The sequence below is a fragment of the Mercurialis annua genome, linkage group LG2 (assembly GCF_937616625.2).
Source record: "Mercurialis annua linkage group LG2, ddMerAnnu1.2, whole genome shotgun sequence".
Lineage (NCBI taxonomy): Eukaryota > Viridiplantae > Streptophyta > Magnoliopsida > Malpighiales > Euphorbiaceae > Mercurialis > Mercurialis annua.
Genome location: NC_065571.1, coordinates 30225783 through 30297871, shown reverse-complemented (window position 1 = coordinate 30297871; position 72089 = coordinate 30225783). Strand labels below are relative to the sequence as shown.

The following is a 72089-nucleotide window of genomic DNA, read 5'->3' as shown; positions in this document are numbered from 1 at the left end:
AGCCGAGACCGGCGCTAGGGAATGGGAGTGGTAGCTCCAAAACCCGTAGCAAGCCTAAAACCACTAATAATTTTTCGCAAATAAAAACATAATATCATATATAAAATGTTTATGGAAAACTCTTTTGGATAATATAATTATAGATATTAAAATATAATATGAGAGTTTACATTAAAATCAATAATTTGAAGTCAATTGACAAATCTGCTACTGACTCCTATTGACTACTGCAGCTTTAGGACCTCATACTTGTGCAAGTCCAACGACTTCTGGCACAATGAATATGGTTTGTCTGATCCGACTTCTACTACCTGCAAACATCAAAGTGAGGGGTCAGTATTTGGGAAAATACTGAGTGAGTATGCAAATTATTAACGGTATTATTAAATTTACAACATCGCATACTCAGAATATAATTCATGGCTTTTCATTTCATAAATATCGTACTTAACCTCATCCTCCTGACATCGATAGCAAAGCCAACTGATGTATCCTACATGCCTGACATCGATAGCGAAGCCAACCGATGTATCCTATATGCCTGACATCGATAGCGAAGCCAACCGATGTATCTCATACGTCTGACATCGATAGCGAAGCCAACCGATGTATCTGATATGTCTGACATCGATAGCAAAGCCAACCGATGTATCCGATTCAACTCACATAAACCAATCTAATATATCATGCAGACCATAAACATCACCACAAGGTTGATGTATCAAAGCAATCAAACATAACAAAAGCCCATATAAACAAATCATATAAATGCGGTGTATAGATAACAACATTCATAATATATGAAAATAACTTTTATAATAATAATAATATGCGAAAGTAAATTGCCACTCACAGTGACCGCTATTCCTTATATCCGAACGTAAGCTCCAGGAGACTGGTCCGTCAATCCTCGTCGAGCTTCTTGGTTCATCATATTCGTAGCTCAATAGTCCGTCACATCTATCATAGGATTCTATCATTAAAACATATACTTAGAGAATCCTATTCTAAAAAGCTGCACTAGATACCTAACACGACAAAAACACGAAACATAACCGTCGTGTTCTAAACTTATCTTTCTCTATAGATCTCTATCCATATCTTGATTACTTATCATGTTAATGTTCATTGCTATAATGTCTTATTAATATTCATTTTAGGACATTTGTAAGAGTTCTACACCAATATCATGCCATCGGAAGCCAATTTTCGCTCCCGGAAGTCCCCCGGAGGTCACGATCGAAGTAGGGCACGTCGTGCTAGCTTGGCACGTCCTGCCCCTCATTTTTCATGAAGGGCACGTCGTACACTTCTGGTGGTGCACGTCGTGCACCCTTGTGGTGCACGTCGTGCCCACTTCGGGTACGACGTTTTCGACATATACAGACCGTTTGCGAGGCTCCAAATCACTCAAAACTCATCCTAACACATACCCAAATCATCTTAACACAAAACCCACCAAGAATCCTTACAAAAACGATGAAAACCGACATGCTTTAGGCGTTACGATTCAAACGTAACAATTTCTCTCAAAACAGACCATAGATTCCTATTTTTAACACCCAAAACTGAAATATTACCTTGATTTGAAGCTCAAGATTGATAGAGCTTCCAATTCTGAAGAGTTCGCCGCGAAAATCGTCCGAAACGAACGCCGAACAGCGAAACGGCGGTGAAACGACGATATCGATCGATGAAACGTTAACTTCTCTGGATCCTTCTATCTCTTTCTATGATTTTTTATTTGAACTGATCCATACATATAACATGGTTAAAATATTCCTTTAATCCTTGTTTTGTTTATTTGTCACAACTAATCCTTTAAACTTCTCATTCGTTCAATTTAATCCCTCGCTTAACTAATTAACACTTTAATCATAACGTATACGTATTATTTATATCCAATAAACAATATGAATATCAATATTAATATTTTCCCGTCCATAATCTTTTAATTACTATTCTCGAGATTAATTGGCTAGTTTGCATTTTGGTCCTTGAACTTTTCAAAAGTTGCACTTTAGTCCAAAACGCATCCGCGTCCAAATTTTAAAAGGTCTCCGATTGACCCGAAATTTTTACCACATATACTATAAAACATTTCGCGGACCTTGGCGAAATAATTTCTCTTTTCGTGACTCAACTGGTTAAATTACCACTTTAGTCTCTATACTTTATTTTTGGGCTTTTCTCGATATTTTTCCTTTCAACTCCAGTTCTGACTTTAGAACTGAAATATAATATTTAATTCTTCGCTAATATCTTTTCTGAAACCGATCTACTAAAACTTATTTATCTTAAATCCTCGGAAAATTTTCCGATATCGCCACTCCGGCGACTCGAAACTGGACACGTGGCCCAATTAAATAATTAAATATTTTGGGGTATTACATTCTTCCCCCCTTATAAAAATTCGTCCTCGAATTTTCATATTCCTTTCTTACTTTAATCCCCTTAACATTTTGAACTTACTTTATAGTAGGAATAACGTGTTTATTTTACGACATCTGTCAGCGCATGGAATTGTCAATTCACTTTTGGTACTTCTTACACTTTGACGTCAGTTATCACTGACAACTTTACTTTTGATTTCTTCTCTTTATTCTATAACACAACTCTTGTGTTTGTCCTTTGTCTGACATTCAATATTATAAACTCTTAGTCTAATATTGATATTCAATGATAGTTCGTTCTAATGATGTCTTATAATAAAAGACGATAATCCTTGTAACTCAACTTCCTCAATCATTAATAGAGGATATTGTTTATCCACTGGTTCGCACCTCTTAATCTTCTTCAATCAGTCGTTATTACGACTTGATCTTGGCCTCAAACATCTTTTCTTACGATCACATTAGTTGTATACATATGTACTTGCGACTCTCTATTCTTGATTCTTTACTTTTGTTCAATACGTCTAATCCTATCATCATTCCTTATTGAGTAATGTGAATACTCAATTAACTCATGCTTCTTTACTTACGTAGTTTCTTTTGTATTACTGTTGCTGTCATCCGATTGTTATTTGTTGTACTGCTAGGAACTTATCTCATTATCCGCTATCCTCTTTTGTCTCATTATATCTCTTCTCGTATGAAGATTCCTTCGTTATTGTTGCTTAACATGGTTTTCCATGAGGTGGTTCTCCATGGTGTATCCTTTAATAAGGTTTCTGTTTACTCTCCTTGTAAGGCTTACTTGCCTTTCTTCTTGCGTCAATATATATCTCGTATGTTTATTGACTCACTTTCTTTTCTTTAGCATAACACGCTATTTTTGAAACTTCTTGTTCCTTCTTACTTTACATCAATCTATTTCATCAATCTAGTTTTCAACCAGCTAGGATTTTCATATTGGTCGCTGACTTCTTATTTTAATAAGACAGCGTGTGACCTATGCTCAAGTAAGCTTTCTTTGCTTATAATCCTTGAATGAGGATCTTAATCCTCTTCCAATTATATACTTACATCAGAATGTCCTCTGATGAGGTCTTTACTTACTTTATGCTTGATCTTTTTATTCATTATCCTCTCTCATTTCCTCTGTCACCTTCTTGGCATTGATCATCTTTTGACTTTCAAAAATGCTTTTAGCATTTATCCTCATAATCTAACTCTTTCTTATCTATTTCTTTCTTCCAATTCTCAATCTCAGTTTGGCTTTTAGCTTTCAAATCATTTCTCTCTACTATCACATAGTGTTAAGCTTACTTCTCATTATTATATACGATCTTGCTATTTCACTTGTTATTCCTACTTTTGTCCATATCGTAGATGTACTCCTTCATAATTTTTTTTCTTTGACTTCTTGTCCTTAATCATCCAATAGGATTCATAGTCTAAATGCTATGATCCTATGGTATTCTTCTTGCGTTCTTTATTCACGCTCTTATCATGTTTCTTGATCGTCTTCCATTGTATTCTTTGCTTTCCTCTTCATCGTATCTTATATATCACTTATTACTTGCTTTTATTATCCACATCATCGATCATTATAGAGAGTTGTGGTCTTCTTTGTTTGAATTTCCCGATGTAGTATGTTCTTAATCGTACACGTATCGTCTTATCGTATTTGTACTGTCATCATAGCCGTCTGTAAGGCCAATCCTATGTTGATATCATCTCTATCACGTCTCACATGTCCGATATTTCTTGCTTCAGCACTCTTAACGTTGATCACCGACTGAATAATAGGTTACAGTCTATTTCTCTGAATTTTTAGCGTAGTGCACTTTCGATTACTTACATATTGCACTATTGTACCCTTATTGACATCTTAACTGTCAATGATCCGATTCTATATCTCTATCATCTTTACTTCTCTTTGTTTCTCTGTATTCTTGAATACATAGAGTTCCATTTCTCTAATCTCCTTGTCAACTCTTATGACTTTTTTTTTTGATTACTTTTATCGAGTTCCTTGCGTCATACGCAAGTTATCTGTATTTTTCTTAACTCTGATTACTTTAACTGATTTCTTATTATCCATAATCTACTTTTGCATCCTTATACTTTATCATACACGTCATGTATCTCTGGCACTCCCTTAACTATATGCAGAAAGTCAGTGGAGTACAGTCCCACTGGTAGCATTCCTCGAGAGAAGGAGCACATTTGCCTCTTCACCTGATTCAAAGCCACTTGTGATTGACCGTTGGTTATCTCTGCATCCTCCCTCAGATTTCGATAATTCCATACACTGAACCAGACCGGTACTCCTCGACACCAGACTCGTCTGATAACTTTTCTTCCCCGAAGTCCCCTTCCTGAGGATCTTCTTCTGGGAATACACCAAACAAGTTTGATCGTGTTTAACACATCTTAATCCTTGAAGGATCATAATCAATCTTCTATATCGATCATATTATACACTTTAGTATTTATTTGATCTAACTTGAAGTCTAAAGTTTAACACTTCTTAAGCATTCTTTACATTTGTACCTTTCACAGCCTACTATTTCGCTTCATAATCGAAATCTTGAAGCGAAAGTTTTAACTCTCTAATCCACTTAATGCAATACTTGCCGTCTATCTCTTGATCTTTCTTATCATGTATCTCTAACTATTCATTCTCATACAGAGTTGGTGTTGGCTGTACTCAGCAAGCTAAATCTTATACTTTAAACTATTCAATCCCCTGTAACTCTGATGTTAACTGTACCTAGTTAATCAAATTCTATAATCTGTCTTTTGTATTCTCGTCACACGCCCTCTTGGCTCGTTATCTTTATCCATATATATTTTCCATTGATACTCTTATTAAACTAACTTAAGCTCATAATTCAACGATCGCGGCGATTAATACTTAGGTAATCGTCTTAAAACATCATATTCCGATATCATCTTGATCCAACGGCTCAATTTAAAGTCATCACAGTTTTACTAAACCTCTTAAGGTATCTCTTTTTTCACGCTAATATTGTCTTTATATCCATCGTCTTATTATTGGCACACCATTCCTTATATCAGTTGTTTTTAGGCTTAACCCATATAGACGTCCCTGTACTTTACACATTTTTTTCCGTAAGTCCTTATACTTCATTTTTGTATTACTTGGTCCCTCTACTTACCTATTTTTAATTTTTAGGTCCTTTATGAATTTTTTCCGGTCCTTTTGTGTGGCTGGAGGAAACAAAAATTGTAAGTAATAGGACTGGAGGAAACAAAAATTGTAAGTAGAGGGACTGGAAAAAACTCACAAAGGATCTGAAAATCAAAAATAGGTAAGTAGAGGGACCAGATAATACAAAAATGAAGTATAAGGACCTACAGAAAAAAAGTGTAAAGTATAGGGACCTTTTTATGAGTTTGGCCTTGTTTTTACGGCTAACTGACTTATAACGATGTTGGGCTATTGCAGCCCTTTCGATGCCTGTATGTTCCCACTTTACTTTGCTAAGTTCCCGTTGACCTTTATCTCGTCTCTGGCCTTTACTGGCCAATTGGAGTAAGTTGCATTTGCTTTGATTACCTCAATCTTCTTCTCGCGCCTCATATACTTGCTGTGCAACAACACACATTCACACAGTTCTTTGTTCATAGTAGAGCGATTATATAAAGGAATACTGATAAATTCCTTAAAATATACACTCACTAATCATCACAATTGATCACTGTCCATGTAAGTTGGACTTTAGAAACGTCTCCTCCCTTTTGACCTTCTAGGATTACGTCTCCTATTGCTAGTCTTCTGAGTATTCTAACCCATTGTAGACTTAGCAAATTATCAAAACATATATTCGCGTTGTATATGTTATCCGCATATACTATCGTAGCTATAAGCATCTATGTTGACCGGATTCAAGAAAATCAATGTCCCCTAGATTTCCTTGATTACGTATTGTATTTTAAGTCTTGCGAGCATTCCGCTCACCTGGACTTAATCAAACATCAAAAGTATCAAAACATAACATAAATGTTCTATACGCTGTTAATCGGATATGCTTTACTATCCAAACACATATATTATTCTAGTCGTATACTAGTTTATTCAATCAAGGCTAAGTTTATTAATTAGAGGCACACATCCTATGTTCTCACAATTATACGTATTCATTCACCTCGTAGCCTTGATCGCAGCTTGCTCGCGAGCACTTCACTTCCGTCACAGAGTTCTGGTCAGGTATACTTACATAAAAACAAAACTTCTTTGAGAACTCTTTCAAATAAAACGACTCATTTGAAAATTTCATTTAAATCTTAGCAAAATTGTGCACTAGGGTGATGACGTCTCTCATCCCCAAAGAGTTTCCACATCTCACCTCTTCGTCGGAGCATAATGCATATGATGCATGTCCTATTAATGCATGTATTGATGTATGTAGTGATGCATTTCTATCAATGTCGTGGCAATCATGTATTTTTGTATCGGGTCTAGGCACAATTATGCTTTTAGAATCGTTAAACAAATAACTTTAACAAGTTATAAACTTTAAGTTTTGTAAGTTCTCTAGACCTTAAAACTCTGTCTCCGGCAGGTTTCTCCCACTTCTGTAACTTTTCCTTCCTTCTTCACACTCTTTCTGAAATTTCGATCGATCGAATTCAATAGCATCTCTCACGTTATCTGATACTAAGCACACATATATATATATGACATCAAATCACAATCATATCAATTATATTTTATTCATAGGAGGCAATACCTCTCCTAGAAGTTTCATCTCATAAAGCATATCATGTATGCATGTTTCATCAAAACAACATATACGTATATATCTCGTATATACGTGTCACAAGAAACAAAAAAGTATTTCACAAATCAACTTATCATACTTATCTCAAAGCAAATCACACTAACAACTTGGATCAGACAAACCCCAACTCTATATAGCTGCAGTAGTTCCTAGGTTACTTACTGACAAACGCATCTTAGCAGAGGTAACTGGACCAACTGCTCTGATACCACAATTGTCACGACCCAAATTATTAAGCCGAGACCGGCGCTAGGGAATGGGAGTGGTAGCTCCAAAACCCGTAGCAAGCCTAAAACCACTAATAATTTTTCGCAAATAAAAACATAATATCATATATAAAATGTTTATGGAAAACTCTTTTGGATAATATAATTATAGATATTAAAATATAATATGAGAGTTTACATTAAAATAAATAATTTGAAGTCAATTGACAAATCTGCTACTGACTCCTATTGACTACTGCAGCTCTAGGACCTCATACTTGTGCAAGTCCAACGACTTCTGGCACAATGAATATGGTTTGTCTGATCCGACTTCTACTACCTGCAAACATCAAAGTGAGGGGTCAGTATTTGGGAAAATACTGAGTGAGTATGCAAATTATTAACGGTATTATTAAATTTACAACATCGCATACTCAGAATATAATTCATGGCTTTTCATTTCATAAATATCGTACTTAACCTCATCCTCCTGACATCGATAGCGAAGCCAACCGATGTATCCTACATGCCTGACATCGATAGCGAAGCCAACCGATGTATCCTATATGCCTGACATCGATAGCGAAGCCAACCGATGTATCTCATACGTCTGACATCGATAGCGAAGCCAACCGATGTATCTGATATGTCTGACATCGATAGCAAAGCCAACCGATGTATCCGATTCAACTCACATAAACCAATCTAATATATCATGCAGACCATAAACATCACCACATGGTTGATGTATCAAAGCAATCAAACATAACAAAAGCCCATATAAACAAATCATATAAATGCGGTGTATAGATAACAACATTCATAATATATGAAAATAACTTTTATAATAATGATAATACGCGAAAGTAAATTGCCACTCACAGTGACCGCTATTCCTTATATCCGAACGTAAGCTCCAGGAGACTGGTCCGTCAATCCTCGTCGAGCTTCTTGGTTCATCATATTCGTAGCTCAATAGTCCGTCACATCTATCATAGGATTCTATCATTAAAACATATACTTAGAGAATCCTATTCTAAAAAACTGCACTAGATACCTAACACGACAAAAACACGAAACATAACCGTCGTGTTCTAAACGTATCTTTCTCTATTGATCTCTATCCATATCTTGATTACTTATCATGTTAATGTTCATTGCTATAATGTCTTATTAATATTCATTTTAGGACATTTGTCAGAGTTCTACACCCATATCATGCCATCGGAAGCCAATTTTCGCTCCCGGAAGTCCCCCGGAGGTCACGATCGAAGTAGGGCACGTCGTGCTAGCTTGGCACGTCATGCCCCTCATTTTTCATGAAGGGCACGTCGTGCCCTTCCTTGTGCACGTCGTGCACTTCTGGTGGTGCACGTCGTGCACCCTTGTGGTGCACGTCGTGCCCACTTCGGGTACGACGTTTCCAACATATACGGACCGTTGGCGAGGCTCCCAATCAATCAAAACTCATCCTAACACATACCCACATCATCTTAACACAAAACCCACCAAGAATCCTTACAAAAACGATGAAAACCGACATGCTTTAGGCGTTACGATTCAAACGTAACAATTTCTCTCAAAACAGCCCATAGATTCCTATTTTTAACACCCAAAACTGAAATATTACCTTGATTTGAAGCTCAAGATTTATAGAGCTTCCAATTCTGAAGAGTTCGCCGCGCAAATCGTCCGAAACGGACGCCGAACAGCGAAACGGCGGCGAAACGACGATATCGATCGATGAAACGTTAACCTCTCTAGATCCTTCTATCTCTTTTTATGATTTTTTCTTTAAACTGATCCATACATATAACATGGTTAAAATACTCCTTTAATCCTTGTTTTGTTTATTTGTCACAACTAATCCTTTAAACTTCTCATTCGTTCAATTTAATCCCTCGCTTAACTAATTAACACTTTAACCATAACGTATACGTATTATTTATATCCAATAAACAATATGAATCTCAATATTAATATTTTCCCATCCATAATCTTTTAATTACTATTCTCGAGATTAATTGGCTAGTTTGCATTTTGGTCCTTGAACTTTTCAAAAGTTGCACTTTAGTCCAAAACGCATCCGCGTCCAAATTTTAAAAGGTCTCCGATTGACCCGAAATTTTTACCACATATACTATAAAATATTTCGCGGACCTTGGCGAAATAATTTCCCTTTTCGTGACTCAACTGGTTAAATTACCACTTTAGTCTCTATACTTTATTTTGGGGCTTTTCTCGATATTTTTCCTTTCAACTCCAGTTCTAACTTTAGAACTGAAATATAATATTTAATTCTTCGCTAATTTCTTTTCTGAAACCGATCTACTAAAACTTATTTATCTTAAATCCTCGGAAAATTTTCCGATATCGCCACTCCGGCGACTCGAAACTGGACACGTGGCCCAATTAAATAATTAAATATTTTAGGGTATTACAGTACGTTATCTTCTTCGTTTGAGCCATCGCCGTTGTATCGTTCTGTTTGAATTCAGTTTTAAGGCTTATGAACAACATTCAGTTAATTGATTCGTTTGTTTTTGTTTCTAGATCGAAATTGTTTTTGTTTGATCCCGGAGATTCTAGACTCTCATACCTTCGATTCCCCACCTCATTTTCGTTGAACGGTACGTGATCGACCTCGTTTTCAATCGCCGTACGGTTTCCGTTTTAAGTTTGATGAAACTGTTTCTTGGTTGAACTTGTTACTTCCGAATCTTTTCTTCCTCGTGGTTATATTTCTGTTATGTTTGATGTGTATAAACCTTTTGGATCGGTTAATTGATAATTAAAAATCATGTTTATGTTACCTAAGTTTTGTTGGGCGATGGGTTATTCGTTCGGGTTGTCATTTTCTCCGTTCGTTATGGGGTGTTTGTTATTATGTGTTGATTATGAGTTAGCTACTGTTGGGTCATTAATCTTGCTAAAGGTTATTATTTTTGATTGTTGATTAGAAGCAGTAACTTTAATCTTGTGTTTGATGAGGAGCTTGGGCGGGAATCCTTTAAGTTGAATGAAGAAGATGGTTTTTTTGCCACGTTGATTGTTAATATGTTTTGTTTGAATTAATTAGGTCCTTTAAGTTATTTTCTTTTGTTTCGATAATGAATTTGATTTTAAATGGATAAATTTTATACGTTAAATTTTTATAAAATTAAGTTAATATAATTACTCGGGTAATTATATTTAACTTTGAATTTCGATTTGGTATAAATTGGTTAAATTACAATTTGACCCCTAAATGTTTTTAAAAACTTATTTAACTAAGTTTTTGATTAGTAAAGTTACATTTTGTATTAATTATAAACAAAAGCAATTAAATTTATTTTGGATATCAAATTGGCTAAAGTACAATTTAGTCCCAAATTGGTAAAAGTACAGTTTAGTCCTTAATTGGCTAAAGTACAATTTAGTCCCTAAACTTTTATAAGATTTATTTAATTAAGTTTTTGGGTTGTAACTTGGGTTACTTAAAATTGAAGTTATTGAGTTCCGCTTTTAAAATGGATTATTATTATATTGAATTGTTTTCTAAATATAAACTCGGGTTCATATTGAAAAATGTTTTGAGTCGAGTTAGACTTGGGTCACCCGACAAATGAGGTTAGCTTGGTAGTTAATGATAACTCGGCTAACCCACTATTTAGAAATTAATTATTATTTAAAGATTATTAAATAATATTTATAAATTGGATTTTAAGCGAGAACTCAATATACTTGTGTTAATTGAACGTTTATTACCTATTGGGTATTTTTGTGTGTTCTGTCTTGTTTTATTCCGACGTGTTAATTTGTGCTAGTCCTATGTGGTGTCTAGTACTCTCTAGAGTTAGGGTCTGTTTTAATAATTATTTTATTTGTCTAGACTCGTCTACTGTTCGTGTTTTAGAGGCGAACCATGATTAGTTGCTTGCCGGTGTTCACGTGGATTAGCAAGCAGTGAGTTTGTACTTACTATTTACCGCTTTATTAAGTAAATTGTTATTTTACTATTAAATATATATGTTGTACGTATATTTCGAACTGTTTTATATTATGGCTCTTAGTTGGAACACGCTACCTAATGGGCATCGTTAGGACTGCATGCGCACCGGTAATGATCTGGGTAAGGTATATATGGAAATGTGGTAACTCGGTGTGAGCATAGCTCTCGGGACCAAATAGAGTAACTCGGTGTAGCTCAGCTCTCGGGACTCTGGATATGGTAAAAGTATGGTCAGTGGTAACTCGGTGTAGTTTAGCTCTCGGGACCAGACCTATTGGATTATGGATATATTTAGAATTGTGGATTAGGGTTCCAACTATTAATCGTAATATCGTTATTAAATGTTCTAACGGTTTTTAAAGGTTTTCCACTTAATAAATGTAGATAGTGGTATAAACTCATCTCAGTATATCTGACCCCGTTGTTTTCCCAATTTTTCCTAGGGTTATGATCTGAGAGAGTCTGGTGATCTCCGCATTTACTTTTCCTCGGAGGTTCCATTTATTTTTGATAAACTGTCAAACTATTTTATTCTTAGACCGCAGTAGTTGGCTAGACGTCTGTATTTTATTTTAGTTGTTGTCGGATTGGTCCGACTGGATTATTATTGCTTTGGCATGTTACATTATTATTCAGAATTATTTATGTTAAGCCGAATTAATATTATTATTGGAAAGCATGTTATTTTATTTGTTGAATATTATAACTGCTAGATTTAGGCTGAAGTCTCCGTTGCCCCCGAGCATTGGTTTTCTACAGGTTTAAGTGTTTATATGTTAAATGAAAGGCTAGCTACGGGTTTTGGTACTACATTACCCATACCCTAGCGCCGGTCGCGATTCATGAAAATGGGTAGTGACAAACTTGGTATCAGAGCTTTGGTTTCAAACCAAGGCCAATTGCTTGCTATGTGTTTACTCTGTTAAGTATGGTTGTGTCTTAGGAACTACTGCGGATATAGGTTTCTGTCATGTCTTTAAAAACGTCATCTTTTGATTTTTAAAATATTCCGCCTACACCAATAGGATTGCGTCGAGTCAATAATTATATGTTGATTTGATGCTGTTAAATGTTAATTTTATTTCACTTGGGTGAATGCTTTAATTGCTGTTGATTTCTCGGGAAATCCAAAGTTGTTACTTGTTTTGTTTCATACTTGGGTATGAATTATGTGTTATTTAAATTGTTTTTTGTTCAATCCTTAGGATATGGACAATGTTGTTCGTACTCGTGCTCGTGCTGCGGCAGAGCAAGAAGCTGTGGCTGATGATGCGATTTCCATGGAAGTCGATCAGAATGTACCACCAGTTCCGGCCAATGCTGGACGTGGTAGGGGTAGAGGTGTTGGCAGAGGTAGAGGAGCTGGTGCTGGTAGAGGTGGAGCTAGAGGACGTGGTGCAGCAGGTGTTCAGGCACCGAATGTACAGCAGGCACCGAATGTGCAGCAGGCACCAGGGGTGCAACAGGCACCGAATATGCAGGCGTTCGACTTCACTACTTTCTTGGCTGGGATTGTCGAGATGCAGAACAACCAGGCTCTTTTGCAGAATCAGTGTACTGTACTGGGTCAGTTAGCGCAGCAACAGCAACCTCAGGCTGGTGCTGTAGCTGGTATGGGTGGACTTGCTGGTGTCGGTCACATTCTGACAGAGAGAGATGGTGATTACCTACACAAAGTTTAATCCGACTTCGTTTGATGGTACTGGGGATGCTCTTGACTTTTTGGAAGAGTTTGAGTACAATAGTCAGAGAATTCAAGCTACTGATCGTCAGTCAGTGATGCTTGTGGAGATGTCGCTGAAGGGTCCAGCTAAGGACTGGTTTCGCGATAATATCAGGCCAGAGATGGCTACATTGTCTTGGACTGATTTTGTGACAAGGTTCAGAGGTTACTATCTACCCTTCTCTGTTACTGAGAATTTCAGAGAAAAGCTACTAAGTTTAAAGAAAGGGGATAGATCAGTGACAGACTACACTACAAAGTTTGTCCGTTTGGGGAAGTTTGCTACGGATCTACAGGGTGATCGTGGGCGAGTGAACGACCGCTATATCAGGGGTTTAGGCTCGGAATTTCTTCCTTTGCTGATAGGGGCAGACATGGAGTTTGCTCGGGTAGTGGACAGTGCTCGACGGATGGAGAATTCGTTGATTCAGTTTGGGACGATCTCTGACCCTTTCCAGAATCAGAAGGGAAAGAGTGATGTTCCTAGTGGGGGGCATCAGGCCCCAGTGCAGCATGGTAGTGGGAACTACTACAATGGCTCTTCTCAGGCCAATAAGGGGAGTCGCCGTACTCACAACAAAGGGAGGCATAGTGCTAGGAGTGCTCCGTACAGCTCTAGTAGCAGTGGAGTAACCGTGGTTCAGAACGCGGGTACAGTGGTAGATCGAACATTCCGTTCTGCCAGAATTGTAGACGCAGGCACTATGGTCAGTGTCAGTTAGCTCCTGGAGGTTGTTTCTCTTGTGGCCAGCCGGCTCATTTTTCCAGGGAGTGTCCGACATCTGGGCAGCAGATGTCTAACTCCAGTGTGGCGCAATCATCTTATCAGCAGCAGAGACCTGCGTTTACATAGTCTGTAGGATACTCCAAACCTGCAGCATCTTTTGGTGGCCAGCGGGGCCGTGGTTCTGGTGGTAGAGGTTTTTGTGGCCGTGGTAACGGTGGTAGAGGTTCCAACAGTTATGGTACTGGGCAGAGTTCGCAGCAGCAGCCGCAGGGTCAGGCCAGAGTGTTTGCTCTTACTCCTCAAGTTGCGCGTGCATCAAATGCTGTAGTGCAAGGTACCATTCCGATTTTCTTTACTGATGCTTTGGTATTATTTGATGCGGGTGCAACCCATTCGTTTGTATTTACATGTTTTGCTGGGAAATTGGGTATGGCACCATCTGTTTTAAGTGAACCTCTAGCTGTGTCTACACCTATGTCTGAAGGTGTAGTAGTAGATGTCGTTTATCCTTCTTGTCCAGTGGTTATTCAGGGTAGAGAATTATATGCTGATTTGATTGTGCTTGACGTTCTTTCTTTTGATGTCATCTTGGGGATGGATTGGCTGTCGCGCCATTATGCTTCTATTGACTGTAGAGGGAAGTCAGTCGAGTTTAGGATTCCAGGTGATCTACCTTTTTCCTTTCAGGGAGAAAAGGCGGAGACACCTAAGAATCTGATTTCCGCCATCAAGGCAAAGCGGATGTTAGGCAAGGGTTGCCAGGGTTTTCTTGATGTGGTTCGTGATTTGGAGTTTGAGAGTGGTGATATGCATAGTGTTCCGATAGTGAATGAGTTCACTGATGTGTTTCCAGAAGAATTTCCTGGATTACCACCTGATCATGATATTGAGTTTTGCATTGATGTGGTTTCTGGTACAGCTCCGATTTCGATACCGCCGTATCGGATGGCTCCTGCAGAGCTGAAGGAGTTGAAGGACCAGTTACAAGAATTGTTGGATAGCGGGTTCATCAGACCGAGTACTTCTCCATGGGATGCTCCAGTTCTGTTTGTGAAGAAGAAAGACGGTTCCTTTCGACCGTGTATCGACTACAGGCAGTTGAACAAGGCTACTGTCAAGAACAGATATCCTCTTCCTCGCATCGATGATTTGTTTGACCAGTTGCAGGGTGCAAAGTTTTTTTCCAAGATTGATTTGAGGTCTGGGTATCATCAGCTTTGGATCCGTGACGCAGATGTGCCTAAGACTGCTTTTCGGACTCGTTATGGACATTTTGAGTTTCTGGTTATGTCCTTTGGTCTGACGAACGCACCAGCAGCGTTTATGGATATGATGAACAGAGTGTTCAAGCCGTTTTTAGATCAATTCGTTATCGTTTTCATTGATGACATTTTGATCTATTCTCGGAGTGAGGAGGAGCATGCTTACCATTTGAGGACTATACTACAGACGTTGCGTGAGCATCAGTTGTATGCTAAGTTCTCAAAATGTGAGTTCTGGTTGGATCAGGTTACCTTTCTAGGACACGTGGTGTCAAAAGATGGGATCAAGGTTGATCCGAAGAAGATTGAGGCGGTTATGGATTGGCAGAGGCCAAGGTCAGTTACCAAGATCAGAAGTTTTCTGGGTTTAGCTGGCTACTATCGTCGGTTCGTGCAAGATTTCTCCAGAATATCTGCACCGTTGACTAAACTGACACAGAAGGGTGTTAAGTTTGAGTGAACTGACAAATGCGAGGCAAGCTTTGAAAAGCTCAAGGAGATTTTGACTACAGCTTCGGTTTTGGCATTGCCTTCTGGAATTGATGGTTTCACAGTGTATTGTGATGCGTCTCAGATCGGTTTGGGTTGCGTTCTAATGCAGCATGGACAGGTGATTGCCTATGCTTCCAGACAGTTGAAGAAGCATGAGGTGAATTACTCTACTCATGATTTAGAGTTGGCAGCTGTGGTTTTTGCGCTGAAAATCTGGAGGCATTATTTATATGGTGCTACTTGTGAGATTTTCACTGATCATAAGAGTCTGAAGTATATCTTTGATCAGAGAGAATTGAACTTGAGACAGAGGAAGTGGTTAGAATTGCTGAAAGACTACGACTGTACTATTCAGTACCATCCTGGTAAGGCTAATGTGGTAGCCGATGTGTTGAGTCGCAAGTCTTCGGGAAGTTTGGCACATATTTCTGAGATTGGGTGTAGACCCATGGTTAGAGAGTGGCACAGTTTGATAGCTTCGGGCTATGGTTTTCAGATTTCTCAGGCTGGTTGTTTGTTAGCACAGTTACAAGTGCAACCCGTTTTGATTGATCGGATCAAAACTTTACAAGCTGAGGATCCACAGTTGAAACGGATCATAGAGGAGGTTCAGCAGGATGGAAATTCTGAGTTCACTTTTGTGGATGGTGTTCTGAGACATGGTTCAAGATTGTGTGTTCCAGATTCAGATGGTTTTAGGGACCAGATTCTAGAGGAAGCGCACAAGTCTGCTTATAGTGTTCATCTGGGTTCTACTAAGATGTACCATGATCTTAAGGGTACCTACTGTTGAAGCTGGAGAATCAGAGACCTTTTGGCTATCTGCAGCCACTACCTATTCCAAAATGGAAGTGGGAGTGGATTTCCATGGATTTTGTTGTTGGCTTACCATGTACTCGACAGGGGTACGATTCCATCTGGGTGATAGTTGACCGTATGACCAAGTCAGCTCATTTCCTTCCGATTAAGGTTTCTTATCCTGCTTTGAGGTTGGCTCAGTTGTACATCGAAAGGATTATCAGTTTGCATGGTGTACCGGTTTTTATTGTTTCAGACAGAGGTTTTGTGTTCACTTCGAGGTTCTGGAAAGCGTTACAGGAATCCTTGGGTTCTCGGTTGGATTTCAGTACATCTTTTCATCTTCAGACTGACGGTCAGTCTGAGAGAACTATTCAGACGTTGGAGGATATGCTCAGGATGTGTGTTCTTGATTTTCAGGGTAGCTGGGATACTCATTTGCCGCTGATTGAGTTTTCTTACAACAACAGTTACCACGCGAGTATCGAGATGGCGCCGTATGAGGCTTTGTACGGGCGCAAGTGTAGATCTCCTATCTGTTGGGAGGAGGTCGGAGAGCGTAAACTCTCGGGAGCTGAGATTATTCAGATTACCTCAGAGAAGGTAACGTTGATCAAACGGAGGTTAGAGACTGCTGTTAGTCGGCATAAGAGTTATGCTGATCCGAAGAGGAAAGACATTGAGTTTCATGTTGGTGATCTTGTGTTTCTTCGCGTTTCGCCTATGAAAGGCGTGGTTCGTTTTGGTGTCAAGGGAATGTTGGCACCGAGGTATATTGGTCCTTATGAGATTTCAGAGAGGATTGGAGCTGTGGCTTATCATCTGGTTCTGCCGCCAGACATGTCGTTAGTGCATCCTGTGTTTTATGTTTCTATGTTGATAAAGTGCATTTCTGATCCTTCGCACGTGATTGTGCCTCAGAGTGTCGAGATTGACCAAGAGCTATCATTTTCTCCGTTTGTTATGGGGTGTTTGTTATTATGTGTTGATTATGAGTTAGCTACTGTTGGGTCATTAATCTTGCTAAAGGTTATTATTTTTGATTGTTGATTAGAAGCAGTAACTTTAATCTTGTGTTTGATGAGGAGCTTGGGCGGGAATCCTTTAAGTTGAATGAAGAAGATGGTTTTTTTGCCACTTTGATTGTTAATATGTTTTGTTTGAATTAATTAGGTCCTTTAAGTTATTTTCTTTTGTTTCGATAATGAATTTGATTTTAAATGGATAAATTTTATACGTTAAATTTTTATAAAATTAAGTTAATATAATTACTCGGGTAATTATATTTAACTTTGAATTTCGATTTGGTATAAATTGGCTAAATTACAATTTGACCCCTAAATGTTTTTAAAAACTTATTTAACTAAGTTTTTGATTAGTAAAGTTACATTTTGTATTAATTATAAACAAAAGCAATTAAATTTATTTTGGATATCAAATTGGTTAAAGTACAATTTATTCCCAAATTGGCAAAAGTACAGTTTAGTCCTTAATTGGCTAAAGTACAATTTAGTCCCTAAACTTTTATAAGATTTATTTAATTAAGTTTTTGGGTTGTAACTTGGGTTACTTGAAATTGAAGTTATTGAGTTCCGCTTTTAAAATGGATTATTATTATATTGAATTGTTTTCTAAATATAAACTCGGGTTCATATTGAAAAATGTTTTGAGTCGAGTTAGACTTGGGTCACCCGACAAATGAGGTTAGCTTGGTAGTTAATGATAACTCGGCTAACCCACTATTTAGAAATTAATTATTATTTAAAGATTATTAAATAATATTTATAAATTGGATTTTAAGCGAGAACTCAATATACTTGTGTTAATTGAACGTTTATTACCTATTGGGTATTTTTGTGTGTTCTGTCTTGTTTTATTCCGACGTGTTAATTTGTGCTAGTCCTATGTGGTGTCTAGTACTCTCTAGAGTTAGGGTCTGTTTTAATAATTATTTTATTTGTCTAGACTCGTCTACTATTCGTGTTTTAGAGGCGAACCATGATTAGTTGCTTGCCGGTGTTCACGTGGATTAGCAAGCAGTGAGTTTGTACTTACTATTTACCGCTTTATTAAGTAAATTGTTATTTTACTATTAAATATATATGTTGTACGTATATTTCGAACTGTTTTATATTATAGCTCTTAGTTGGAACACGCTACCTAATGGGCATCGTTAGGACTGCATGCGCACCGGTAATGATCTGGGTAAGGTATATATGGAAATGTGGTAACTCGGTGTGAGCATAGCTCTCGGGACCAAATAGAGTAACTCGGTGTAGCTCAGCTCTCGGGACTCTGGATATAGTAAAAGTATGGTCAGTGGTAACTCGGTGTAGTTTAGCTCTCGGGACCAGACCTATTGGATTATGGATATATTTAGAATTGTGGATTAGGGTTCCAACTATTAATCGTAATATCGTTATTAAATGTTCTAACGGTTTTTAAAGGTTTTCCACTTAATAAATGTCGATAGTGGTATAAACTCATCTCAGTATATCTGACCCCGTTGTTTTCCCAATTTTTCCTAGGGTTATGATCTGAGAGAGTCTGGTGATCTCCGCATTTACTTTTCCTCGGAGGTTCCATTTATTTTTGATAAACTGTCAAACTATTTTATTCTTAGACCGCAGTAGTTGGCTAGACGTCTGTATTTTATTTTAGTTGTTGTCGGATTGGTCCGACTGGATTATTATTGCTTTGGCATGTTACATTATTATTCAGAATTATTTATGTTAAGCCGAATTAATATTATTATTGGAAAGCATGTTATTTTATTTGTTGAATATTATAACTGCTAGATTTAGGCTGAAGTCTCCGTTGCCCCCGAGCATTGGTTTTCTACAGGTTTAAGTGTTTATATGTTAAATGAAAGGCTAGCTACGGGTTTTGGTACTACATTACCCATACCCTAGCGCCGGTCGCGATTCATGAAAATGGGTAGTGACAAACTTGGTATCAGAGCTTTGGTTTCAAACCAAGGCCAATTGCTTGCTATGTGTTTACTCTGTTAAGTATGGTTGTGTCTTAGGAACTACTGCGGATATAGGTTTCTGTCATGTCTTTAAAAACGTCATCTTTTGATTTTTAAAATATTCCGCCTACACCAATAGGATTGCGTCGAGTCAATAATTATATGTTGATTTGATGCTGTTAAATGTTAATTTTATTTCACTTGGGTGAATGCTTTAATTGCTGTTGATTTCTCGGGAAATCCAAAGTTGTTACTTGTTTTGTTTCATACTTGGGTATGAATTATGTGTTATTTAAATTGTTTTTTGTTCAATCCTTAGGATATGGACAATGTTGTTCGTACTCGTGCTCGTGCTGCGGCAGAGCAAGAAGCTGTGGCTGATGATGCGATTTCCATGGAAGTCGATCAGAATGTACCACCAGTTCCGGCCAATGCTGGACGTGGTAGGGGTAGAGGTGTTGGCAGAGGTAGAGGAGCTGGTGCTGGTAGAGGTGGAGCTAGAGGACGTGGTGCAGCAGGTGTTCAGGCACCGAATGTACAGCAGGCGCCGAATGTGCAGCAGGCACCAGGGGTGCAACAGGCACCGAATATGCAGGCGTTCGACTTCACTACTTTCTTGGCTGGGATTGTCGAGATGCAGAACAACCAGGCTCTTTTGCAGAATCAGTGTACTGTACTGGGTCAGTTAGCGCAGCAACAGCAACCTCAGGCTGGTGCTGTAGCTGGTATGGGTGGACTTGCTGGTGTCGGTCACATTCTGACAGAGAGAGATGGTGATTACCTACACAAAGTTTAATCCGACTTCGTTTGATGGTACTGGGGATGCTCTTGACTTTTTGGAAGAGTTTGAGTACAATAGTCAGAGAATTCAAGCTACTGATCGTCAGTCAGTGATGCTTGTGGAGATGTCGCTGAAGGGTCCAGCTAAGGACTGGTTTCGCGATAATATCAGGCCAGAGATGGCTACATTGTCTTGGACTGATTTTGTGACAAGGTTCAGAGGTTACTATCTACCCTTCTCTGTTACTGAGAATTTCAGAGAAAAGCTACTAAGTTTAAAGAAAGGGGATAGATCAGTGACAGACTACACTACAAAGTTTGTCCGTTTGGGGAAGTTTGCTACGGATCTACAGGGTGATCGTGGGCGAGTGAACGACCGCTATATCAGGGGTTTAGGCTCGGAATTTCTTCCTTTGCTGATAGGGGCAGACATGGAGTTTGCTCGGGTAGTGGACAGTGCTCGACGGATGGAGAATTCGTTGATTCAGTTTGGGACGATCTCTGACCCTTTCCAGAATCAGAAGGGAAAGAGTGATGTTCCTAGTGGGGGGCATCAGGCCCCAGTGCAGCATGGTAGTGGGAACTACTACAATGGCTCTTCTCAGGCCAATAAGGGGAGTCGCCGTACTCACAACAAAGGGAGGCATAGTGCTAGGAGTGCTCCGTACAGCTCTAGTAGCAGTGGAGTAACCGTGGTTCAGAACGCGGGTACAGTGGTAGATCGAACATTCCGTTCTGCCAGAATTGTAGACGCAGGCACTATGGTCAGTGTCAGTTAGCTCCTGGAGGTTGTTTCTCTTGTGGCCAGCCGGCTCATTTTTCCAGGGAGTGTCCGACATCTGGGCAGCAGATGTCTAACTCCAGTGTGGCGCAATCATCTTATCAGCAGCAGAGACCTGCGTTTACATAGTCTGTAGGATACTCCAAACCTGCAGCATCTTTTGGTGGCCAGCGGGGCCGTGGTTCTGGTGGTAGAGGTTTTTGTGGCCGTGGTAACGGTGGTAGAGGTTCCAACAGTTATGGTACTGGGCAGAGTTCGCAGCAGCAGCCGCAGGGTCAGGCCAGAGTGTTTGCTCTTACTCCTCAAGTTGCGCGTGCATCAAATGCTGTAGTGCAAGGTACCATTCCGATTTTCTTTACTGATGCTTTGGTATTATTTGATGCGGGTGCAACCCATTCGTTTGTATTTACATGTTTTGCTGGGAAATTGGGTATGGCACCATCTGTTTTAAGTGAACCTCTAGCTGTGTCTACACCTATGTCTGAAGGTGTAGTAGTAGATGTCGTTTATCCTTCTTGTCCAGTGGTTATTCAGGGTAGAGAATTATATGCTGATTTGATTGTGCTTGACGTTCTTTCTTTTGATGTCATCTTGGGGATGGATTGGCTGTCGCGCCATTATGCTTCTATTGACTGTAGAGGGAAGTCAGTCGAGTTTAGGATTCCAGGTGATCTACCTTTTTCCTTTCAGGGAGAAAAGGCGGAGACACCTAAGAATCTGATTTCCGCCATCAAGGCAAAGCGGATGTTAGGCAAGGGTTGCCAGGGTTTTCTTGATGTGGTTCGTGATTTGGAGTTTGAGAGTGGTGATATGCATAGTGTTCCGATAGTGAATGAGTTCACTGATGTGTTTCCAGAAGAATTTCCTGGATTACCACCTGATCATGATATTGAGTTTTGCATTGATGTGGTTTCTGGTACAGCTCCGATTTCGATACCGCCGTATCGGATGGCTCCTGCAGAGCTGAAGGAGTTGAAGGACCAGTTACAAGAATTGTTGGATAGCGGGTTCATCAGACCGAGTACTTCTCCATGGGATGCTCCAGTTCTGTTTGTGAAGAAGAAAGACGGTTCCTTTCGACCGTGTATCGACTACAGGCAGTTGAACAAGGCTACTGTCAAGAACAGATATCCTCTTCCTCGCATCGATGATTTGTTTGACCAGTTGCAGGGTGCAAAGTTTTTTTCCAAGATTGATTTGAGGTCTGGGTATCATCAGCTTTGGATCCGTGACGCAGATGTGCCTAAGACTGCTTTTCGGACTCGTTATGGACATTTTGAGTTTCTGGTTATGTCCTTTGGTCTGACGAACGCACCAGCATTGTTTATGGATATGATGAACAGAGTGTTCAAGCCGTTTTTAGATCAATTCGTTATCGTTTTCATTGATGACATTTTGATCTATTCTCGGAGTGAGGAGGAGCATGCTTACCATTTGAGGACTATACTACAGACGTTGCGTGAGCATCAGTTGTATGCTAAGTTCTCAAAATGTGAGTTCTGGTTGGATCAGGTTACCTTTCTAGGACACGTGGTGTCAAAAGATGGGATCAAGGTTGATCCGAAGAAGATTGAGGCGGTTATGGATTGGCAGAGGCCAAGGTCAGTTACCAAGATCAGAAGTTTTCTGGGTTTAGCTGGCTACTATCGTCGGTTCGTGCAAGATTTCTCCAGAATATCTGCACCGTTGACTAAACTGACACAGAAGGGTGTTAAGTTTGAGTGAACTGACAAATGCGAGGCAAGCTTTGAAAAGCTCAAGGAGATTTTGACTACAGCTTCGGTTTTGGCATTGCCTTCTGGAATTGATGGTTTCACAGTGTATTGTGATGCGTCTCAGATCGGTTTGGGTTGCGTTCTAATGCAGCATGGACAGGTGATTGCCTATGCTTCCAGACAGTTGAAGAAGCATGAGGTGAATTACTCTACTCGTGATTTAGAGTTGGCAGCTGTGGTTTTTGCGCTGAAAATCTGGAGGCATTATTTATATGGTGCTACTTGTGAGATTTTCACTGATCATAAGAGTCTGAAGTATATCTTTGATCAGAGAGAATTGAACTTGAGACAGAGGAAGTGGTTAGAATTGCTGAAAGACTACGACTGTACTATTCAGTACCATCCTGGTAAGGCTAATGTGGTAGCCGATGTGTTGAGTCGCAAGTCTTCGGGAAGTTTGGCACATATTTCTGAGATTGGGTGTAGACCCATGGTTAGAGAGTGGCACAGTTTGATAGCTTCGGGCTATGGTTTTCAGATTTCTCAGGCTGGTTGTTTGTTAGCACAGTTACAAGTGCAACCCGTTTTGATTGATCGGATCAAAACTTTACAAGCTGAGGATCCACAGTTGAAACGGATCATAGAGGAGGTTCAGCAGGATGGAAATTCTGAGTTCACTTTTGTGGATGGTGTTCTGAGACATGGTTCAAGATTGTGTGTTCCAGATTCAGATGGTTTTAGGGACCAGATTCTAGAGGAAGCGCACAAGTCTGCTTATAGTGTTCATCTGGGTTCTACTAAGATGTACCATGATCTTAAGGGTACCTACTGTTGAAGCTGGAGAATCAGAGACCTTTTGGCTATCTGCAGCCACTACCTATTCCAAAATGGAAGTGGGAGTGGATTTCCATGGATTTTGTTGTTGGCTTACCATGTACTCGACAGGGGTACGATTCCATCTGGGTGATAGTTGACCGTATGACCAAGTCAGCTCATTTCCTTCCGATTAAGGTTTCTTATCCTGCTTTGAGGTTGGCTCAGTTGTACATCGAAAGGATTATCAGTTTGCATGGTGTACCGGTTTTTATTGTTTCAGACAGAGGTTTTGTGTTCACTTCGAGGTTCTGGAAAGCGTTACAGGAATCCTTGGGTTCTCGGTTGGATTTCAGTACATCTTTTCATCTTCAGACTGACGGTCAGTCTGAGAGAACTATTCAGACGTTGGAGGATATGCTCAGGATGTGTGTTCTTGATTTTCAGGGTAGCTGGGATACTCATTTGCCGCTGATTGAGTTTTCTTACAACAACAGTTACCACGCGAGTATCGAGATGGCGCCGTATGAGGCTTTGTACGGGCGCAAGTGTAGATCTCCTATCTGTTGGGAGGAGGTCGGAGAGCGTAAACTCTCGGGAGCTGAGATTATTCAGATTACCTCAGAGAAGGTAACGTTGATCAAACGGAGGTTAGAGACTGCTGTTAGTCGGCATAAGAGTTATGCTGATCCGAAGAGGAAAGACATTGAGTTTCATGTTGGTGATCTTGTGTTTCTTCGCGTTTCGCCTATGAAAGGCGTGGTTCGTTTTGGTGTCAAGGGAATGTTGGCACCGAGGTATATTGGTCCTTATGAGATTTCAGAGAGGATTGGAGCTGTGGCTTATCATCTGGTTCTGCCGCCAGACATGTCGTTAGTGCATCCTGTGTTTTATGTTTCTATGTTGATAAAGTGCATTTCTGATCCTTCGCACGTGATTGTGCCTCAGAGTGTCGAGATTGACCAAGAGCTATCATTTTCTCCGTTTGTTATGGGGTGTTTGTTATTATGTGTTGATTATGAGTTAGCTACTGTTGGGTCATTAATCTTGCTAAAGGTTATTATTTTTGATTGTTGATTAGAAGCAGTAACTTTAATCTTGTGTTTGATGAGGAGCTTGGGCGGGAATCCTTTAAGTTGAATGAAGAAGATGGTTTTTTTGCCACTTTGATTGTTAATATGTTTTGTTTGAATTAATTAGGTCCTTTAAGTTATTTTCTTTTGTTTCGATAATGAATTTGATTTTAAATGGATAAATTTTATACGTTAAATTTTTATAAAATTAAGTTAATATAATTACTCGGGTAATTATATTTAACTTTGAATTTCGATTTGGTATAAATTGGCTAAATTACAATTTGACCCCTAAATGTTTTTAAAAACTTATTTAACTAAGTTTTTGATTAGTAAAGTTACATTTTGTATTAATTATAAACAAAAGCAATTAAATTTATTTTGGATATCAAATTGGCTAAAGTACAATTTAGTCCCAAATTGGCAAAAGTACAGTTTAGTCCTTAATTGGCTAAAGTACAATTTAGTCCCTAAACTTTTATAAGATTTATTTAATTAAGTTTTTGGGTTGTAACTTGGGTTACTTGAAATTGAAGTTATTGAGTTCCGCTTTTAAAATGGATTATTATTATATTGAATTGTTTTCTAAATATAAACTCGGGTTCATATTGAAAAATGTTTTGAGTCGAGTTAGACTTGGGTCACCCGACAAATGAGGTTAGCTTGGTAGTTAATGATAACTCGGCTAACCCACTATTTAGAAATTAATTATTATTTAAAGATTATTAAATAATATTTATAAATTGGATTTTAAGCGAGAACTCAATATACTTGTGTTAATTGAACGTTTATTACCTATTGGGTATTTTTGTGTGTTCTGTCTTGTTTTATTCCGACGTGTTAATTTGTGCTAGTCCTATGTGGTGTCTAGTACTCTCTAGAGTTAGGGTCTGTTTTAATAATTATTTTATTTGTCTAGACTCGTCTACTATTCGTGTTTTAGAGGCGAACCATGATTAGTTGCTTGCCGGTGTTCACGTGGATTAGCAAGCAGTGAGTTTGTACTTACTATTTACCGCTTTATTAAGTAAATTGTTATTTTACTATTAAATATATATGTTGTACGTATATTTCGAACTGTTTTATATTATAGCTCTTAGTTGGAACACGCTACCTAATGGGCATCGTTAGGACTGCATGCGCACCGGTAATGATCTGGGTAAGGTATATATGGAAATGTGGTAACTCGGTGTGAGCATAGCTCTCGGGACCAAATAGAGTAACTCGGTGTAGCTCAGCTCTCGGGACTCTGGATATAGTAAAAGTATGGTCAGTGGTAACTCGGTGTAGTTTAGCTCTCGGGACCAGACCTATTGGATTATGGATATATTTAGAATTGTGGATTAGGGTTCCAACTATTAATCGTAATATCGTTATTAAATGTTCTAACGGTTTTTAAAGGTTTTCCACTTAATAAATGTAGATAGTGGTATAAACTCATCTCAGTATATCTGACCCCGTTGTTTTCCCAATTTTTCCTAGGGTTATGATCTGAGAGAGTCTGGTGATCTCCGCATTTACTTTTCCTCGGAGGTTCCATTTATTTTTGATAAACTGTCAAACTATTTTATTCTTAGACCGCAGTAGTTGGCTAGACGTCTGTATTTTATTTTAGTTGTTGTCGGATTGGTCCGACTGGATTATTATTGCTTTGGCATGTTACATTATTATTCAGAATTATTTATGTTAAGCCGAATTAATATTATTATTGGAAAGCATGTTATTTTATTTGTTGAATATTATAACTGCTAGATTTAGGCTGAAGTCTCCGTTGCCCCCGAGCATTGGTTTTCTACAGGTTTAAGTGTTTATATGTTAAATGAAAGGCTAGCTACGGGTTTTGGTACTACATTACCCATACCCTAGCGCCGGTCGCGATTCATGAAAATGGGTAGTGACAAACTTGGTATCAGAGCTTTGGTTTCAAACCAAGGCCAATTGCTTGCTATGTGTTTACTCTGTTAAGTATGGTTGTGTCTTAGGAACTACTGCGGATATAGGTTTCTGTCATGTCTTTAAAAACGTCATCTTTTGATTTTTAAAATATTCCGCCTACACCAATAGGATTGCGTCGAGTCAATAATTATATGTTGATTTGATGCTGTTAAATGTTAATTTTATTTCACTTGGGTGAATGCTTTAATTGCTGTTGATTTCTCGGGAAATCCAAAGTTGTTACTTGTTTTGTTTCATACTTGGGTATGAATTATGTGTTATTTAAATTGTTTTTTGTTCAATCCTTAGGATATGGACAATGTTGTTCGTACTCGTGCTCGTGCTGCGGCAGAGCAAGAAGCTGTGGCTGATGATGCGATTTCCATGGAAGTCGATCAGAATGTACCACCAGTTCCGGCCAATGCTGGACGTGGTAGGGGTAGAGGTGTTGGCAGAGGTAGAGGAGCTGGTGCTGGTAGAGGTGGAGCTAGAGGACGTGGTGCAGCAGGTGTTCAGGCACCGAATGTACAGCAGGCGCCGAATGTGCAGCAGGCACCAGGGGTGCAACAGGCACCGAATATGCAGGCGTTCGACTTCACTACTTTCTTGGCTGGGATTGTCGAGATGCAGAACAACCAGGCTCTTTTGCAGAATCAGTGTACTGTACTGGGTCAGTTAGCGCAGCAACAGCAACCTCAGGCTGGTGCTGTAGCTGGTATGGGTGGACTTGCTGGTGTCGGTCACATTCTGACAGAGAGAGATGGTGATTACCTACACAAAGTTGAATCCGACTTCTTTTGATGGTACTGGGGATGCTCTTGACTTTTTGGAAGAGTTTGAGTACAATAGTCAGAGAATTCAAGCTACTGATCGTCAGTCAGTGATGCTTGTGGAGATGTCGCTGAAGGGTCCAGCTAAGGACTGGTTTCGCGATAATATCAGGCCAGAGATGGCTACATTGTCTTGGACTGATTTTGTGACAAGGTTCAGAGGTTACTATCTACCCTTCTCTGTTACTGAGAATTTCAGAGAAAAGCTACTAAGTTTAAAGAAAGGGGATAGATCAGTGACAGACTACACTACAAAGTTTGTCCGTTTGGGGAAGTTTGCTACGGATCTACAGGGTGATCGTGGGCGAGTGAACGACCGCTATATCAGGGGTTTAGGCTCGGAATTTCTTCCTTTGCTGATAGGGGCAGACATGGAGTTTGCTCGGGTAGTGGACAGTGCTCGACGGATGGAGAATTTGTTGATTCAGTTTGGGACGATCTCTGACCCTTTCCAGAATCAGAAGGGAAAGAGTGATGTTCCTAGTGGGGGGCATCAGGCCCCAGTGCGGCATGGTAGTGGGAACTACTACAATGGCTCTTCTCAGGCCAATAAGGGGAGTTGCCGTACTCACAACAAAGGGAGGCATAGTGCTAGGAGTGCTCCGTACAGCTCTAGTAGCAGTGGAGTAACCGTGGTTCAGAACGCGGGTACAGTGGTAGATCGAACATTCCGTTCTGCCAGAATTGTAGACGCACGCACTATGGTCAGTGTCAGTTAGCTCCTGGAGGTTGTTTCTCTTGTGGCCAGCCGGCTCATTTTTCCAGGGAGTGTCCGACATCTGGGCAGCAGATGTCTAACTCCAGTGTGGCGCAATCATCTTATCAGCAGCAGAGACCTGCGTTTACATAGTCTGTAGGATACTCCAAACCTGCAGCATCTTTTGGTGGCCAGCGGGGCCGTGGTTCTGGTGGTAGAGGTTTTTGTGGCCGTGGTAACGGTGGTAGAGGTTCCAACAGTTATGGTACTGGGCAGAGTTCGCAGCAGCAGCCGCAGGGTCAGGCCAGAGTGTTTGCTCTTACTCCTCAAGTTGCGCATGCATCAAATGCTGTAGTGCAAGGTACCATTCCGATTTTCTTTACTGATGCTTTGGTATTATTTGATGCGGGTGCAACCCATTCGTTTGTATTTACATGTTTTGCTGGGAAATTGGGTATGGCACCATCTGTTTTAAGTGAACCTCTAGCTGTGTCTACACCTATGTCTGAAGGTGTAGTAGTAGATGTCGTTTATCCTTCTTGTCCAGTGGTTATTCAGGGTAGAGAATTATATGCTGATTTGATTGTGCTTGACGTTCTTTCTTTTGATGTCATCTTGGGGATGGATTGGCTGTCGCGCCATTATGCTTCTATTGACTGTAGAGGGAAGTCAGTCGAGTTTAGGATTCCAGGTGATCTACCTTTTTCCTTTCAGGGAGAAAAGGCGGAGACACCTAAGAATCTGATTTCCGCCATCAAGGCAAAGCGGATGTTAGGCAAGGGTTGCCAGGGTTTTCTTGATGTGGTTCGTGATTTGGAGTTTGAGAGTGGTGATATGCATAGTGTTCCGATAGTGAATGAGTTCACTGATGTGTTTCCAGAAGAATTTCCTGGATTACCACCTGATCATGATATTGAGTTTTGCATTGATGTGGTTTCTGGTACAGCTCCGATTTCGATACCGCCGTATCGGATGGCTCCTGCAGAGCTGAAGGAGTTGAAGGACCAGTTACAAGAATTGTTGGATAGCGGGTTCATCAGACCGAGTACTTCTCCATGGGATGCTCCAGTTCTGTTTGTGAAGAAGAAAGACGGTTCCTTTCGACCGTGTATCGACTACAGGCAGTTGAACAAGGCTACTGTCAAGAACAGATATCCTCTTCCTCGCATCGATGATTTGTTTGACCAGTTGCAGGGTGCAAAGTTTTTTTCCAAGATTGATTTGAGGTCTGGGTATCATCAGCTTTGGATCCGTGATGCAGATGTGCCTAAGACTGCTTTTCGGACTCGTTATGGACATTTTGAGTTTCTGGTTATGTCCTTTGGTCTGACGAACGCACCAGCATTGTTTATGGATATGATGAACAGAGTGTTCAAGCCGTTTTTAGATCAATTCGTTATCGTTTTCATTGATGACATTTTGATCTATTCTCGGAGTGAGGAGGAGCATGCTTACCATTTGAGGACTATACCACAGACGTTGCGTGAGCATCAGCTGTATGCTAAGTTCTCAAAATGTGAGTTCTGGTTGGATCAGGTTACCTTTCTAGGACACGTGGTGTCAAAAGATGGGATCAAGGTTGATCCGAAGAAGATTGAGGCGGTTATGGATTGGCAGAGGCCAAGGTCAGTTACCAAGATCAGAAGTTTTCTGGGTTTAGCTGGCTACTATCGTCGGTTCGTGCAAGATTTCTCCAGAATATCTGCACCGTTGACTAAACTGACACAGAAGGGTGTTAAGTTTGAGTGAACTGACAAATGCGAGGCAAGCTTTGAAAAGCTCAAGGAGATTTTGACTACAGTTTCGGTTTTGGCATTGCCTTCTGGAATTGATGGTTTCACAGTGTATTGTGATGCGTCTCGGATCGGTTTGGGTTGTGTTCTAATGCAGCATGGACAGGTGATTGCCTATGCTTCCAGACAGTTGAAGAAGCATGAGGTGAATTACTCTACTCATGATTTAGAGTTGGCAGCTGTGGTTTTTGCGCTGAAAATCTGGAGGCATTATTTATATGGTGCTACTTGTGAGATTTTCACTGATCATAAGAGTCTGAAGTATATCTTTGATCAGAGAGAATTGAACTTGAGACAGAGGAAGTGGTTAGAATTGCTGAAAGACTACGACTGTACTATTCAGTACCATCCTGGTAAGGCTAATGTGGTAGCCGATGTGTTGAGTCGCAAGTCTTCGGGCAGTTTGGCACATATTTCTGAGATTGGGTGTAGACCCATGGTTAGAGAGTGGCACAGTTTGATAGCTTCGGGCTATGGTTTTCAGATTTCTCAGGCTGGTTGTTTGTTAGCACAGTTACAAGTGCAACCCGTTTTGATTGATCGGATCAAAACTTTACAAGCTGAGGATCCACAGTTGAAACGGATCATAGAGGAGGTTCAGCAGGATGGAAATTCTGAGTTCACTTTTGTGGATGGTGTTCTGAGACATGGTTCAAGATTGTGTGTTCCAGATTCAGATGGTTTTAGGGACCAGATTCTGGAGGAAGCGCACAAGTCTGCTTATAGTGTTCATCTGGGTTCTACTAAGATGTACCATGATCTTAAGGGTACCTACTGTTGAAGCTGGAGAATCAGAGACCTTTTGGCTATCTGCAGCCACTACCTATTCCAGAATGGAAGTGGGAGTGGATTTCCATGGATTTTGTTGTTGGCTTACCATGTACTCGACAGGGGTACGATTCCATCTGGGTGATAGTTGACCGTATGACCAAGTCAGCTCATTTCCTTCCGATTAAGGTTTCGTATACTGCTTCGAGGTTGGCTCAGTTGTACATCGACAGGATTGTCAGTTTGCATGGTGTACCGGTTTCCATTGTTTCAGACAGAGGTTTTGTGTTTACTTCGAGGTTCTGGAAAGCGTTACAGGAATCCTTGGGTTCTCGGTTGGATTTCAGTACATCTTTTCATCTTCAGACTGACGGTCAGTCTGAGAGAACTATTCAGACGTTGGAGGATATGCTCAGGATGTGTGTTCTTGATTTTCAGGGTAGCTGGGATACTCATTTGCCGCTGATTGAGTTTTCTTACAACAACAGTTACCACGCGAGTATCGAGATGGCGCCGTATGAGGCTTTGTACGGGCGCAAGTGTAGATCTCCTATCTGTTGGGAGGAGGTCGGAGAGCGTAAACTCTCGGGAGCTGAGATTATTCAGATTACCTTAGAGAAGGTACCGTTGATCAAACGGAGGTTAGAGACTGCTGTTAGTCGGCATAAGAGTTATGCTGATCCGAAGAGGAAAGACATTGAGTTTCATGTTGGTGATTTTGTGTTTCTTCGCGTTTCGCCTATGAAAGGCGTGGTTCGTTTTGGTGTCAAGGGAATGTTGGCACCGAGGTATATTGGTCCTTATGAGATTTCAGAGAGGATTGGAGCTGTGGCTTATCATCTGGTTCTGCCGCCAGACATGTCGTTAGTGCATCCTGTGTTTTATGTTTCTATGTTGATAAAGTGCATTTCTGATCCTTCGCACGTGATTGTGCCTCAGAGTGTCGAGATTGACCAAGAGCTGTCCTATGAGGAACAGCCAGTTGAGATTGTTGATACGCAAGTGCGTAAATTGCGGAACAAGGCGATTCCGATGGTCAAAGTTCTCTGGCGCAATCATTCTGTTGAAGAGTGTACTTGGGAGACCGAGTCGGATATGCGGAATCACTATCCTTTTCTTTTTCCGTGAGGTACGATATCTTGATTTTCTGTGACTTTTATGATTTCTACTTGTGTTACGTGTTGTTCTGGTGGTAATTGCTTATCGTGTTAAATTCGAGGACGAATTTATAATTAGTTGGGGAGAATATAATATCCCGTAAAATTTTAAATTATTTTGGTAATCTCCGACGTGGTTCCGGGTGTGTTTTGAGGAGTATTTTAAGTTTCTTTAATAGTTTGTGGTTCTATTCATTTTAGGTTCGGTTTTAAAAAAAATATACATCTTTGGACTCGTGGTTCAACCAAATGGTTGAACCACTGCCGTGTGACTCAGGTTTTGTTTGAGACCTGAGAATCACGACTGTTCTCGTTCGAGAATTCAAGAATTCTCGAACGAGAACCTCGTTCAGTGCCTGGTCTCGTACGAGACCAGGCATTCTCGAACGAGAACAAGGCCATTTGGCTGTTCTCGTTCGAGAATGTAACCGAGACCTTGAGCCTCCCATTTCTCGCATGATTTCAGCGAATCCAAACTAAATTCTTCCCTTATATACATCAATCTTTCTAACCTAATTCATTCCCCCACACTACACACTAACCCTAGCTGTCTTATTTCAATCATTTCCCTGAAGTTTAACGCTGCAAATCGTCCTCAAAACCTTGGTGTTCATCGTGAGTTCATCAACTCTCATTTTATGTTTTGGCTTAAAACATTGCTTCGGTTTTCTGATTCGTTCTCCTTCGTTTTTGGATCGAAATAAGAACCATTTGATCCCAGAGATTATAGACTCGATCCTCTACGATTCTAATGTTTCGGAATCAGAAACAGTACGTTATCTTCTTCGTTTGAGCCATCGCCGTTGTATCGTTCGGTTTGAATTCAGTTTTAAGGCTTGTGAACAACATTCAGTTAATTGATTTGTTTGTTTTCGTTTCTAGATCAAAATTGTTTTCGTTTGATCCCCGAGATTCTAGACTCTCATACCTTCAATTCCCCACCTCATTTTCGTTGAACGGTACGTGATCGACCTCGTTTTCAATCGCCGTACGGTTTCCGTTTTAAGTTTGATAAAACTGTTTCTTGGTTGAACTTGTTACTGCCGAATCCTTTCTTCCTCGTGGTTATATTTCTGTTTTGTTTGATGTGTATAAACCTTTTGGATCGGTTAATTGATAATTAAAAATCATGTTTATGTTACCTAAGTTTTGTTGGGCGATGGGTTATTCGTTCGGGTTGTCATTTTCTCCGTTCGTTATGGGGTGTTTGTTATTATGTGTTGATTATGAGTTAGCTACTGTTGGGTCATTAATCTTGCTAAAGGTTATTATTTTTGATTGTTGATTAGAAGCAGTAACTTTAATCTTGTGTTTGATGAGGAGCTTGGGCGGGAATCCTTTAAGTTGAATGAAGAAGATGGTTTTTTTGCCACTTTGATTGTTAATATGTTTTGTTTGAATTAATTAGGTCCTTTAAGTTATTTTCTTTTGTTTCGATAATGAATTTGATTTTAAATGGATAAATTTTATACGTTTAATTTTTATAAAATTAAGTTAATATAATTACTCGGGTAATTATATTTAACTTTGAATTTCGATTTGGTATAAATTGGCTAAATTACAATTTGACCACTAAATGTTTTTAAAAACTTATTTAACTAAGTTTTTGATTAGTAAAGTTACATTTTGTATTAATTATAAACAAAAGCAATTAAATTGATTTTGGATATCAAATTGGTTAAAGTACAATTTATTCCCAAATTGGCAAAAGTACAGTTTAGTCCTTAATTGGCTAAAGTATAATTTAGTCCCTAAACTTTTATAAGATTTATTTAATTAAGTTTTTGGGTTGTAACTTGGGTTACTTGAAATTGAAGTTATTGAGTTCCGCTTTTAAAATGGATTATTATTTTATTGAATTGTTTTCTAAATATAAACTCAGGATTATATTAATAAATGTTTTGAGTCGGGTTAGACTTGGGTCACCCGACAAATGAGGTTATCTTGGTAGTTAATGATAACTTGGCTAACCCACTATTTAGAACTTAATTATTATTTAAAGATTATTAAATAATATTTATAAATTGAATTTTAAGCGAGAACTCAATAGACTTGTGTTAATTGAACGTTTATTACCTATTGGGTATTTTTGTGTGTTCTGGCTTGTTTTATTCTGACGTGTTAATTTGTGCTAGTCCTATATGGTGTCTAGTACTCTCTAAAGTTAGGGCCTGTTTTAATAGTTATTTTATTTGTCTAGACCCGTCTACTGTTCGTGCTTCAGAGGCAAACCAAGATTAGTTGCTTGCCGGTATTCACGTGGATTAGCAAGCAGTGAGTTTGTACTTACTATTTACCGCTTTATTAAGTAAATTGTTATTTTACTATTAAATATATATATTGTACGTATATTTCGAACTGTTTTATATTATGGCTCTTAGTTGGAACACGCTACCTAATGGACATCGTTAGGACTGCGTGCGCACCGGTAATGATCTGGGTAAGGTATATATGGAAATGTGGTAACTCGGTGTGAGCATAGCTCTCGGGACCAAATAGAGTAACTCGATGTAGCTCAGCTCTCGGGACTCTGGATATGGTAAAAGTATGGTCAGTGGTAACTCGGTTTAGTTTAGCTCTCGGGATCAGACTTATTGGATTATGGATATATTTAGAATTGTGGATTAGGGTTCCAACTATTAATCGTAATATCGTTATTAAATGTTTTAAACGGTTTTTAAAGGTTTTCCAATTAATAAATGTAGATAGTGGTATAAACTCATCTCAGTATATCTGACCCCATTGTTTTCCCAATTTTTCCCAGGGTTATGATCTGAGAGAGTCTGGTGATCTCCGCATTTACTTTTCCTCGGAGATTCCATTTATTTTTGATAAACTGTCAAACTATTTTATTCTTAGACCGCAGTAGTTGGCTAGACGTCTGTATTTTATTTTAGTTTATTTATGTTAAGCCGAATTAATATTATTATTGGAAAGCATGTTATTTTATTTGTTGAATATTATAACTGCTAGATTTAGGCTGAAGTCTCGGTTGCCCCCGAGCATTGGTTTTCTGCAGGTTTAAGTGTTTATATGTTAAATGAAAGGCTAGCTACGGGTTTTGGTACTACATTTTCCATACCCTAGCGCCGGTCGCGATTCATGAAAATGGGTCGTGACAAAACGTTTGGCTTCAATAACTAAAAAAGAGAATCGTTTGCATTTGTTTCGAAACGTTTTAAACGTTTGGCTTAAATTGCTAAAAAGGGAAAACGTTAGGATTTTTTTGGTAACGTTTTAAATGTTTTGCTTAAATCAATAAAATGGAAAAACGTTAGGATTTGTTTCGTTACGTTTTAAACGTTTGGAATAAAAAATTAAAAAGGTGAAACGTTAGGATTTGTTTCATAAAGTTTTAATCGTTTGGTGTAAATCGCTAAAAAGGTGAAACGTTTGGATTTATTTCGTAACATTTCAAACGTTTGGATTGGTTTCATGACGATTTAAACGTTTGGTTAAATCGCTAAAAAGGCGTACCATTTGTATTTATTTCGTAACGTTTATAAATGTTTGCCTTAATTCTTTAAAAAGGAGAAACGTTTGGATTGGTTTCGTAACGTTTCAAACGTTTGGCTTAAATCTGTAAAAAGGAGAAGTGTTTGCATTTGTTTTGTAACGTGTGTAAACATTTATCTTAAATCTCTAAAAAGGAGAAATGTTTGGATTTGTTTCATAATGTTTTAACGTTTGGCTTAAATTGCTAAAAGGTCCTTCGGTAGGGTATTCTCAACCTGCCACTTCGTTTGGTGTCCAGCGGGGCCGTGGTTCAGGAGGGCGTGGTTTTGGTGGCCATGAAAATGGTGGTAGAGGCTCGAGTAGTTACAGTTCTTCTCAGGCACCGCTGCAGGGACAAGGTTAGGCTAGAGTGTTTGCTTTGACTCCTCAAGATGCTCATGCATCAAATGCCGTGGTGCAAGGTACTATTCCCATTTTATTTGTAGATGCTTTGGTCTTATTTGATGCGATTGCAACCCAATCTTTTGTTTCTTCGAGTTTTGCTGCTAAGTTGGGTGCGACACCATCTAGGTTGTTAGAGCCTTTATCTGTATCTACACCTTTGTCTGACTGTGTTGTGGTGGACGTGGTTTATCTGTCTTGTTCTATGGTTATAAATGGTAGAGATCTTAGTGTTGATTTGATTATGCTTGACATGTTATCTTTTGATGTCATCTTGGGGATGGATTTGCTTTCACGCCATTTTGCTTCTATCGACTGTCGAGGGAAGTCAGTTGTATTTGGGATTCCTGGTGATATTCCTTTTTCTTTCCAAGAGGAGAAGGAAGAGACACCTAAGAATCTAATTTCGGCGATCAAGGCCAAGAGTATGATGGGCAAGGGTTTCCAGGATTTCTTAGCGGTGGTTCGTGATTTAGAGGCTGACAGTGGTGATGTGCATAGTGTTTTGAGATTTAATGAGTTCACTTATGTGTTTCTAGAGGAGTTGCCTGGATTACCACCTGATCGTGACATTGAAATCTATATCGATGTTGCTCCTGGAACAACTCCTATTTCGATACCTTCATATCGGATGGCTCCTGTAGAGCTGAAAGAGTTGAAGGAACAGTTACAGGAATTGCTGGATAGTGGTTTTATCCGACCGAGTACTTCTCCGTGGGGTGCTCCTGTGTTGTTTGTCAAGAAGAAGGATGGTTCTTTTCGGCTGTGTATCGACTACAAGCAGCTAAACAAGGTTACTATCAAGAACATATATCCTCTTCCTCGCATTGATGATTTGTTCGACCAGTTGGAGGGTGCTAAGTGCTTTTGGAAGATTGACTTGAGATCCGGGTATCATCAACTTTGGATTCGAGACGTCGATGTACCTAAGACTGCTTTCAGAACGCGTTATGGGCATTTCGAGTTTCGGGTCATGTCATTTGGGTTGACTAACGCACCAGCAGCGTTTATGGATATGATGAATCGGGTATTCAAGCCGTTTCTAGATCAGTTCGTTATTGTGTTTATTGATGGCATACTGATTTACTCTTGGAGTGAGGAGGAGGATGATTTCCACTTGAGGAATATACTGCAGACTTTGCGTGAGCATCAGCTATATGCTAAGTTCTCAAAGTGCAAATTATGGCTGGATCAAGTTACTTTCTTAGGACACGTGGTGTCAAAGGATGGGATCAAGGTTGATCCGACGAAGATTGAGGCGGTTATGGATTGGCAGAGGCCGAGGTCAGTTACCGAGATCAGAAGTTTTCTGGGGTTAGCTGGCTATTATCGTCTGTTCGTGCAGGATTTCTCCAGAATATCTGCACCGTTACTAAACTAACACAGAAGGGTTTTAAGTTTGAGTGGACTGACAAGTGCGAGTTGAGCTTTGAGAAACTCAAAGAGATTTTGACTACAACTCTTGTATTGGCTTTGCCATCTGGCATTGAGGGGTTCACTATGTATTGTGATGCTTCTCGTATCGGTTTGGGTTGTGTGTTGATGAAACATGGTAAATTGATTTCCTATGCTTCTCGCCAGTTGAAGAAGCATGAGGTGAATTATCCTACTCATTATCTTGAGCTGGCAGCTGTGGTTTTTGCTCTTAAGATTTGGAGGCACTATTTGTACGCTGCGACTTGCGAGATCTTTACTAATCATAAGAGTTTGAAGTACATCTTTGATCAGCGTGAGTTGAATCTGAGGCAGCAGAGATGGTTGGAATTACTGAAAGACTACGATTGTTCTATTCAGTATCATCCGGGTAAGGCTAATGTGGTAACTGATGCGTTGAGTCGCAAGTCTTCGGGCAGTTTGGTCCATATTTATGAGGTTGGGCGGAGACCCATGGTTTGTGAGTCGCATAGTTTGTTAGCTTCGGGATACGAATTTCAGGTTTCACAGAGAGGTTGTTTATTGGCACAGTTGCAGGTGCAACCGGTTTTGATTGATAGGATCAAAGCTTCACAAGCTGAGGATCCACAATTGAAACGGATTATGGATGAGATCCATTTGGATGGGAATTTTGAGTTTGTTCTGGCGGATGGAGTTCTCAGGTACGGTTCTCAACTGTGTGTTCCGGATTCGAATGGTTTGAGACACCAGATTCTGGAGGAAGCGTACAAGTCAGCTTATAGTGTTCATCTGGGAACTACCAAGATGTATCATGATCTCAAGGGTACGTACTGGTGGAGCGGAATGAAAAAGGATGTTACAGAGTTTGTGTCTAAGTGTTTGACTTGCCAGCAGGTAAAGTTAGAACATCAAAGACCATTTCGATATCTGCAACTGCTACCTATTCCAGAGTGGAAATGGGAGCGGATCGCTATGGATCTTGTGGTTGGTTTGCCACGTACCCGACCGAGGTATGATTTGATTTGGATGATTGTTGAACGTTTGACCAAGTCAACTCACTTCTTACTGATAAAGGTTACTTATCAGGCTTCGAAGTTGGCGCAGTTGTACATTAACCAGATTGTTAGTCTCCATGGTGTACCAGTATTGATTGTTTCGGACAGAGGTTCAATTTTCACCTCTCTGTTTTGGAAGGCGTTGCAGGAATCTTTGGGTTCGAGATTGGATTTCAGTACTGCTTTTCATCCTCAGACTGACGATCAGTCTGAGAGGACTATTCAGACTTTGGAGGACATGCTCAAGATGTGTGTTCTAGGTTTTCAGGGTAGCTGGGATACTCATTTGCCTTTGATTAAGTTTTCCTACAGCAACAATTACCATGCTAGCATCGAGATGGTACCTTATGAGGCTTTGTACGGGCGCAAGTGTCAATCTCCTATCTGTTAAGAGGAGGTTGGCGAGCGTAAGTGTCACGATCCAAAATATTGAGCCGCAACCGGCGCTAGGGAACGGGAGTGGTAGCTCCGGAACCCGTAGCAAGCCTTAAATCACTATTAATTTTTCGCAATTGATAAACAAATAACATAAAGCAACAGAAGCAAGTATACATAACATGTATACACAAACATTTACACTAACTGTTCTGTTATCCTCGCGGGCTCTAGTTACCGTACCTCGTACGAACTGGCCTCGCGGTACTATATACATCAGTTAGTGTATCCAACATATCACTGGCACCTAGTGCCGTGCACAACATATAAAACACGTAGCCTACAAAAACGTATAAACTGGACAGCAAGTAATATGTACATTCAAAATATACTGCTGTCTAGGCTACGACTCTGTCAACATGGGACCACTACTGCAGCACTCACAGAAGTCAGAAACTAAACATATACAATTGACTTCTGGATTTCCAATTTGGCCTCTAGCTAGGTCCACGTACTAAGTACCTGAAAGACATCAAAGGTGAGGGGTCAGTATTTGGGAAAATACTGAGTGAGTTTGCATTTTACTAACGGTATTAATTTAAAAACATAGCATCGCATCTCAAGAAAACAATAATATAAAACATATAAACATGTATTTGATCCGTACGAAACTAATATCCTAGCATGCGACACATCTCTCGAATAATCATATATCGTTCAACCCAATCATAAATCTCAAGTTGTGAGTCCAACTCACTGGTGGGCCCAGCCCACTAGATACGGGGACTTCCAGGCTACACCGTAGCCGAGTTCACTCTCGTATCGAATTCATATCATATCATACATATCCAATCATTTCTCAAATGCAAACACACTAGACTGACTCAAAACTGGTGATCACACAGCCTATTGACACCCAATAGGTAGCTAGTTTCTTCGGATCGCATACTAGTTCTCGTATATACATTTGATAGAAACATATAATATTTAATCAAATCATCTAACATGCGATGCGTAAAAACAGTATACATATCTATATCAAATGACTTTATATATAATACACGAAAGTAAAGTGCAACTCACAGTGACCGCAATCCAATCACAAATATGGTCGATGAAATGATATGCCCTTGCTATCCCACGTCTACTGACCTCTCTGCTCTGACACGTCTGATAAATAATTAACATTTAAGGATTAGACGTGAATCTCGTATTCCTATACGTATAATACTTTTAAGTTCCAAGTTTAAGTTGATTGGATTCCTCTTCTAGATTGCTTGAAAACTCGATGATCCTTAGTCGTACTTACGACTTATCGAGTACTATTCCTTGTACTCGGAAATTATATAACTTTCTTAACTGAATTCTTACTTATCACATTAACATTCATTTCTATAATGTTTTACATCCATTTTCAGACACTTAACTGAGTTTCACACTCAGATCAAGCTATCGGAGGCTCATTTTCGCTCCCGGAAGTCCCACGGAGGTCGGCGTCGAAGTGGGGCACGTCGTGCCAGCTTGGCACATCGTGCCCTTCATTTTTCATGAAGGGCACGACGTGCCCTTCACTGGTGCACGTCGTGCACCCATATGGCGCACGTCGCGCACCAGCACGACGTGCTGAAGTGCAGCACGTCGTGCACCGACGTGTGCAGCGTTTTTCCAGCGCTTCCGGACCATTTCCGGGGCTCTAAAACTCCCTAAACTCACACCAATACATACCCACTTCATTTAACAACTTATCCTATCATTTTACAACCCAAAAACGTCAAAAACAACTCGATTCCTAACCGTACGATTCGAACGAAATTTTCTATACAAAACAGCCCTCTATCCTTCGAATTTAACATCAAATCTTGAAATATTACCTTGAAATAGAGGTTAGGATTGATAGAGCTTTCAATTCCGAAGAGTTTGCCGCGAAAATTGTCCGAAACGGACGCCGAACGGCGAAACGGCGAAGAAACGACGGTATCGCTCGTTTTTTGCTTCTGGAGCTTTCTTCCTTCCTCTGATTACTCTTCATTCATAATTCTTTTAATATATATGATTTGGTTAAATTATTACTTTAACCCTTAATTTCTTCATTTGTTATTTATTATCCTTTAAACTTTTATTTCGTACGATTTAGTCCATAGCTAAATCGTTTAACACTTTAATTTTAACGTATACGTATTATCTATATCCAATAAATAATACGAAACTCGATATTAAAACTTTTTCGTCAAAACCTACAAATTTCCATTTTCGACACAAAGTGGCTAAATTACCACTTTGGTCCCTGTACTTATTTTGCGCTTTTCTCGACACTTTTCCTTTTAATTCCAATTCTAACTTTAGAATTGAAATATAACCTTGATTTCCGCATAATTAATTTCCCAAAACCGACCTACTTAAAATTTCATTTATTTTAATTCCCTGAAATTTTTCCGATATCGCCACTGTGGCGAGTCTAAACTGGACACGTGGTCCAATTAGATAACTAATTATTTTGGGGTATTACATTCTTCCCCCCTTATAAAAATTCGTCCTCGAATTTTCATAAAAGTTGTTGGGACCTTACAATTGTTCTTATACCTTCCTTGACGTTCATTACTACGCGTTAGTCGTATCTTTATCTTTTACCTTAATTCTTAACTCTTCATTTACAACGGTGCCTTCATACTTATTGTTAATCGATTGACTATCTTACTCATAGTAGCTTCTCGCTGCTGCGTAGTTGAAAATCTTCTCATTGTTACTTTTATTCCGCCCATTGTCTTTCTAAGGTAGTGTAGCTTTAGACGCATCCTTGATGTCGTAATTCTTGCATCATTACTATCTGGTCGGGATTTTTCCTTTTGTCGTCAGTATTAAGTATTTAATTAATTTATTCTCGATCCTTCATCTCCTCTGTATTATTCATCGTATTGCTGTTCGCCTCTTTTATGCGTAAACAGTCAGCGATATGTGATTCTCATTCTTGGTGGCGTATTCATTTTATTCATATTTCGATGAGAATTTATCTTTATAATCCCAAATCTATTGTTATAGTTCTTGCTGTGATCCACCATCTATACTTTCCTTTTTGTCATTTCTTACACTTAGTTCCTGTGTCAGTCAATTCCTTTTTGGGTTATACTTTGTCTCTGATATTCACCATTTCTCAACGCAGTTGAGTCTGATACATCTTTTTACTATCTTTAATTTCTCTTTCCTTTGCTCTTTTTAGCTATCGTGAGTCTCGTGTCGTTTTGTTAGTCATGATCCTTCATCCGTTCACCGTTACTATAAATGCTCCACTTCACATTAACCCGAATCATGTAACTTGTACAGCTACCTTCGTTAACCAATACTATCTGTATTATTATCTCCTTTATCTTTCTTTATATGATCCTTGAAGATCATCTCGAGTCCCTTATTGACTTATCAGTCAAAAATGTCTTTCCTTTACGTCACAATTCCTTATTCCTGGTAATCTCATAAAAATCTTATATGTTCCTTTAACATTTAACTTCCTTAAGAATCTTTGTCACTGACTAGCTTTCGTTTAACTTCATTCTCACCTTTAGGCTTTAGCTGATTCAATAAATCTTTGATATCTTATCTTCTTTCTTTATCGTCATTCCTTCTCATTGTAAATTTTTTTTTTCTCTTTCATCTTATACTTCTGTTTCTTACTTTCAAATAGCTTTATGATTTTATTCTTACTCTTCAAGGTATCGTCTTAGTACTGGTTATGATCGCTTCTTGGAAATAGTTCATTCCTATATGTCCAATAGCAATGAAATATTATCTTATCCTTTACTTACTGTATTCATTACGTCTTTTCTTTGTTTATAGCAATTCTATTGCTGCTGTTCTATTTTGACGATCTTTCTGATATGTAACTAGAACTATCCATTTCTCTAATCACCTTACTAACTTCAAGGGTGTATACGTTGTTCCCATTATACGTTCTTTCATATTATCCACCATTTTTACATTTACTGACACGTATACTTTATACGTGTGTTCTTCTCCTTATACTAGAGTTTCATAACTTAACTCTTCTCCTTTCTGTTAACACAACTTATAACTCTTAATGCTGATATAGTGACTTCACTTAATGTCAGTCAATTAGCATCACTTATCTTTTGATCTATCTCATTTCAAACTTTCACGTCTTACAAGATTATCTTCTTCGTCGTTTCGTATTCCTTCTCCTTCTACTTCTGTATCTTCAAACACTGATATTGATAAGGTTATATATCCTTAAAATATCAATTGATGTTCATCATTCATATTATCGTTTTTTTTATACTTTTAATTTCTCTCTTCCGATATGACTCTCGATCGCAGTATTATTTATCTCAACATAATGATATTCATTATATTCTTCATCCTTGCGTACTCCTACGTTTCTTTCATCTAACATGACTTTCTGTTATTTCATCCCTTATTCCATCATAAGGATAAATATTGTATCCTTAAATATTGTCAGCGCATCGCATCTTAACTGCGTATGCTCTCTGTCGATAACTCTTTATTCACATTCTCCTTTAGCTTTACTAGCTTTGTTGCAATTAATCGTTAACATGGCTTTGTTCTATTATTGGAGTTTCTTTTACAATTTTATTCTTATTTATTAAGAATCTTTTATTATTCGTCGCAGAGTTTCACATCTGAGTTCACTTATCGAAAAAAAGATTTCAAAACATTCTTTGGCTGGCCAGCTCTTTTAAATCACTTTTCATAAATCGTTTGAAATCATTAGTACAATTGTAGCTCAGAGTGATGACGCATCTCATCACCAAAGAGTTGCTCAAAATCACATTTTTCTGCATTATTATAAAGATATGATGCATGATCTACACTTTGAAAATCATTTTCTTATGCATTCCTATTGTGATTATACAATATCGTATGCGATGTCTGAGCACAGTTGTACCATAAAAACTTCAAAATTTTCATAAAATCATAAGTTTACTCCAGATTGTACACTCTGCGACTATCGATGACTTTCTTTATGCTTATTGAGTATATTTCAAATTTTTGTATTGCTGTTATTTTCTGTTGTTTTACTGACTGTTCCTCTGTCACATCACTTCTTTCTCCATACCTCAAATAACTTAATCCAATTCAAAGTTTTCTACTGCTGTAATCATCACATTCACCTCTTCAACATTCTATATCATGTCATATGTAGACACAGGTATCGATGTTTTACATCGATTCCCGGTTGGTAATCCATCTCTTTCTTCACAACTTCTAAAACGTAATATAGGAATGACGTTCACAATAATATATATTAGGCGGTGTTTATTATATTACTACTATTTGTAAATTATGTTTATATATTCTTTTATTGGTCGCGTGTTTATTAATATCGCTTCCTATAGGTTTTCACTTTCTGAGGTATTATCCTATAGGTACATTCTACTCGTTATGCTCTATCATGCATGTAGTAAACATATACACAACAATGCAACATATAAACACAAATACTCAAAGCATATTAATCATTTATACCTAAGGGTGCCTGATGTGGAACGCTAGGTTTCCTAATAACTATTCCAATGTGTCGACCCTTAACTCTTCTACTGGAGTTGACTCCGCCTCTATGAACAGAGTGGGGGTTAGTCCTAATACCAGAGGATCGACTAGTATAACCTCGATAAAACGCACGTCTGAAAAAGTAGGGACGTCGAACAGGATTACCATCCCACTCGCGGTCAGCCTCGACCTTACGGGCTATCATAGTGAGCGTCCCAAAGTGCTCGTGAACATACTCATATAGCGTATCAAATTCGAGTCCCAAACCCCTAATTTATCTACGGTTAATCGTCCTATTATCTTCATTAAGGTCTGGAACTCTTTCGTCCATGCGAAGAAAGTCAGAGGAATACAGTCCCACTGGTAGTATTTCTCTAGAAAAGGAGCGCATTTGCCTCCTAACCTGATTCAAAACCACTTGTGCCTGGCCATTTACTAGTCCTTCATCTTTTCTCAAATTGCGGTACTTCCGCACATTGGACCAGAACTGTTCACTTCGGTACTCCTCAACGTCTGACTCGTCTAACAATTCTTCTTCTTCTAAGTCCTCCTCTGGATCCTCCTCACTTTCTTCACTATACTCCATTTCAATCAAGTGAGTTCTACCTCTAACCCTAGAAGAACTACCAATTTCTAATACTGACATGAAACCATTCTTATATATCTCAGATGATCTCCCAATATCCATGTGGAATCCGTCTTGACAGATAGAAGGTGCTTCCTCCTGTTCCTCTGCTGCATGTGACTAAGCTCCATTTTGCCCAGACATGCTAAAAAGAAACAGTTACAAACGCCGGCGACCATCTGAGCCCTCTTTTTTCTCGCTTAACTTCAATATCAACTTATAAAGTGCTATAAACATTTAACATTCAATCAATCTGTATGTAATTCGCAAATACGTAATCACTGAATACCCCTTGCACAAGTAATAAACACTTAGTTGCCTTAGCCGCTCATATTTGCAAACATTTAACCATTTTCTATCTTTTAGCATAAGCAACAAATACTTAGTTGCCTTAGTCATCCGTATAAAGAGATACTAGTCACTTGCTAGCTTAATAGTCCTGGTTCGCCGCGTTATGCCATATACTACTAATGCACATATCAAACAAATGCAGAAAACTAAGGTCCGACTCTCTACTGCAGTAGTTCCTAGGTTTACTTACTGACAGAGTTTCACAATTCAGACAGACATCCAAAACAAACTAGCAGTGGTAACTGGACCAACTGCTCTGATACCAACATTGTCACGACCCAAAATATTGAGCCGCAACCGGCGCTAGGGAACGGGAGTGGTAGCTCCGGAACCCGTAGCAAGCCTTAAATCACTATTAATTTTTCGCAATTGATAAACAAATAACATAAAGCAACAGAAGCAAGTATACATAACATGTATACACAAACATTTACACTAACTGTTCTGTTATCCTCGCGGGCTCTAGTTACCGTACCTCGTACGAACTGGCCTCGCGGTACTATATACATCAGTTAGTGTATCCAACATATCACTGGCACCTAGTGCCGTGCACAACATATTAAACACGTAGCCTACAAAAACGTATAAACTGGACAGCAAGTAATATGTACATTCAAAATATACTGCTGTCTAGGCTACGACTCTGTCAACATGGGACCACTACTGCAGCACTCACAGAAGTCAGAAACTAAACATATACAATTGACTTCTGGATTTCCAATTTGGCCTCTAGCTAGGTCCACGTACTAAGTACCTGAAAGACATCAAAGGTGAGGGGTCAGTATTTGGGAAAATACTGAGTGAGTTTGCATTTTACTAACGGTATTAATTTAAAAACATAGCATCGCATCTCAAGAAAGCAATAATATAAAACATATAAACATGTATTTGATCCGTACGAAACTAATATCCTAGCATGCGACACATCTCTCGAATAATCATATATCGTTCAACCCAATCATAAATCTCAAGTTGTGAGTCCAACTCACTGGTGGGCCCAGCCCACTAGATACGGGGACTTCCAGGCTACACCGTAGCCGAGTTCACTCTCGTATCGAATTCATATCATATCATACATATCCAATCATTTCTCAAATGCAAACACACTAGACTGACTCAAAACTGGTGATCACACAGCCTATTGACACCTAATAGGTAGCTAGTTTCTTCGGATCGCATACTAGTTCTCGTATATACATTTGATAGAAACATATAATATTTAATCAAATCATCTAACATGCGATGCGTAAAAACAGTATACATATCTATATCAAATGACTTTATATATAATACACGAAAGTAAAGTGCAACTCACAGTGACCGCAATCCAATCACAAATATGGTCGATGAAATGATATGCCCTTGCTATCCCACGTCTACTGACCTCTCTGCTCTGACACGTCTGATAAATAATTAACATTTAAGGATTAGACGTGAATCTCGTATTCCTATACGTATAATACTTTTAAGTTCCAAGTTTAAGTTGATTGGATTCCTCTTCTAGATTGCTTGAAAACTCGATGATCCTTAATCGTACTTACGACTTATCGAGTACTATTCCTTGTACTCGGAAATTATATAACTTTCTTAACTGAATTCTTACTTATCACATTAACATTCATTTCTATAATGTTTTACATCCATTTTCAGACACTTAACTGAGTTTCACACTCAGATCAAGCTATCGGAGGCTCATTTTCGCTCCCGGAAGTCCCACGGAGGTCGGCGTCGAAGTGGGGCACGTCGTGCCAGCTTGGCACATCGTGCCCTTCATTTTTCATGAAGGGCACGACGTGCCCTTCACTGGTGCACGTCGTGCACCCATATGGCGCACGTCGCGCACCAGCACGACGTGCTGAAGTGCAGCACGTCGTGCACCGACGTGTGCAGCGTTTTTCCAGCGCTTCCGGACCATTTCCGGGGCTCTAAAACTCCCTAAACTCACACCAATACATACCCACTTCATTTAACAACTTATCCTATCATTTTACAACCCAAAAACGTCAAAAACAACTCGATTTCTAACCGTACGATTCGAACGAAATTTTCTATACAAAACAGCCCTCTATCCTTCGAATTTAACATCAAATCTTGAAATATTACCTTGAAATAGAGGTTAGGATTGATAGAGCTTTCAATTCCGAAGAGTTTGCCGCGAAAATTGTCCGAAACGGACGCCGAACGGCGAAACGGCGAAGAAACGACGGTATCGCTCGTTTTTTGCTTCTGGAGCTTTCTTCCTTCCTCTGATTACTCTTCATTCATAATTCTTTTAATATATATGATTTGGTTAAATTATTACTTTAACCCTTAATTTCTTCATTTGTTATTTATTATCCTTTAAACTTTTATTTCGTACGATTTAGTCCATAGCTAAATCGTTTAACACTTTAATTTTAACGTATACGTATTATCTATATCCAATAAATAATACGAAACTCGATATTAAAACTTTTTCGTCAAAACCTACAAATTTCCATTTTCGACACAAAGTGGCTAAATTACCACTTTGGTCCCTGTACTTATTTTGCGCTTTTCTCGACACTTTTCCTTTTAATTCCAATTCTAACTTTAGAATTGAAATATAACCTTGATTTCCGCATAATTAATTTCCCAAAACCGACCTACTTAAAATTTCATTTATTTTAATTTCCCTGAAATTTTTCCGATATCGCCACTGTGGCGAGTCTAAACTGGACACGTGGTCCAATTAGATAATTAATTATTTTGGGGTATTACAGTAAGCTCTCGGGAGCAGAGATTATTCAGATTACCTCAGAGAAGGTACCGTTGATCAAACGGAGGTTAGGGACAACTTTTAATCGGCATAAGAGTTATGCTGATCCGAAGAGGAAAGACATTGAGTTTCTGGTTGGAGATTTCGGGTTTCTTCGGGTTTCGCCTATGAAGGGCGTTGTGCGTTTTAGTGTTAAGGGGAAGTTAGCACCGAGATATGTTGGTGCGTATGAGATCATTGAGCGTATTGGAGCGGTGGCGCACAAGTTAGCGTTTCCACCAGATATGTCGTTGGTTCACCCAGTGTTTCACATTTCCATGTTGCGGAAGTGTATTTATGATTTTCGCACGTGATCGTACCGCAGAGTGTTGAGATAGATCATGAGTTATCTTACGAGGGGCAGCCTGTCGAGATTTTCGATACGCAGGTTCATAAGTTATGGAACAAGGAGATTTCGATGGTCAAGGTTTTGTGGCGGAATCAATCTATTGAGGAGTGCACCTGGGAGACCGAGTCGGATATGCAGAGTCGCTATCTATTCCTTTTTCCTTGAGGTACGAAATCAATCGTTTTTTGATTTTTTTCGAGTTTTACTTGTGTTTTGTGTTAGTTTTTGTGCTATGTGTTTTTGTGATTAAATTCGAGGACGAATTTTTAAATTAGTTGAGGAGAATGTAATACCCCGTAAAAAATTTAAGAAAAATTCTGATAATTTCCGATAGTATTTGTTTCGTTTGCGAATAGTTGGTTTGATTTGAGGGTTGTTTATTTTGTTTGTTGGTTCCGTTGGGTGGTCCAACCAAGTTGTGGGTCAACCAAGTTGGTTGACCCATTGTACATTGCTGAAATGGACAGGTCTCGTTCGAGAACTGTCCCTTTGATTCACAGGTCTCGAACGAGACCTGTGAAAAGGTGCTGTGGTCTCGTTCGAGACCATCAGGTCTCGAACGAGACCCTTCCAATTTTCAGCTGGTCTCGTTCGAGACCAGCGTGGGATTTCAGGGCTCACTTAGCCCTTATTTTTCTCCTCTCTGATAACCTATTTCACCTGGATTCCTGCACTAATTAAATTGTTTTCTAAACCCTAATCTTTTCCTCAAACTTTCATCAAACCCTAGCCGCTCTTTCATTCTCAGATTCTTCATAATATCATCGCCAAATCGCTGTGTAAATAATTAAGCTTCAAGTTACAAAATTCTATTTTTTTAGCTGAAAACGACACTTGCGTATTCTGATTCATTCTTACTCGTTTCAACATCAAATTCATTCCGTTTGATTCTTGAGATTAAAGAATCAGCCCTCTACAAGTCCGAACTTAGTTTTCATAAAACGGTACATTATATTTCTCGTATTAGCTGCATCCGTATTACCATTTATAAGTTATTGTTATTTCGATTCTAAAACGGTACTTTCGATTTTTTCAATCCATTCGCAGCCGTTTGGAGATCGAATCCAGGTCCGTTACTTTTCCGCGTTAGTAGACTCGTTCCTCTACGATTCCCTATCTTGAATTTGCCAAACGGTACGTTATTAATCCCATTATAATCGCAGCCATTTCACCGTTTTGTTTTGTATTTGACTATGAACGTTTATAATTGTTGCTGCCAAATCTCTTTTATTTCCTTTGGCTATGATTCTGTTATTTAAGGGATTATAATCTTTTGAATGTTAGTTGTTAATCATTTAACCTTAACTTGTATTTTTCCCATCGATTTTACGTTTATTGTTATGGGTTTTAAGTTGCTTTCTTTTTGCTGTCACTGCCATGTTTATTAGTTTCAGTTTATAGTGTTATGATGGGTGTTAAGTAAGATATTGTTTAGTTGGTTTGATTAAGAATGGTGAGTATTTGTTAATTGAAAGTTAAAGGTTCAAGTATATGGTTTTTGAAATTTGAATTGTTGAAGATAAATTGGTTGGCGGGTATATTCTGGGAATGAGATGTTGAATTTGTTATGAATGGTTGGTAGTGGTGGAGAAAAGACATGAATGGTCCTTAAGATACAACGGTAGTAGCCAGCTAACCCAAGAAAACTCCTGATCTCGGTAACTGACCTCGGCCTCTGCCAATCCATAACCGCCTCTATCTTCTTCGGATCAACCTTGATCCCATCCTTCGACACCACGTGTCCTAAGAAGGTAACCTATTCCAGCCAAAACTCTCACTTTGAGAACTTAGCATACGACTGACGCCCTCGCAAGGTCTGTAGTATAGTCCTCAAGTGATAAGCATGCTCCTCCTCACTACGAGAATAAATCAGGATGTCATCAATGAAGACGATAACAAACTGATCCAAAAACGGCTTGAAAACCCGATTCATCATATCCATAAATGCTGCTGGTGCGTTAGTCAATCCAAACGACATGACTAGAAACTCGAAATGCCCATAACGCGTTTTGAAAGCAGTCTTAGGCACATCGACATCCCGAATCCGAAGTTGATGATACCAGGATCTCAAGTCAATCTTGGAAAAGCACTTCGCACCCTGCAACTGATCAAACAAGTCGTCGATGCGAGGAAGAGGATATATGTTCTTGATGGTAGCCTTATTCAACTGCCTGTAATCTATACAAAGCCGAAAGGAACCATCTTTCTTCTTAACAAACAGAACTGGAGCGCCCCACAGAGAAGTACTCGGTCTGATGAAGCCACTGTCCAAAAGTTCTTGTAACTGCTCCTTCAACTCCTTCAGCTCAGCAGGAGCCATCTGATACCGCGGTATCGAAATCGGACCAGTTCCAGGAACAACGTTAATGCAAAACTCGATATCCCGATCAGGTGGTAATCCAGGCAACTCCTCTGGAAAAACGTCAGTGAACTCATTCACTATAGGGACAGTGTTCATGCTGCCCACCTCAGCATCCATATCTCGAACCACGGCAAAGAAAGCTTGACAACCCTTACTCATCATCTGCTTTTCCTTGATCGCAGAAATCAGATTCTTCGGTGTCTCCGCCTTTTCCCCTTGAAAAGAAAAGGGTAGATTACCTGGAATCCGAAACTCAACCGACTTCCCTCGACAGTCGATCGAAGCATAATGGCGTGCCAGCCAATCCATCCCCAAAATCACGTCAAATGAGAGAACATCCAAAACAACTAAATCAGCACGCAAGTCTCTTCCATGGATAACCACGGAACACGATGGATACACAACGTCCACCACCACACAGTTAGAAAAAGGAGTTGAAACAGATAGAGGTTCACACAGACTTGTTGGTGTTACACCCAACTTAGCAGCAAAACACGTAGACACAAAAGAATGGGTTGCACCCGCATCAAATAAAACTAAAGCATCTACAAAGGCAATCTGAATAGTACCTTGCACCACTGCGTTAGATGCGTGAGCATCCTGAGGAGTCAAGGCGAAAATTCTGGCCTGACCCTAACTCTGCTGCTGAGAGCTTTGTCCAGTTCCATAGCTGCTAGAACCTCTACCGCCATTTCCACGGCCTCCAAAACCACGCCCTCCAGAACCTCGGCCCCTGGCCACCAAAAGAAGCAGCAGGTTGAGAAAACCCTGCTGGTGCAGAGAACACTGGTCTCTGACTCTGATAGGATGGCTGAGCAACGCTAGCCGCCGACATCTGCTGCCCAGATGCCTGACACTCTCTCGCAAAGTGTCCCGGCTGGCCACAAGTAAAACAACCCCCTGGTGCTAAACGACACTCGCCTGGATGTCGACGTCTGCAATTCTGGCAGAAAGGAAAACTAGCACCTCCCCAGCTGAACTCTTCATGGACATCTCGACTAGAACGACGGTCTGACGCTCAGTAGCCTGTAGTCACCGAGCATTCTGCTCAACCTCCTCCAGAAAATCCAGCGCGTCTCTAGAACCGTCAAACTCAGTTGGCTTCAGCCTCATGTAAGCCAATACCAGATCCCTGTCAGTGGATCCGACACCACCAACTACTGCACCACCAGCCTGTGGTTGCTGTTGCTGAGCAATCTGACCCAAAACCGCATACTGATCCTGCAAAGCGCCTTGTCCCGCTTGCAGCTGAACCTGGTTGAGTTGTAAAGCAGCAACTCCAGCCAGAAAAGTGTTGAAGTCAAAATCATCCAACTCAGGTTGTGCCACACCTGGTGCCTGAGCACCTCCTGCAGCACCGCGTCCTATACCCCTGCCTCTACCTCTGCCAGCTTAACCTCGACCAGCTTGACCTCGGCCACCTCGACCTCGACCAGCTCGACCCCGACCAGCAGGGCCTCTGCCTGCTTGTCCTCCACCAGCTCGAACCTCTGGTTCATTCTGGTCCACCTCCATAGAGATCGCATCATCAGCCTCAGCATTTTGCTGAGCCGCAGCGCGAGTACAAGTATTCATTCCTATGAATGAAACAAGAACAATTTTAAATAATACAACAAATTTCATACCCAAGCATGAAACAAAGCAAGCACCAATTAAGATTTCCCGAGAAATCAACAACGATAAAAATTTATTAACGTAAGTGAAAATAACAATATATCAAGCAATACAGCAATTAACATACATAATTGACTCACGACATTCCTATAGGTATAGGCAGAAAGTTTTGAAAACAAAAGATGACGTTTCAAAGACAAGACTCGAATCCTAATTCCGCAGTAGTTCCTAGGACAAGTTAACCATTTAACATGCCAAAACAATTAAACACTTAACAATTAAAAGATACCAAGTTTGTCACGACCCATTTTTATGAATCGTGACCGGCGCTAGGGTATGGGTATGGTTGTACCAAAACCCGTAGCTAGCATTGCGGATAACCAACTTATATCATTTAAAACAATGTACCTGCAGAAAACCACATGCTCGGGGGCAACCGAGACTTCAGCCTAGTCTAGCAGCACAATATGCAACATATATTCAAAGTATACTTATCTGAAATTATAACTCCAACAGTATGGTAATATAATATAAATACCATAAATACTGTAATCATGCCAAAAGCGATAAAGTAATCCCCAACAAACAACAGTCTAAAAATATAATAAAAGACTAAATCATAAATAATCTAATACTACTACTGCGGTCGAAGAGTTTAAAAAAGTTCAACTCTTTTATTCTGAAAATAAAATAAAGAACCTCCGAGAATGAAGAAACGGAGATCGACCAATGCTCAAATCATAAACCTGGAAAATTTGGGAAAACAACGGGGTCAGATTTACTGAGTAGAGTGTATATAAGCATTTACATTTATTAAGTTAAAAACCTTTAAAACGTTTAATAAAACATTTTCATTATGGATTATCAATGAAACCCTAAACCACAATTCTAAATCCATTGTCGTGTCGGTGAGACGTATCTCAATAACCGATCCCCGACTATCACTTAATAAATAGTGAGCCCAGGAGATGTATCTTCCACCGGTGCTCTCACTAAGGTGAGACGTATCTCAAACCTACCTCAATACCATAATCATTACCGGTGCGCACGCAGTCCTGATGATGCCCATCGAGTAGCACGTTCCAAATCAAATCCATAATGCCGAAAACAGTTCAAAAGCTGTTTATACATATATATATATATACAAAATATAACATTTGCTTAATAAAGAGTTAAATAGAGATATAAACTCACTGCTTGCTAAATCCACGTGATCCTGACAAGCACCTAACTTTGGTTCGCCTCTGAAGTACGAACAGTCGACGGGTCTAAATAAAATATTAACATTATAATTAAAATCAGACCCTAACTCTAAAGAGTACTAGACACCACATAGGACTAGCACTATACAATATCGAGCCACATTTAAATAAACACTTATATTAAATTCATTCCAAATATAACCCAACTTACAAATCACATAAACATATTTAAAATGATTCGAGTTAAAATCCATATCAGTGAGTCAGCCGAGTTATTAAGACTACCAAGCTTCTTCCCACTTAAATTTATAAACCCGAATTTATAAATTAAATATTTGATAAAATAATTATCTATTTTGAAATAGAATTCAATAACTTCAAATCCAATTAACCCAAGTTACAACTAAAACTAAACCATTTTAAGTTTATAAAAGTTCAGGGGCTAAATTGTAATTTAGCCAATTTGATATTCGAAAACAATTTAATTATTCGTTCTCAATTTACTAACTTATAACTCAAACAAAAGTTGAAAAGTTTATCCAATTGATAAAAACTTAAGTTAAATAAGTTTTTAAAAACCTTAGGGGCTAAACTGCAAATTAGCCAAATTGACATTTCCATTAAAATTAAATATAATTACCCGAGTAATTATATTAATTTAAGTTATAAAATATTTAACGTATTCAAATTGTCTATTTAAAATTGAAACAAATACAAACGTTATTATCGAAAACTAAAACTATAGTCAAACAACTTAAGGGATTCAAAGTATTTAAACAAACAAAAATGACAATCATACTAGCCATTTAACCATCTCCTACAATTCATATTATAAAACCAAGCTCCTGCCATCTAAACAAAGCAACTATGCAAACTTGCCAATTCAAATCCAATTACAGCAACATGTAAAACTATTATCAAAGCCAATCGATAATCACAAGTTTAGATCATAAGGAGAATGGTGATAACGATATTAAGATAACACAGCAACTAGAATAGAGCTATGGCACAACATACATTCGGCAAAACTCATGAACATGGCATCGATATAACATTTACAAGGCGGAATCGAAACGGCGATGAAACGATCTAATCTGTAACATGATTTACACATAAGAATGGCAGTAATAACCAATAACAAGAACAGCAGCAACAATCCAAAGAATGGCAGCAAGTTATATTAGAAACGGCAAAACGGAACGGCAATGAACAGAGTAATCTTTACGTACCTTTATCGATTTCAATACGTGAGATTCGAAGAGATCGTCGAGTGGATGCGAACCGTCAAAGAACAATCGAATTAAAGCCTAACAGTAAGATACGAAATCAAAAACCGTATTTGACGATATAATGAACGAAACCAATTCAGCACTTACCGAACTAGAATCGAAAGCAAATGAATGAAAGAGTTGATGATTGGAGATGGGGACTGTTAAGAGAAGGTTTCTCTTTGAATACGTCGGCTAGGGTTTCCACAAACGAGCTAAAAAAAGAATTGGTCGAATTATGGGGTCTATTTATAGACCCCACGCAAAAATTCAGCAGCGGGGCGCGATGGCAGGCACGTCGCCCATCGCGCCTGCCACAAATTTTTTAATGAGGGCGCGACGCGAGGCGCGCCAGCCCTGTCGCGCCTTCCGTCGCGCCCTGCAGGTAAAGAAATAGGAAAGGGCCCGAAATGGGCGTCGAGCCCGACGATGATGGGCATCCGAATCCAATCTTCAGAAAAAGACTAAACGAGCCCAAACACGCGAGATACAAATGACGAAACGATCAAAAACTAACGGAAACACGAACGGAAAACACGGGGTATTACAATTGAGTTCCGTTTTGATATTAATTAATATTTTATTTAATTATAATTATAAACTGTGGTTTATAATTCTGGAATATCAGTTGGGTCGGTTTAGACTTGGGTCACCGACATGTGGGTTTAGTTTGGTAGTTTGAAGAAACTCGACTAAACCATTATTTGAAGAATATAATTAAATTATCATTTAAATATTATTTTAATAATATTTTCGGAGTGGATTTAAAGTGTGAACTCAATAGTCTTGAATTATTACGGCATTATAATTTATTTGAGAATTGTGTTTTTCTGTGATTTTATCTGACTTATAAATTATGCTAGTCTTACGTGGTGTCTAGTATTCTTAGAGTTAGGGGCTGGAGTGATTTTAACTTATGATTTATTTTTAGACTCTTCCACTACTCGTGCTCCGAAGTCGAACCAGGGTTAGCTGTTTGCCGAAGTTTCATGTGGATAAGCAAGCAGTGAGTTTGTAGTGCTATTTACTGCTTTATTAAGTACCACAATTTATTTTAGTATTATAAATGCTTTTGAACTGTTTTATACGATTATGGATATGGATTAAAACGAACTACTCGATAGGCTTGTATCGAGACTGTGTGCACCGGTAAGTACTCTGGGATTCGGCAGACAAATGTCTTGCTTACGTTGGTATATGACGAGGATTTGTTCCCGTCCACTCTGGATTTAATCAGTATGCTATGTCATACTTACGCTGGGATCATTTCAATATTGTTATTCCATAATCATATTATATTAGTATAAAAATATTTTGATTTAAGGGTTTTAAACTTAATAAATGTAAATAGTATTGCGAAGTCATCTCAATATATCTGACCCCGTTGTTTTCCCAAATTTTCTAGGTTTATGATTTGAAAGCTGGTCCACTCCGATTCTTTTGATTCCTCGGAGGTTTTATGTTATTTAAACTAGTCTCTGTTTTTCGAACTCTTAGACCGCAGTAGAACTAGTTTATGTATTACTTTGGTTATTGCACATTGGGATTGTCAGTTTTTCCGATAGATTATTACTGGCATGTTTTACTCTGGATAATTTTATTCTTATATATAAGGCATGCTGTTGAGCAGTTCAGGTATTAAGTTATTTATATTAGAACTTTAATATAAATTGCTAGACTTAGGTTGGAGTCTCTGTTGCCCCCGAGCAGTTTTTCTGCAGGTTTATATGTTTAATTGTTTCCGTGAGGCTTGCTACGGGTTTTGGTACGACCATACCCAAAACCTAGCGCCGGTCACGATTCATGAAATTGGGTCGTGACATTAAATCACTAAAAAGGTGAAACATTTGAATTTATTTTGAAACGTTTGAAAAACGGCTTAAATCGCTAAAAAGCTAAAACATTAGGATTTGTTTCGTAACGTTTTTGTAATACCCCGTAATTTGTTTTCAATTTTTTTGTCGATAAGTCTTCGTTTGGATTTATTTCGTAACGTTTTAAACGTTTGGATTGGTTTCGTAGCGTTTTAAAATATTGCCTTAAATCACTAAAAGGTGACACGTTTGGATTTGTTTCGAAAAGTTTTAAACATTTGGCTTTAATCGCTAAAAAAGGGAATAGTTAGGATTTATTTCGTAAGGTTTTATACATTTGGCTTAAATTTCTAAAAAGACATAACATTAGGATTTGTTTCGTAACGTTTTAAACGTTTAGCTTAAATCACTAAAAAAGAGGAAACGTTAGAATTTGTTTCGTAACGTTTTTAATCGTTTGGATTGGTTTCGCAACGTTTTAAACGTTTGCCTTAAATCACTAAAAAGGTGAAACATTTAGATTTGTTTCGTAACGTTTGTAAACATTTGGCTTAAATCGCTAAAGAGGTGAAACGCTTGGATTTGTATCGTAATGTTTTAAACGTTTGGATTGGTTTCATTACGTATTAAATATTTGGCTTAAATTGATAAAAATGTGAAACGTTTGGATTTGTTTCGTGACGTTTGTAAACTTTTGACTTAAATTGATAAAAAGGTGAAACGTTTGGATTTATTTCGTAACGTTTGTAATCGTTTGGCTTTAAACTCTAAAAAGATGAAATGTTAGGATTTGTTTCGTAACGTTGGTAATCATTTGGCTTTAAACTCTAAAAAGATGGAATGTTAGGATTTGTTTCGTAACGTTTTAAATGTTTGGATTTGTTTCGTAAAATTCTAAACGTTTTGCTTGAATCGCTAAAAGGTGAAACGTTAGGATTTGTTTTATAACGTTTTAAACATTTGGCTTAGATCGCGAAAAAGGTGAAACGTTAGGATTTGTTTCATTTTAAACGTTGGATTTGTTTCATAATATTTTAAACGTTTGGCTTAAATCGCTAAAAAGGTGAAACGTTTGGATTTGTTTCGTAACATTTTAAATGTTTTGGCTTAAATCGCTAAAAATGTGAAAAGTTAGGATTTATTTTGTAAAGTTTTAAACGTTTGGCTTGAATCGCTAAAAAGGTGAAACGTTAGGATTTGTTTAGTATTGTTTTACACATTCGGATTTGTGTCGTAAGGTTTTAAACGTTTGTCTTAAATTGCTAAAAAGGTGAAACCTCAGGATTTGTTTCGTAAAGTTTTAAACGTTTGTCTTAAATCGCTAAAAAGGTAAAATGTAAGGATTTATTTTGTAACGCTTTAAAAGTTTGGTTTAAATCGCTAAAAAGGTGAAACGTTAGGATTTGTTTCATAACGTTTTAAACATTTGAATTGGTTTCGTAATGTTTTAAACGTTTGACTTAAACCGCTAACGAGGTGAAACATTTGCATTTGTTCCGAAATGTTTTATACGTTTGGCTTATATTGTTGAAAAGGTGAAACGTTTGGATTTGTTTCGTAACATTTTAAACGTTTGGCTTAAATCGCCAAAACAATTAAACGTTAGGATTTTCTTGATAACGTTTTCAACGTTTGGCTTAAATCGCTAGAAAGGTGAAACTTTAGGATTTTTTTCGTAGTGTTTTAAATGTTTGGATTGGTTTCGTTGCGTTTTAAACGTTTGGCTTAAATCACTATAAAGGTGAAACGTTAGGATTTGTTTCGTCATGTTTGTAAATGTTTGGTTTAAATCACTAAAAAGGTGAAATGTTTGGATTTGTTTCGTAACGTTTTAAACGTATGGCTTAAATCGCTAATAAGGTGAAACGTTTGGATTTATTTCATAACGTTTTAAATGTTTGGATTGATTAAGTGACGTTTTAAATGTTTGGCTTAAATCGCTAATAAGGTGAAACGTATGGATTTGTTTCGTAACATATGATATTATTTGGCTAAAATCGCTAAAAAAGTGAAACGTTTAGATTTCTTTCATAACGCTTGGTAACGTCTGGCTTAAATCGCTAAAAAGATGAAATGTGTGGATTTGTTTCGTAACGTTTTGAAATGTTTGGATTTGTTTCGCAACGTTTTAAATATTTGGATTTGTTTCGTAGCATTTGTAAACATTTGGCTTAAATCGCTAAAAAGGTGAAATGTTTGGATTTGTTTCGTTACGTTTTAAACATTTGGATTAGTTTCGTAACGTTTTAAAGTTTTGCCTTAAATTGATAAAAATGTGAAACGTTTGGATTTGTTTTGTAACGATTGGATTTGTTTTGTTATATTTGGATTGGTTTAGTAACGTTTTAAACGTTTGCCTTTAATCGCTAAAAAGGTGAAACATTTGGATTTGTTTCGTAATGTTTATAAACTTTGGCTTAAATCGCTAAAAAGGAGAAACGTTTGGATTTTTTGCATAACGTTTTAAACATTTGGATTGATTTCGTAAAGTTTAAAACGTTTGGCTTAAATCGCAAAAAAGGTGAAACGTTTGGATTTGTTTCGTAACTTTTTACACTTTTGGCTTAAATTGCTAAAAAGCTGAAACATTAGAATTTGTTTCGCAACATTTTAAAAGTTTGGCTTAAATCGCTATTAAGGTGAAACGTTAGAAATTTTTTCGTAGCATTTTAAATGTTTGGATTTGTTTGGTAACGTTTTAAACATTTATCTTAAATCACTAAAAAGGTGAAACCTTTGGATTTGTTTCGAAACGTTTTAAATGTTTGGCTTAAATCGCTAAAAAGGAGAAACGTTAGGATTTGTTTCGTAGCGTTTTAAACGTTTGGCTTAAATCGCTAAAAAGGTGAAACATTAGGATTTTTTTCGTAATGTTTTAAACGTTTGGCTTAAATCACTAAAAAAGTTAAAAGTTAGGATTTGTTTCGTAATGTTCTAAACTTTTGGTTTCGTAACATTTTAAACGTTTGGCTTAAATCGCTAAAAAGGTGAAACATTTATATTTGTTTCGTCATGTTTGTAAATGTTTAGCTTAAATCGCTATAAAGATGACATATTTGGATTTGTTCTTAACGTTGTAAACGTTTGGTTTAATTCACTAAAAAGAGGAAACGTTTGGACTTGTTTCGAAACATTTTAAACGTTTGACTAAAATCTCTAAAAAGGGGAAATGTTTGGATTTGTTTCAAAACGTTTTAAGCATTATGATTAAATCGCTAAAAACGAGAAACATTAGGATTTGTTTCATTACGTTTTAAACGTTTGGCTTAAATCGCTAAAAAGGCGAAACGTTAGGATTTGTTTCGTAACGTTTTAAACGTTTGGCTTAAATCGCTAAAAAGGTGAAATGCTTAGATTTGTTTCGTAACGTTTTAAAGGTTTGGATTGGTTTAGTAACGTTTTAAACGTCTGGGTTAGATCATTAAAAAGGTGAAATGTTTGGATTTGTTTCATAACGTTTGTAAACATTTGTCTTAAATTTCTAAAAAGGTGAAATGTTAGGATTTAATTCATAACATTTTAAACGTTTTGATTGGTTTCGTAATGTTTTAAACGTTTGGTTAAACCGCTAAAAAGGTGAAACGTTTGGATTTGTTCGGTAACGTTTGTAAATGTTTGGCTTAAACTCTAAAAAGGAGAAAAGTTTGGATATTTTTTTCCGTAACTTTGTAACGTTTGGATTTGTTTTGAAACGTATTAAACGTTTGCTTAAATCACTAAAAAGGGGAAACGTTTGGTTGTGTTTCGTAATAAATTGAACTGGTGGATACGCAGTTGACTCCCCTGCATATAGTCAACAGACACCGAAGATAACAGTACGCATATATCAGACAGTAGAAACCAGTCAGCAGACGTAGATCCTAACTGACATGAACTTTGGAATCCGGGAATGTAGAGATTAACCTAATCTCTATCTTCTAGCATAGTCCAAATTGAATACAACCACAGGAAGATGACTTTAAGTCAATGACTTGGAGAGGATTCTATATAAAACTAGCAAAGACTAAAGGTAAAACCCTAATTCCTTCTCTTGAAACTACATCATTTATCTTTAACCCTACAACGTATCTGACTTAAGCATCGGAGTGTGGTCGGATACAACACGTCCGACTCATTCTGACCTGTGTTCGTGATCTCATGTCATCAAGAGAAGACATTACCATTCGAAGAACCATCATTTGGCGCCGTCTGTGGGGAACGATTTTTCTTTCCTAAATAAATCAATTTTGGTTCTACGAACTGAAAGAGACTCATGGACAACCATGATGAACCACCGCCACCTGGAGTTGAAGCAAGGAACAAAGAGATGGCAGGGGGAAGCAATCCCACTCTGTTAGCAAGAACAGATGGGATGGTTTTTCCCTTTCACCCACCTCCGGCGAGGACTATAGGAGTAACCAACCCTTTGAGGACCAGCTCAGGAATCCCCATTGGATCAGGAACAGCGAGTGCGAGCAGTACACCACTGGTTTCCATACCCGGATCAGCAGCAGGACTGATTGGCAGAGGAGCGCAACCGCCAGGAGCTAATCAGGTATTTCCTCCTTGGAATTATTATACTCCACAACACATGTACTATGCACCTCCCATGTATCAGCAGAACGCGACAAGCTGGCCGCAGACCTACAGCCTGTGGGGCAGCCAGTACTATCAAGGATATCAAAGGCCCACCGGGCCAATTCCTTTCCCGTCCCTAGACGTAGAAGGGACAGTCACCGCTACAACAGCAGGATACGTTCCACCATATGTACCGCCAGGAGTTCAGCTTCCCCCTTTATATCATGAGGCAGTGATGAAGAGGGTTAACGATTTCCAGGATAAGCTGTTGGGAATTGCAAGGGAGAAGACGGATGAGGTAAACAAATCACTAGCTCAAAGAAGGCAGCAATCTGAACCAATTTCGAAAGGCAGAGACAAAGAGGCGCAGAGGGATAAAGAAACGGCTACCCGACGTATATTCAAGGCCCCACTTCCAGGGGGTGCCGGAAAGGAAAATGGAGACAAGGCTGCACCATTGACCTAAAAATCAAGAGAAGAAGAAGTCGCAAAGAAACAGAGAGAGTACGTAGACCTAGAGAAAGAAGAAGGTAGAAGCAGACGGAAAGAACGAGATGCTGAAAGTTACTCTTCAAACAGAAGAAGAGCGGCAGGAGAAAAGAACACCCTGGATGAAAAAATCAAAAATGCGATGAAGAAGTACCAGAATGATAGCTACGAGAACGAAGAAGGAGGAGACGATTGCTCGCCGTTAAAGAGAGAAGTATTAGACGTAAAATTCTCCTCTCGTTTCAAACTACCCACGTTCGAACCCTTTGATGGGACGGGATATCCAAAAAGCTACATCTCAAAGTTTAAAACGATAATGATGCTTCAGGATGTGTCAGATCCAATGTTGTGCAGAGTATTTCCGGCCACGCTCAAGGGATCAGCGAAGAAGTGGTACTTGGGACTGAAATCCAATACCATTGGAACATTTGCAGAACTAGCAACAGCATATAAAGGGCGCTTTCGCACAAACATTCCTCTACAGAAAAATTCAAGTGATCTCCATAAGTTCAGACAAGGAGAAAGCGAGACGTTGAAAAATTTCGTTGACAGATTCAACAAAGAAGCCGTTCAGATAGAACATCTGAACATGATACAGCCATAGAAGCTATGAAGATGGGAACGAGGTTTGAACGATTGAGAGACAAAATCTTGATGAAGAAGCCTACAACTTTTCAAGAGTTAATGGCGATAGCTCATATGTATGTGGAACTGGATGAAGCAAGGAGAACGTTGACAAGACAGTACGAGGAGGACAAACAGGAGAAATACCGCAGTAGAGGAGGAGATGACAGAACGCAGAGATATGGAAGAGAAAATAAACCATTTGACTTCACACCTTTGAACAGAGCACCAGTGGAGATATTCAGCTGGATGAAAAACAATAGAATCATGTACAACGCACCCAGGAAGCTACACCCAGACAAAGAAAGAGACAAAAGAAAGTATTGTAGATTTCATGAGGGATATGGCCACGACACAGATAGATGTTGGGACTTGAAGCGAGATATAGAACAGCTGATCCAATCAGGACTTCTGAAGAAGTTCGTACACACAAAAGGAAGTGCAGAAAAAAGAAAACCCGAACATGTAGAGAAAGAAGAGGCGAATAAAAGGTTCAAGGAGCCCATGGGAGTAATTAACATAATTGAAGGAGGGGAACCTTATTCAAGGTCACAAAAGAATAACATTCGTAAGGGCGTATACTCAATAAGTACTAAAGAACCCGTAGAAGGACTACCATTGGTCACCTTTGGACCAGAAGATGGAAAGCATGTACAAGAACCACACAATGATGCGTTAGTCATCAAGGCGCTGATTAACAATTTCAGAGTAATAAGGATCCTGGTTGACGAAGGAAGCGCGGTTAACCTTCTCACCTTGCAAGTCTTTGAGGGGATGAGGGGATCGGTGACAGATCTCAGGTAGCTGTCTGTTCCACTGGTTGGTTTTGGAGGAAAACCCATTAAACCAGAAGGGATGGCAGAATTGGAAATAATTGGGGGAAGCACTGAAGATAACACTAAAAATTCCTTACGAAGAGGGGATAGTAACCGTAAAAGGGAGCAAGCTAGCTGCAAGAGAATGCAATTTGATAACGGAAGAAGGAGGCAAAATTTTGAATTTTGAAGCATTTCCTGAAGATCCAGAAGAAGAATAGGGAGATAGGAACGCACCAGTAGGTAACATGGTAGAATTCCAAATCACCCAGAAGAAGGCAGTAATGATTGGAACGGAAATATCAGAGGGAGTAGCAGCAGAGATCAAGAACGTGTTAAAGTGGAACAGAGCCACCTTTGCCGCAGATGCTTCGGAAGTCGTGGGGATAGATCCAACAATAGCATCTCATAAGTTGACTGTATAAAAGGATGCCAAACCTGTAGTGCAGAAGAAGAGACGGTTCACGGAAGACCAAAGAAAGGTCATAGAAGAGGAAGTTCGGAAGTTAGAAGCAGCAAAGTTCATAAGAGAGGTAATGTATCCGGAATGGGTTGCTAACGTTGTCTTGGTGAAAAAAGCAAATGGAGGATATCATATGTGCGTAGATTTTACAGATTTAAACAAAGCTTGCCCAAAGGACAGCTACCCGCTGCCTAACATTGATCAATTGGTAGATTCAACAGCATGCTACCAGCATTACAGCCTCGCAGACGCAAAACAAGGTTATCACCAGATACCAATGAACGAAGGAGATCAGATAAAGACAGCTTTTACAACGGATATAGGAACATATTGCTAGAACGTCATGCCATTCGGCTTGAAGAACGCATGAGCAGCGTATCAGCGGTTAGTGAACTTCATGTTCAAAGACAAATTGGGGAGGAACATCGAAGTCTACGTAGATGGTTTGATCATAAAAAGCAGTACACCAGAGGAGCACGCCAGGGACCTGGAGGAAACCTTTGCGGTATTGAACAAATTTAACATGAAGTTAAATCCGGAGAAGTGTGCGTTCGGCATTAAAGCCGAAAAATTCCTTGGGTACTTAGTGAGTCAAAGAGGCATACAGGCAAATCCGGAAAAAATCCAGGCCATTCTAGACATGGTAGAACCATGAAGCATCAGAGAGGTCCAGAAACTGAACTGAAGGGTAACAGCGTTAAGACGATTTGTTTCTTCATCCGCAATGAGATGTTTGCCCTTTTTCAAGCAGCTGCGCAATATGAAAAATTTTTAATGGAATGAGGAGTGTCAAAAAGCGTTTGAAGAATTAAAAAACCTTTTTGACCAGCCCACCGTTACTCAGCCGGCCGATAGCAGGAGAAAGTCTTTACCTGTACCTATCAGCAGGAAAAGAAACGATCGCTTCGGTCCTAGTAGGAGAAGAAGAAGAAGAGCAGCTGCCTATTTATTACTCCAGCAGGACACTGAAGGGCGCAAAGCTAAATTACCCGACAATCGACAAGTTGGCATTAATGGTGGTAGTAGAAGCGAAGAAGTTAAGACCATACTTTCAAGGGCATACAGTCATTGTGTGAACTAATCAGCCTCTGAGGAAGGCGTTGCAGAGGCCGGAAACATCGGGAAGGATGGCAGCTGGTCTGTCCAACTGGGAGAGCATGACATAAGATATGAACCGAGGAAGACACTGAAGGCTCAGGCACTGGCTGATTTCGTGGTAGAGATGACGGAGAAACCAGATAGAGAGGAACCCAGAGAAGCGGTTACCTGGAATCTCTATGTAGATGGAGCATCTAGCGACCTTGGAGCAGGAGCATGTATTGTCTTAGAAGGACCAATGGGAATAACAATCGAATACGCAGTGCATCTGCAATTCAATGCAACCAACAACGTAGCAGGTATGATATCAATTCATCATTTAAACAGAATAGTAATTTCTTTCAGTGAACTAACAGTATTGCAGAATATGAAGCCCTCATAACAGGGTTATCAATCGCAAAGGAGCTTAAAACTGAGGTATTGCGGGTCCACAGTGATTCGCAGTTAGTCACAGGTCAAGTAGGAGGACAATTCCAAGCAAAAGATGCAAGGATGGCAAGATACATGGAAAAAGCAAAAGAGCTCTTAAAAGACATAGAAAAAGTAGGGGGAGAATGGGAAATTCGCCCTATACCCAGAGAAGAAAACGCAGCCGCAGATGCAATTGCCAAAGCAGCGGCGGCAAAGAGTCAGCTGTTCACAGAGATGTAGATGAAAGAAGAACGCCTGACATCGTCTGTAGAAGCAGACGCATAAATGTTACCCATAGAAGAAGTAGATACATGGATGCGGACATTGCTGTTATACTTGATGGATGGCATCCTCCTAGAATAAACTGCAGAAGCAGCCAAGGTGGTCCGACAATCGGCATCATATTCAGTCTTAGAAGGAATACTCTATAGGGCATCAGCCACACACCCGTGGTCTCGATGTCTGACGAAGGAGGAAGGTTTGTATGTCCTACGCGAAATTCACGAGGGCATCTGTAGAGCTCATGAAGCATCAACAACCTTGGTCAAAAAAGCCTCGATACAAGGTTTCTATTGGTTGTCCATGAAGAAGGATGCAGAAGACATGGTTCTTAAGTGTGAGAAGTGTCATAAGTTCGGCGCAGTGATACGAACACCAGCATCTGAGCAACATCCCATCGGTAGCCCATGGCCATTCATGACATGGGGCGTAGACATACTGGGACCATTTCCTCCAGCTCGAGGGCAAGTGAAGTTCATAGTGGTAGTTGTAGATCACTTCACCAGGTGGGTAGAAGTAGAGCCAATGAAAACAATCACCACTGATAAGATTCAAACTTGGCTATCAAAAGAAGTTATGGGGAGGTAATACATCTCACTCTCTATCATACATTGAATTACATATTAAATATCACTAACATAAATGGACATGTTTGGTATACCGCATTCCTTAGTCACTGACAACGGAAAGCAGTTCGATTGTTGCAAATTCAGAGCGTATTGCGAGGGACTGAACATAAGACTGAAGTTCACTTCAGTGGCCCACCCGCAGACCAATGGACTTACAGAAGTCACCAACAGAACTATCCTCACAGGGATAAAAAAGAGACTAGATGATTTTAAAGGAAGATGGGTGGATGAGTTGTACAAAGTCATCTGTGCATATTGCACCACACCCAAAAAAGCAACTGGAGAAACTCCTTTCAGCCTGGTATATGGCACGGAAGTTGTGTTGCCAGTAGAAATCGGCATGCCTTTATTAAGAGTCCAAGTCTTTGATGAAGAGAAGAACGAAGAATCCATGAGATTATGCCTGGATCTGTTAGAAGAAAGGAGACACCAGACAGCAGTCAAGGCAGAAGCATATCGAAGGCAGATGGCCAAATACCATAATGCCAAAGTGAAGAAGAGAAGCTTCGTAGTGGGAGATTTAGTGCTCCGATCGAGTCTTAGAAATAGTAGGAAGAGGGGCTTATAAAATTGCCCACTTCGAAGGGACGATTCTCCCCAGAACCTGGAATGTAAACAACTTGAAGAAGTACTTCCAGTAAATGTAATTGCTACCTTCATAATTAATAAAGCATTAAATTCTTTCCATTTTTTAACATATAAAGTATGACTTACTAATTGAGAAAGGCAAAAAGTTCTAGAAATAGTGGGCCAGTTCAAACAAAACATAAGTGCCCCAAAAAAGAAAGAACTTAGAAGTTTTTGCCCCAAAGGCAATAACAAGAAAAAGAAAAGAAAGCTAGCTAAAAAAGAAAAGCACAAACTGGCTAGACAAGCCTACACAATCTCAGTATCAGAAGGAATAACTTCTTTTGGAAGAGCTTCAGAGTCATCAGCAGATAAAGGAGCCTCAGAACTTGTAACATCTTTTGGAGCAGAGTCCAAATGGCTTTCGACGACAGTAAGAGGGTCATTGGCAAGGAGCTCTTCGCCACCTTCTTCCTTAGCAGGATCCTTGTCACCAGTATCAGCAATCTTGGGAAGGTGTGGATCAGAAAAAGCTAGCCCATCCTCAGAAGCATAAGTAGCTCCAATTGTAGAAGGAAGTATCGCGGGGGTAGAGGTAGTCTCTTGACAGTAGCTCCCCCAGCAAGCTTTTTTCTTCGCAACTGTCTTTGCCATTACACGCTGTTCTAGTGCGCGAAGATCAATAGCCAGAAATTTTCCAATATCATAGTCAGGGTAATCTTGATGAACAACCCCGACAGCGGTAGCACAGAAATCAGTTAGGCAACCGGAGATATAATCATTCACATCCTTCCTATTCTCTCTCTTTTCAGTCAACAACTTATCACGAATACCTTGCACTTCCAAAAGGGAGGATTCACGATCAGCGACCTTCCGCTCTAGGATCTTGTTCTTATCAACAGCAACTTGTAGGGAACTTTTAAGCTTGTTAATCTCCGCCTGAGCAGATCGTCAAAGGAGAGCAGCCTCCTCTTCATGTTTTTTCAACAGTTGCTCCTTATGCTGACGTAGAACGGAGACACCTTGAACCACCTGTCGCAGAAACCAGTAGCATTATAATATTTCAGCATTTACACAAGTTAAAGAAAGGATAAAGTAGTAAATATCAGATAAATACATACGTGTAGCAGTGAAGAATCAAACTTGTCAAAATTGTCATCAATATGGACTTGTTTCCAGAGGTCCACATCACTGTTCAATCGAAGGAAATTGGAGTACAAACCAGAAACATCCATATTTTAAACAAAAGCGGAACCAAAATGTTCCTCAATCCAAACACGGGGATCAGGACAAAGCTCTAAGTCTAGTTTCCTACGCTTCGCAGGCACTTGTTTAGAGCGAGAAGGTGGCTCTGACATTCTCTGGGAAGAAGACTGTGCTCTCTTTATAGGAGGTTTGTTTGATGTAGGGGTTGGAACTAGCATTGTCTGCGATCCCCCAGATGCAGTAGGATTGGAAGCAGAAGGTGCAACCGCTGAGGTCACCACACCACCCAGATCCTCGACAGAAATCTTGATGTCATCTAGATAATTCATTTCTGGAAACACGGTACAAACAAGTTAATATAGGCAACATAAAAAGAACATTATAGGAAATTAGCATAGCCTTTTCGGAGGAACTTAAGTCCATTAGAGACGCAGATTCAGAGGGTTCGTTAGATTGGCTAGCAGCACTAGGTTCTTTTGAACCATCAAAATCATCTACCAAAGGAACATATTCGGGATACAAACGAGCCAGATAATTATGTACTAAATCAGGAGCATTAAAGCATTTGATACGGGCAGCGCCAACAAGCTGTTCCAGTAGAAGCAGATCCTTTTTTGGAGGCTTGGCAACAGTAATCTTCGGAGGTTTGTCTAGCCAAATGTAGGGAAAGGAGGAAAAAGCAGTGTCATGACCAATCAGGAAGAAAGAGTTTTGCCAGCATTTGGTAAGATTAGGAAGACCAGCCAGGAGGCGCTTGCCTCAGACAAAGGGAAGATAGAGATAAAATTTGTTGGCCCGACGACAAACATGAAACACCTCAGCCAGTAAACCAAGAGTGGGCAGAAGTTTCTTATGAAAGATTAACTCAATGAAAGCACATAGTAGACGAATAACATTTGGGTGAATCTGCCTTGGAGGAATTTTGTTAGAAATCACAAAATCACGAAGAAAATCACTAATGGGAAATCGAAGACCGCCTCGGAATTGTTCCTTATACACAACAATCTGGTTGGTATCAGGACGGTGGTTAGCACTGAAAGAAGCATCGCAAGAAAACAAAGTATAATCGGAAGGAATGCTACATGCCTCACGAATATCACTAATGGTGCTATCATCAACTCTTGAAACAAAATCACTAAGATTCTTCCGATAATCTACTGAGGTTCCAGACGAAGGAGTAACTACACTAGATCTGGTGCGAGTCATGATGCAAGAAAATTAAAAGAAAGAAGAAAAGGAAATACTTGGATATAAAGAAAGAGGTCGCCAAAAAGAAGAAAGACGGAGAAATGGAAGAAGCAAAACGGGAAAAGTAAAAGAAGAAAGAAGAAGAAAAGGTTTTATAAACAAAAGACGCGTGGAGCGGAGGAGTCAGTTACGGAGAAATGAAGGGGCGCATAATTTTTGATTTTCAAAATTTTGAAAATTGAAAATTACGCCATGTGGCACTTCGCCAGACGATTGCTTAAAAGCCAAGTTTACCCTAATAAAACCCCAGTTTTGACAGCAGAGCATTAAATAAAAGCAAACAACCATAAATAGTTGAACTGCGGAATAGGGGGGAGGGGCTAATGATGGATACGCAGTTGACTCCCATGCATATAGTCAACAGGCACCGAAGATAACAGTACGCATATATCAGACAATAGAAACCAGTCAACAGACGTAGATCCTAACTGACATGATCTTCGGAATCCGGGAATGTAGAGATTAACCTAATCTCTATCTTCTAGCATAGTCCGAATTGAATACAACCACAGGAAGATGACTTTAAGTCAATGACTTGGAGAGGATTCTATATAAAACAAGTAAAGAGTAAAGGTAAAACCCTAATTCATTCTTTTCAAACTACATCATTTATCTTTAACCCTACAAGGTATCTGACTTAGGCATCACAGTGTGGTCGGACACAACACGTTCGACTCATTCTGACCTGTGTTCGTGATCTCAGGACATCAAGAGAAGACATTACCATTCGAAGAACAATCATGAACGTTTGGCTTAAATAGCTAATAAGGTGAAACGTTTGGATTTGTTTTGTAACATTTTAAACGTTTTGGCTTAAATCGCTAAAAAAGTGCAACGTTTGGATTTGTTTTGTAGCATTTTAAATATTTGGATTTGTTTCGTAAAATTTTAAACATTTCGCTTAAATTACTAAAAAGGTAAAAGGTTTGGATTTGTTTTGTAACGTTTTAAACTTTTGGCTCGAATATCTAAAAAGGTAAAGTGTTAGGATTTGTTTTGTAACGTTTTAAACGTTTGGATTTGTGTCGTAACTTTTTAAGCGTTTGGCTTAAATTGCTAAAAAGGGGAAACATTAGGATTTGTTTCGTAAAGTTTTAAACGTTTGGCTTAAATCGATAAAAAGGTGAAATGTTAAGATTTGTTTTGTAACGATTTAAACAATTGGCTTAAATTGCTAAAGAGGTTGAACATTTGGATTTGTTCCGAAATGTTTTAAACGTTTGGCTTAAATCGCTAAAATAGTGAAACGTTTGGATTTGTTTCGTAACGTTTTAAATGTTTGGCTTAAATCGATTAAAAGGTGAGACATTAGAATTTATTTCGTAACGTTTTAAACGCTTGGCTTAAATCGCTAAAACGTGAAACGTTAGGATCTGTCTCATAATGTTTTTAACATTTGGCTTAAATCGCTAAAAAGGTGAAATGTTAGGATTTTTTTCCGTAAAGTTTTAAACATTTGGATTCGTTTCATAACTTTTTAAACATTTGGCTTAAATTGCTATAAAGGTGAAATGATTGGATTTGTTTCGTAACGTCTGTAAACGTTTAGCTTAAATTTCTAAAAAGGTGAAATTTTTGGATTTGTTTATAACGTTTTAAAAGTTTGGCTTAAATCGCTAAAAAGGTGACACATTTGTATGTGTTTCATAACGTTTTAAACGTTTGGATTGGTTAAGTAACATTTTAAATGTTTGGCATAAATAACTAATAAGGTGAAACGTTTGGATTTGTTTCGTAATGTTTGCAATCGTTTGGCTTCAATCGCTAAAAAGGTGAAATATTTGGATTTGTTTCGTGACGTTATAAACGTTTGGATTGGTTAAGTAATGTTTTATATATTTTCCTTAAATTGCTAATAAGATGAAATGTTTGGATTTGTTTTGTAATTATTGTAATTGTTTGGCTTAAATCGCTAAAAGGGTGAAATGTTTGGATTTGTTTCATAACATTTCAAACGTTTGGATTGGTTTCATGACGTTTTAAACGTTTGGTTAAATCGCTAAAATGGCGAAACGTTTGGATTTGTTTCGTAACGTTTGTAAACGTTTGGCTTAAATCTCTAAAATGGAGAAACGTTTGGATTTTTTTTGTAACGTTTTAAACGTTTGGATTGGTTTCATAACTTTTCAAACATTTGGCTTAAATCATTAAAAAGGTGAAACGTTTGGATTTGTTTCATAACTTTTTAAATGTTTGGCTTAAATTGCTAAAAAGGTGAAAGGTTAGCATTTGTTTCGAAATGTTTTAAAGGTTTGGCTAAAATTGCTAAAAAGGGGAAACATTAGAATTTGTTTTGTAACATTTTAAATGTTTGGCTTAACTCATTAAAAAGGTAAAACGTTAGGATTTGTTTTGAAATATTTTAAACGTTTGGCTTAAATCATAATAAAAGGGAAACATTAGGATTTGTTTCGTAACGTTTTAAACGTTTGGCTTAAATGGCTAAAAAGGTGAAACCTTAGGATTTGTTTCGTAACGTTTTAAACGTTTGGATTGGTTTCGTAACGTTTTACAACATTTTGGCTTAAATTGCTAAAAAGGAGAAACGTTTGGATTTCTTTCGTGACATTTATAAACGTTTCGCTAAAATCGCTCAAAAGGTGAAACTTTGGATTTGGTTCATAATGTTTATAAACTTTTGACTTAAATTGCTAAAAAGAACAAAAGTTTAGATTTTTTTCGTAACGTTTTAAACGTTTGGATTGGTTTCGTAACATTTTAAGCATTTGGCTTAAATCGCTAAAAAGGTGAAACATTTGGATTTGTTTTGTAACATTTTAAACGTTTAACTTAAATCGCTAAAAAGCTGAAACGTTAGGATTTGTTTCGTAACATTTTAAACGTTTGGCTTAAATCACTAAAACGGTGAAACATTAGGATTTTTTTCGTCACCTTTTAAACATTTGTATTGGTTTCGTAACATTTTAAACGTTTGGCTTAAATCGCTAAAAAGGTGAAACATTTGGATATGTTTCGTAACGTTTTTAAACGTTTATAATAAATCGCTAAAAAGGTGAGACGTTTGGATTTAATTCGTAAAGTTTTAAACATTTGGCTTAAATCGCAAAAAAGGTGAAACGTTTGAATTTGTTTCATAACGTTTGAAACGTTTGGATTGGTTACGTAACATTTTAAATGTTTGGCTTAAGTTGCTAAAAAGGTGAAACATTTGCATTTATTTGATAACGTTTGTTAACTTTTGGATCAAATGGCTAAAAAGGCGAAATGTTTGGATTTGTTTCGTAACGTTTTAAATGTTTGGATTGGTTTCATAACGTTTTAATCGTTTGGCTTAAATTGCTAAAAGAGTAAAACATTTGGGTTTGTTTCGTAACCTTTGTAAACGTTGGCATAAATCGTTAAAAAGGTGAAACGTTTGGATTTATTTCATAACGT

At 38.8% G+C, this 72089-nt stretch overlaps 1 protein-coding gene and 1 pseudogene across 1 annotated transcript; both read left to right on the top strand.

Annotated features, from left to right (window-relative positions):
- Positions 1 to 22024: 22024 nt before the first annotated feature.
- On the top strand, positions 22025 to 42301 carry LOC130015105 (uncharacterized; annotated as a pseudogene).
- Positions 42302 to 61962: 19661 nt separating this feature from the next.
- On the top strand, positions 61963 to 62781 carry LOC126668413 (uncharacterized). The gene has a single exon (XM_050361618.1). It carries the CDS (start codon positions 61963 to 61965, stop codon positions 62779 to 62781), a length of 819 nt encoding a protein of 272 aa, XP_050217575.1.
- The last annotated feature ends 9308 nt before the right edge of the window (positions 62782 to 72089 follow it).

What these genes read in the sequence shown, in the direction of transcription:
- LOC126668413 (XM_050361618.1), top strand. Translation starts at nt 61,963, where the DNA reads ATGAAGATGGGAACGAGGTTTGAACGATTGAGAGACAAAATCTTGATG.